The 72089-nt window shown below is 35.7% G+C and overlaps 5 protein-coding genes across 5 annotated transcripts; 1 reads left to right on the top strand and 4 right to left on the bottom strand.

The window, feature by feature from the left end:
• Positions 1-3652: 3652 nt before the first annotated feature.
• On the bottom strand, positions 3653-4030 carry LOC131598267 (uncharacterized). The gene has a single exon (XM_058870884.1). The coding sequence runs from the start codon at positions 4028-4030 to the stop codon at positions 3653-3655; it is 378 nt and encodes a 125-aa protein (XP_058726867.1).
• Positions 4031-22026: 17996 nt separating this feature from the next.
• Positions 22027-23214, bottom strand: LOC131600180 (uncharacterized). The gene is made up of 6 exons (XM_058872380.1): positions 23120-23214; positions 22825-23016; positions 22628-22738; positions 22443-22524; positions 22254-22349; positions 22027-22168 (listed from the first exon to the last, which is right to left on the bottom strand). The coding sequence occupies exons 1-6, from the start codon at positions 23134-23136 to the stop codon at positions 22070-22072; spliced, it is 597 nt and encodes a 198-aa protein (XP_058728363.1). The 5' UTR covers positions 23137-23214; the 3' UTR covers positions 22027-22069.
• Positions 23215-32555: 9341 nt separating this feature from the next.
• On the top strand, positions 32556-34801 carry LOC131595788 (pentatricopeptide repeat-containing protein At4g21300-like). Its single transcript, XM_058868258.1, has one exon. The coding sequence runs from the start codon at positions 32725-32727 to the stop codon at positions 34783-34785; it is 2061 nt and encodes a 686-aa protein (XP_058724241.1). The 5' UTR covers positions 32556-32724; the 3' UTR covers positions 34786-34801.
• A 5439-nt stretch (positions 34802-40240) lies between these two features.
• LOC131595790 (calmodulin-like protein 8) lies at positions 40241-41697 on the bottom strand. Its single transcript, XM_058868259.1, has 4 exons — positions 41493-41697; positions 41253-41410; positions 41084-41164; positions 40241-40590 (listed from the first exon to the last, which is right to left on the bottom strand). Exons 1-4 carry the CDS (start codon positions 41566-41568, stop codon positions 40453-40455), a joined length of 453 nt encoding a protein of 150 aa, XP_058724242.1. The 5' UTR covers positions 41569-41697; the 3' UTR covers positions 40241-40452.
• A 7766-nt stretch (positions 41698-49463) lies between these two features.
• Positions 49464-52707, bottom strand: LOC131595787 (protein LIKE EARLY STARVATION, chloroplastic-like). Its single transcript, XM_058868257.1, has 4 exons — positions 52165-52707; positions 50785-51581; positions 50408-50598; positions 49464-50264 (listed from the first exon to the last, which is right to left on the bottom strand). Exons 1-4 carry the CDS (start codon positions 52703-52705, stop codon positions 49853-49855), a joined length of 1941 nt encoding a protein of 646 aa, XP_058724240.1. The 5' UTR covers positions 52706-52707; the 3' UTR covers positions 49464-49852.
• Between the last annotated feature and the right edge of the window lie 19382 nt (positions 52708-72089).

Genomic DNA, 72089 nt, shown 5'->3' with positions numbered 1-72089 from the left:
GCGGGTCAAAATCATCAAAACGAAGCTTCTTCCAATGGTCGGCTACCTCATCCATGCGTATTGGTGAATTCAACTTCTTCTTTTTTGAAAGTATACAAGCATGTGGAAGGCCGTATGTCTTTCTAATGGTACACCCACATAAAGAACTATCCGGCCCCGTGGTCTCCGACCGCTTTGCTTCATGAAACAAAAAATTCAAACCCGATCGGGATATGTTGTAAATCAATTGGGAGAATAAAATTTGGCCCTTATACCGGTGTTCCATAACCGTCTTGCTCCGACCGAATGATGTTTGAATTTCATTGTGTTGATTTTCAAGCATTTGGTTCACGGTGTCCCATCCCCGACACAAATCTCCCTTGCTATCACCCAACCACCTCTTGAAGACCGTATGTGCGGATTCAACTCGGTTAGTAGTGGTGCAACCAAGATATCTAACTCGATTTGTCCAAGCACACACGACTTTTTCTTTGACTTTGTCAAGAATGGTGGATTCGACGTAATGACAAAAAGTCTTAATGGAACCACACAAAGACCTAAAGTGTACCAATTTCTCGGTATACACCTCTTCGGAGTATGCATCTAAAATTTCCCTCCATGGCGCCATTATCCTATCAACCACAACACCGGATTTGATAACTTTACCGTTTTCATCCGGCCTATCTTTTGTCCCAACCGCGGGTTTCAACTTACTTCTCACGTTGCAAGTTATGTGATACCGACAAAGTAACGCGGTCGATGTCGAGAAGACGGTATCAACCGCATTCATCAAAGCATTGTCCCGGTCGGTAACAATGACGTCTGGCATAACCTTTTGATCAACTAACAAAGACTTGCATATTCCCAAAGCCCATGTAAAGTTTTCTTCTTTTTCACACTCCAAAAAAACAAACCCGACCGAATTAGTCTTGTCCGTCGAGGTCACACCGACAATCTCTAGAAGAGGAAGCCTATACTTGTTTGTCTTGTATGTCGAATCCATGACAAGAACGGTTGGAAATGTGTCGATAATCGGATCGTTATTAACGTTGACAACTTTCGAAACTACTGCGTCATCGTCTTGCACAATGTTGTCCGGATGCACCATACCTAACATATGCAAAAATTAGAAAAATTGGCCAAAATAGTTTTTTTAACTGTCAAGGCATATTTCGGAAGTTCATTTCCGAAATTTGTTAGGTAATATATTTCGGAAATGAACTTCCGAACCATCGCAGGTTTCAGCATAAATTTGTTGAATCAATGTAGTGAAATAGGGGATGAAATGAGAGATGTTTACCTCAAATTGTAGCTTTCTATGCTCCCTTTAACGTGATCAACGGTTTGAAACTTGATTTTGAGACGAAAAATGGATGAAGATTGATTGAGTTTTGGAGAGGGTTTGGAGAAGTTTTGGAGAAAAAAAATGATGAAATAGTGAATGAGGGAAAATTGTATATGCAGAAATGTTTTCGGAAATGAACTTCTGAAATATTTCACGGTTTTGAATTTTTTTTTACTTCGGAAATGCATCTCCGGAAACACCACTTTTTTGGTGTTTTCAGAGATTCATTTCCGTAATGTATGAAAATTAAAAACAAAATAACTTCGGAGATGCATCTCCGAAGCAGGGGTTATTTTGGGATTTCGCTGGGGGTGACCCCCATAGGGAGGTGGGTAAAGAAATTTTCTAATTTTATAATAATTAGAAAAATGTCAAAGTGTTCTTTGTGGGTTAGACAAAACAATCTACTAGTAGGTATCTTTTAGGGTGTGTTTGGCAATGAGATGAAAATGAGAAGAGAGAAAGATGTAAGAAAGAGTGTGAGAAGAGAGAAATAGATGAGAAATATGGTAGATTTGATGTATTGTTTGTTATAAGAGAAGTATAAGAGAGATAAGAGAGAGAGAAATGTAATTATTTTTGCAATGACAAATATACCCTTAAATAAAAAAATAATACACAATAATATAATATATTATTTAATTTAACTATTTTTAGGGATTATTTTTTATCAATATTTTTTAATTTAATTACAGAATCAATAATTAATTTTTTAAAAAATTCAGTTAATCATTTTACTTTTTTTAATTATTTAAACTAATTTGACTAATTAAATTTATTTTGTTTTTAATTAATTATTTAATAACTAAATTTCATTTTACACTACTTCAACGTATATTAATTGATTTTGCATAAAAATAATTTATTATTCACCATTCACTAACGTTGTTGTTATTAAGTTATTATTTGTGAAAAATATATAAGTTGCTGCATCCATATATAATTTATATACGATTGTCTCAGAAATTGTAGTATAACATATTACTGCTAAGTTAAAGCAGAAAGATACATAGTGTTCAAATGGGCATACTTACATAAGGGCAATGTTGGAATAACAAAAAAAGGGCTTCTCTTGGTATTTCTGTGCAAATCAGCGAAGAAGAAAAAACAAGTGGGGCTATGCTGTTTTTTATCAATCGTCTCTACTTCTCATGTGCACCAAACAAGAGAAATAATGCATTTCTTCTTTTATTCTCTCGTCTCTATTTCTCTCTTGGCTATTTCTCACATACCAAACACAACATTACAGACTAATTTTCACACTTTATTTTTTCATGACAATTTTAAGCATTTCAGAAGGTTTAGTCATAATGAAAGAGAATTTATCTCTCAACCCCATGGCCCTCTTACGCACCATCGAATTGACCATTTTGTCCCCGTGTTTTCGTAGATGGATCTCCGGAAGCATCTTTTTTTTTATTTAACGTTATTTTTTCCATAGACGCACCTACGGAAGCCTTCCGTATATGCATCTACGAAATAAACCCACACCTAGAAAACCAAAACAGAAGCATTTGTAAACATAAAAGACATTTCATTGATTAACCGATACTACACCGAAATTTCAAACATAAAATTAAGAAAACTAATAGATCTAAGAAATTACAACGGTTAAAACAATGTCATCTAATCCATGCATCATTTGAATGCAATCCATGTCCCATTTCACTTCAACCCACCAACGTTCCGTTTTTCCGGTCGCAAACGAGGTACTTGTTCTAAGCCTCTAGATCCTTTTGATTTCTTCTCCGGGTTTGTACTCCCCTCTAAAAAAGACATGATAGTCCTCTTGAATTGGTCGAAGGAATGGATATTCCAAAAGTTCACCGGCACAGGTGGTTTGACGGGAGAGAAAATGACATGCCCATCCCTTATGCGGTATTCCGGTTCAGGATCGGGACGCTTCATTGATGTTCGGTGACATCCATCTAGCCTAATGTGAGACACTTTTGTGTTTGTGTTGTGTGTTTGTGTTTAGAGTTTGTGCTTGTGTGCAATGCAAACCTAGAAACCCCAAATATATAGAAGCCTTTGGAGAATATGGATCACACAATCTCTGTCGCAGACAGTTCCATAGATGTATCCACGGAAGGGTCATACGTAACACATTTTCGTAGATGCATCTACGGGAAAGACCTGTAATTTAATTTTAACACCCTTCCGTATATGGATCTACGAAATTTTTCCTGCTAATTTGAAACCAGAACAGAAAGCAGTAGCATCATTTTTCAGAAGACAAATACACAAAAACACAAAAACACAAAAACAAACAAACACAAAAAAGGATTATATTGCAATGTTATAGATTGCATATATTACACTTTGAAACTAGATAAATATATCAAAAGAACTGTCGCCGGCTAAATCTATTGGTGGTTCCAATTTTGACTTTTCCGCATTTGAGATTTTATCGATATTATTCAATCTTTCGAATTCATGCATCCTATCAACAAATACATCCGGCCACGTCTCGGAAAGTTCAGTATGATAAAGATTCCACTCTGGTGACGTAGGAGGTATGGGGCATCCCGATTTTAAGTAAACTTGTACAAAATGACGCGATTTGGCGAGCCCTCCAACACATATAATACGATCAATTAGATTTGTAGGAGGTGCGATGCGGAGCGGAAAAAAGGTTTCTGAAAAACCATAACGCGTCAAGTCAATGCATACCATGTCATATACGCATGCAATAAGATGTCCCATTTACGGGAATCTCATCCAACGCAAAACCGGTGCGTATGCGCCCCCCAAGGAACAAGAGATTCGTTGACCGACTGAAATTTAGTTTCGTCTCCAAATACCCGCGTGTACGAGTCTTTATGGTTCACTAACTCGTCGATAAGATCATGACAGACAAACTCATGGGCATCCTCTCCCATACCAAGCAAAGTCGATACGACCTGAAATACGCAATTACCGCCCCCACCACATTGGCGATCTGGTCGATGTATTTATGCATAAAAACTTGCATCTCGTCAATGAATGAAATTTTGGAGCAATTTGTACCTCTTCAATTGATGGATCTATAGGTGTTGGAATCGGAACTTTTGGAACAATAGGTGTAAGAATCAGAGTCGATGCTTGTGGAACTTGCGCTAGAATAGGTGTCGGAGGCGGTTTGCTTAGGCGAGCTCCCTTGTTTGAACTCTTTTGGGACTTTTGCGATTTCGGAGTAGGTGAGTCGGGAAAGAGTTTGTCGACGTGCTCACAATATGAAGGAGACCGTGTTGTCGAGTTGTCATTTAGCGTAGACCTCACTTTCTTCGGAGCATCTTTTGTCTTAACGGGTTGAGACGGCAGTTTCATGTCGGTTGTTTTGGGAAATTCAATCCTCCGCAATTGTTCTTTGATGTATAATTTTGTGTAGTCATCGGCCTTCTAAAACCTCTCTTGTATCGCCTCCAATTCGGAAATAATAGACATATTTGAATCTTCTTCAACACAACCACCATCATCATCAAAACTAAGTCTCTTCCAATGAGGAGTGATTTCATTCATTGTTATTGGCTCACGTAATCTCACTTTTTTAGCAGTAGCACAAGCACACGGGAGACCATACGTGATAGTAATAGTGCAGCCACACTTTGCGGTATCGCCACCAATTGTTTCACCTCGATTCGCCTCGTGAAAGATATAATTCAATCCGGCCCGAGACACATTGCCGATCAATTGAGAGCAAAGAATGATGTTCTTAAATCAATGCTCCAAAACCGTAATGCTTTACACAAACTACCTTTGCTATCACACAACCAATTTTTCAAAGTAGCATGTGCCGACTCAACTCTATTGGTGGTTGTATTCCCAAGGTGCCTGACCTTATCAGTCCACGCACAAACAAACTTCTCCTTCACCTTGTCAAGAATGATGCTTTCAACGTATTTCAATAAATCGGGATATTTATCACATATTTTCCGAAATTGCAATACGGCATCGGCGTACAATTCTTTTGTCGACAAAATTGCAATACGAGCCCATGCATCCATTATTTGGTCAACAATCACTACAGGCTTCACCGCTTTCCCACCTTCGGTCGCTACTTGTTTTGTCCCCACGGCGGGTTTAACCTTACTTCTCACATTACATGATATGTGATATTGAAAAAGTAATGCATCGGAATAAGGAAATACCTTTGCAACTGCATTCATCAAAGCAGGGTCGCGGTCCGTAACAATCGCCTTAGGCATCTAGACGTGTTTTTTCAAAAGTGAGCGACACACCTCCAAGGCCCACCTAAAATTATCCTCTTTTTCACACTCCAAAAAAACAAAACTGTAGATGTTTTGATTGGCTGCATTTTATGGTAAAACATTCATGGGTATTCTATTGTCTTGACTAAGGTCATGACATGTGGTGTGTAGTGTTAAAGGTTATGCAAGTTCTGGTTGTGTAAGCTAATACATGCTGTGAGTTGGATGTCATGCCCGACGTCATGACATCAGTATTTGACAGCAGTAGCTCTTACGTTTTCTGTTCTGTTTCTATTATGTTTCCTTATTTATCTCAGTCTTAATTTTGGGAAACTAAAGATTGTGCTGATTGTACATCAGTAATAGAACAAATCATGGGCTGTCTTTTTGGCACCCTGATATGTGAGAAGCAGAGAATTGAAGTGAAGAATACTGTTTGCTGTGATTTATGCAGAACAGGTACAACATCAAGATGTTCTATGGAATGTCACGACATGCTCTGTGACATCAGTATTTGACAGCAGTTACTGTTATATTTAGCTGTCACGCGCCTGCTGAGCTGGAATATAAAGATTCAGTAAGTACTCAAAAGATGCAGAATATTCTATGGAATATTATGCAATCCTATGTGGCGCAGGTTTAAAGGTTAAGAGAATCAAGATTAGAATATTCGAGAATTATGCAGTTTCTAATTATGAAGATAAATTAGGAAACTTATGATTGAAGACCTTGTTTTTAGCAGAAAGTTTTCTGTGATTTGTAACAGCAAATAATGTTGTGATTGTAAGCCCACGTCCAGTTGGGAATAGGTTATAAATAGGAAACTTTGTAACCTAGTTTATTAAGCTAGCCGGCGTTTAGAAAGATGTAACCATTAGGGTTAGCCGTATAGGTGAACCTCCCGGGTTGTGGGAAGGTCACTGATTTGTGCCTCGAAGCCTGTAGGTAAGAGGTTTGTTTTATTCACTCAGAAGTTGTAAAGCAATGAGTGGAGTTGTGTGCTTGGAGGAAGCTTTGAAGCAACTCTAAGATATGTTTATTTGTGTGCTTTGAATGTTGGTAATTAAGCCGTCGATGCAGTGGCTGAGGTGTTGACTGCTAGACATCATTGGTATGATTGGGAGTGGAATGGAGATATTCCATATCTAGGGAGAACCTAGGTAGAGGGGTCATTGGGTAGTGATTAAGTGAGGAGGTATAAACTGGAAGTTTAGCTCTGAATTGATACTACTGATAGTGAACTTCATCCCTGGCTTGGTATGCCCCCAGAGTAGGTTGGTTAGACCGAACTGGGTGAACAATTCTGTGCGTTCGTTACTGTTTGTATGCTGTTCTTTATTTTCTGCACTGGTTTATTAATCTGGTATAAGATGTCGTAACATCCAATATGACATCAGGGAATACTTCCAAAGCCTGTTCTTTTACAGAACCACCTCAGATCAAAATCTGGTTGTGATAACTGAGTTATCATTATGCATAAATGGTTCCAGTATTATTATGATAGTTTAGCATACAGGTGTTGAACTAAAATTAAAGATCATCCTATCCTACCATTGTTGCGTTTATAACAGACCATATGTCACGGCATCGTATATGACATCTGGGTTCTGTCATACCAGAATTTCAATTGGTATCAGAGCAGGCATCCTATTCTGTTTCAGGATGAGATCGAGGGATGATACTTTCTGGTGCAATGGTAAAGGAGAAGAAGAGCACTTGATTAAGATGTAAAGTCTGACCGGTTTGATCTCTGTGTTAAAGAAGTGATGAGGAGACGACTGGTTCTTACTAGAGGTTGTATGACATGGAAGTTTCAGCAGATTTAAAGAAAACACATGGTTTTTTTTCTTCTCAGAAGAAGATTTTTCTGCAAATCTGGTATTGAAGATCAAGTTGTCCAGGATTCGTATTCTTTTTAAAAGAAGAAGGAACTGATGGCATACTGGTATGCAGCTACCAGTTGAAGAATAGATGTTCTGGTGCTAAACTTATGTAGTGTGAGTACATTTGTTTGGAACCTACTCCTGATCTGGAAGAGGAGACATCTGCTTTTTGTGTTGATTGGTCAGAATACAATCAACTGAACCTTCCATCCCAAATGTCATTTTAGTTCAGGCATAAGCTTATGGGAGTTGGAAGTAGAGCTCAGTGCAAGTGAAAGGATTCATTCAGGTTTTCTTTTCAAGACCTCTATGAAAATTCAAGATGAGCTTATATCTGGTATGTTCTTTTGATCAAAGGAACCAGATGTGTGAATTGTTTTCTTAACCATACAACAGTTAGTGGTGAAAACTGAATACTGTGTATCGTGCATAGTGAAATATGGTTTTGAATATTGTGTGATGATTCAAGGGAGTCAGATTACTGTGTGGAATCTGAGGTATTTTCAGGAGTTATGTCATAAGTGAATCTGTTCCAGAAACCTTGTTGAGGGAATCTCCTCATGGGGTACAGATTGTGGCATCCATTATCTCAAAGTCAGAAGAGAAGTCTGAAGAAAAGCTTATTGAGATATGGCATATATTATCCCTTAATCATGACTGATGTGTAGCTGAGCTGATGGTGTTGGTCGTGCTTTATTTGTCTTTCCCCATGTGTCATACAGGAGATGTTGAATGAGAAATCCAAAGAGTCTAAATGAATGATGTCATAACAGATGTTGTAACATCATTGTCAATGCTTTCATGTATGAAGAAGAGATCATTTAGAAGGACCTGGTGTGAGCAGCAAATTCTATCTGAGTGACTAATAGGTGCTTTGACGGGAGACTTAGTACTTATTGGATGTACAGCCTGAATACAGATTCATATACTCTGTCGGGAGCTAAGTATGTGTATGAAGTGTCCATGGTCCGATTTGAACTATGCATCAATTATAGTTCTGTGTTATCTTCAATTAAGCATTAAGAAAGGCAATGGTTGGCTGGTGAGTTGATTCAAGAAGAAGAAACATATAGGAGATGGTGAGTGTCTTGATGGGAGCTGGATATTTACATCAACTATGTGGAAGAAGAAGAAGATGTATGTGATGCTTTGTTTTGTATGTTACATCACAACACTTGAAGACACCGGTAAAGATTAGGTTCAGACCTATCAGTTGAAGACATGTTCAAGAGCTATTTAGAAGTTTCTTCTACTTCAAGGTACATGAAGTGGCAGTCTGGATCTTGTGTAGCAAGCAAACTAAGGATTCCAAATTTGGAAAGTTTGGCAGTTCCAAATGAAGAATGCTTCAGGTTAAGGACAATTATTCAAAACATCCTTATGTTGTAATTCTCAGGGGGAGTATGAAGTATGACAAGACATCAATCAGTGTAGGTGATGGTAACATGTTCTGGCAATTCGTGTTTACTTTCATGATGAAGACTTCAGTAGTGAGTATGACTATGAAGACAGAAGTTTGGTGAGATGATCAACATAGCTGTAGATAAAAAGGATTCTTCTAATTCTAATTCGAGAGTATGTTAATCATTATGAGAAACATCACATCAAGGAGGATTTCAAATTATCTTGGCAGACCATGATCATAGTGCAACTCGATAGGGTTATGATCAACAAGTGGAAGAAGTGGCATTTATTTATGTTGAGTCTGTGGCAACCTTTCTATGGAAGCATCAAGTGTCAAAAGGTTATTTGTTAATTATTTCAGGTGGAGATAAGGTGGTAGACTTGAATCTTTTGAAGAAAGAGAAGTGGAGTTAGTTGAATGTACTGAGCTGTTCAACTGTATCTTAATGTTATACAAGATGTTATAACATCTAAATTCTGATGTGAGTATATTTTGTAAAGGAGTTACTTTGTAATAGTGAAGTGTGTCAGCTAGTTAGTTGGGCAGAGGGTGCGCTCTTGAAGATATGAAGATGCGTCTTATATTTTCCATTCATCATTACAAGTTTTCCTGTATGAAGCACAAATTATCTCAGATAGGGGGAGTATCTTCTTAGTTCAAGATATAATTCTAGAAAACTATCTTGGTCTGTTATACTCTATCATCATAATAAAGGTGGTCCAAGTCAGCAGGATCTTTTTCAACTTAGTTAGAGGAAGTTTCTTATGAAAAGGTTTATTTAACAAGATGTATCATTACAGTCAGCTTTTCTGGGAATGGTTGAATCTAATCATGTGCGTCTAGTATCCACAAATCTTGAACTCGTCTAGTGGCTGCATGTCAACAAGTGTTGGAAGGCTCTTCACAGTTGCAATATACAGTCTCAAGGTGGTCATGTCATGAAGAGTAACTTTTAAGGGGGAGATGTCCGTTGCTTTGGCAACATTTATGGCCAAACAGGGGGAGAAGAGAGTGTCACCCCAGATCATATTGAACTAGTTGGTTTTGTTCATGTTATGTGGTCACCCCAGATCATATTGAACAAGTTCTGTTCATGTTATGTGGTCACCCCAGATCATATTGAACAAGTTGTTTTTGTTCATGTTATGTGATAGTGTAGCTTGTGGAACTTGTTCAGTACGTCTGATGTTTTGTTTCTCTAATGAGGTGACAGAATGTTTTAGCCAAAAATTTGCCAAAGGGGGAGATTGTAGATGTTTTGATTGGCTGCATTTTATGGTAAAACATTCATGGGTATTCTATTGTCTTGACTAAGGTCATGACATGTGGTGTGTAGTGTTAAAGTTTATGCAAGTTCTGGTTGTGTAAGCTAATACATGCTGTGAGTTGGATGTCATGCCCGACGTCATGACATCAGTATTTGACAGCAGTAGCTCTTACGTTTTCTGTTCTGTTTCTATTATGTTTCCTTATTTATCTCAGTCTTTATTTTGGGAAACTAAAGATTGTGCTGATTGTACATCAGTAATAGAACAAATCATGGGCTGTCTTTTTGGCACCCTGATATGTGAGAAGCAGAGAATTGAAGTGAAGAATACTGTTTGCTGTGATTTATGCAGAACAGGTACAACATCAAGATGTTCTATGGAATGTCACGACATGCTCTGTGACATCAGTATTTGACAGCAGTTACTGTTATATTTAGCTGTCACGCGCCTGCTGAGCTGGAATATAAAGATTCAGTAAGTACTCAAAAGATGCAGAATATTCTATGGAATATTATGCAATCCTATGTGGCGCAGGTTTAAAGGTCAAGAGAATCAAGATTAGAATATTCGAGAATTATGCAGTTTCTAATTATGAAGATAAATTAGGAAACTTATGATTGAAGACCTTGTTTTTAGCAGAAAGTTTTCTGTGATTTGTAACAGCAAATAATGTTGTGATTGTAAGCCCACGTCCAGTTGGGAATAGGTTATAAATAGGAAACTTTGTAACCTAGTTTATTAAGCTAGCCGGCGTTTAGAAAGATGTAACCATTAGGGTTAGCCGTATAGGTGAACCTCCCGGGTTGTGGGAAGGTCACTGATTTGTGCCTCGAAGCCTGTAGGTAAGAGGTTTGTTTTATTCACTCAGAAGTTGTAAAGCAATGAGTGGAGTTGTGTGCTTGGAGGAAGCTTTGAAGCAACTCTAAGATCTGTTTATTTGTGTGCTTTGAATGTTGGTAATTAAGCCGTCGATGCAGTGGCTGAGGTGTTGACTGCTAGACATCATTGGTATGATTGGGAGTGGAATGGAGATATTCCATATCTAGGGAGAACCTAGGTAGAGGGGTCATTGGGTAGTGATTAAGTGAGGAGGTGTAAACTGGAAGTTTAGCTCTGAATTGATACTACTGATAGTGAACTTCATCCCTGGCTTGGTATGCCCCCAGAGTAGGTTGGTTAGACCGAACTGGGTGAACAATTCTGTGCGTTCGTTACTGTTTGTATGCTGTTCTTTATTTTCTGCACTGGTTTATTAATCTGGTATAAGATGTCGTAACATCCAATATGACATCAGGGAATACTTCCAAAGCCTGTTCTTTTACAGAACCACCTCAGATCAAAATCTGGTTGTGATAACTGAGTTATCATTATGCATAAATGGTTCCAGTATTATTATGATAGTTTAGCATACAGGTGTTGAACTAAAATTAAAGATCATCCTATCCTACCATTGCTGCGTTTATAACAGACCAGATGTCACGGCATCGTATATGACATCTGGGTTCTGTCATACCAGAATTTCAAAAACCAACGGCAAATGTCTTCTCGGTGGATGTAACGCCGACCATCTCAAATAATTGGAGTCAATACTTGTTGGTCTTGTAGGTAGAGTCGGGAAGGAGCACTGTCGAGAAAGTGTTGAACAACTTTATGGAATCCGGATGAGTCCAAAAAATATCTCGGACCGTAACCTCGTCATCGCAATATCTGTACCGCACCACATATTTGTTATCATCCAACATTTTCAACAAATGTTGCATCTCGCTCCTATCTCCCCTACTCTCCTTTTTATTGTGGTACCGTTGATTATACACTTGCCTTATATTTGAAATGTTGTTGGGTTCCTTCCTTTTCAACGTGGCAAGTATATTTTTCGGTTGAACAAAATTCAAGGACATGTCTTTAATAGATGCCTTCTCAACCGGATTGAGCCAACATGCCACCGGATGACCTTGTAATTTTGCGCACAAATCATGGTTATGCAAACCACAAACAACAAAGCATCTCCACTTCGTGCTAGCCAACATGTAACAACAAATTTTAAATGGACACTCGCATTTTCTAGTGCCCGTGTAGTCTCTTTTAAAATTCTTTAGAGGAGGATGGTATTTCCCGTTTCTTTCGCACAATATTGTTACAAACGGGTTTCTTCTTGCCGTACCATTATCCGATATTCATATCACCACACCAAAACGAAGACTAGTTGCATTCCTACGAATCCATGTTAGCATGCTTTCACGATCATCAAAGTCTTGCTTGCTACGAAAGTCACCTCCGACATCTACCACATTTGCGACTACCCCATCGATACTCGTAGCTACATCGACTAAAGTACCTAATTCTCTTGAAATATTATCAGGGTGCACCATACCTATTTTGAAAAAATCACACAGAATTACAAGATCCGGGAAAAAACTGTTGGGACTATTTCGTAGATGCATCTACGGAAGTGTTCATCTTCAACACGTTCCGTAGATGGATCTACGGAAGCAACGTAACTTTTTTGCAGAAAAATTCATCGACAATGTGAAGAATGTAGTGGTTGAAAGTGATTATTTACCTGAAATTCAGACTCTTCTTGCTCCCTTTGATTTGTTGCACCAAAAACTTTGAGTGTTGGAGTGAAATAAGGTATTGATGATGTAGGGTTTTTAGGGTGTGGAGTATGATGAGTTTGGAGAAATGAAACAATGGGGGAGTGATCATGCTGGTTCAAACTATATCAGACCCTTCCATAGATGCATCTACGGAATAATGTGGCGCTAAGTTGTCCCGTAGATGCATCTACGGAAGCTTCCCTTAACATATTTTAATGTGTATTTTTATTTAAAAAACACTAGTTTATTATCTTTCCGTAGATGCATCTACGGAAGGAATCAAATTTTTTCAAAATTTGAGATGCTTCCGGATGTGAATCTACGGAAGCTAGGGACAAATGTGAAATTTTATGTGGTGTGTAAGATAAGCATGAGGATGAGATAGGTTGAGCCGTTGAGAATCTTTCTAATGAAATTTAAAAATAAAAATCGCGGGTCGATGAAATTTTTGTTGGTAAAACCTCTTTCATATAACTACTAGTCAGAGACCCGTGCTGTCGCAGGAGTATATTTGTGGTGTAATATTTTTTGAACGATACGAAAAAAATGTGAAGTAAAAAAGTTTGAACAAATTTCATATATAAAATAAAAATTAACCATTTAAAAATAAAATTTACTATACTTTGCAAATTTCATATATAAAACAAAAATTAACCATTTAAAAATAAAATTTAGTTGTATGAAAATTAGGTTCTAAGTTAAAATAATTATGCACAAAAAAAGTTTAAGAAAGGTCAAGAACACAATCGCAAATTAAAGTCAAGTATTGAGGACGGGTAAACCTCGGCAAGATTAACAACTATTTCATAGTCAATTTCACCATACTTTGCAATTCCAACAGCGTGAATTTTGAGGATGGATAAATTAATTATGATAGTGTGTAAATAATTAAAAAAATATGTAGTAATTTAGAACCTTCAAATAATAATCATTAAATAAATAAAAAGTAACAACAAAATATTTGTTAATGTGATAACATGAATGAATGTTAAAGTCATAATAAAATTTAAAATGATTTACTTTTTTAAATAATCATACACAAAGAAGAAAAAAAAATAATTATAAGATGGAGAAAAAATTAATATTTAAAAATAAAAATTTTGCCTCTTGAATTAAAATAATGATTGATTAAACTAAAATAAATATTTTCTTGTTAGTGACCCGTGAGATAAATACATTTTTAATGCTATTAAAATTTAAAAAATACATTATACTATCATGCAATTGATATGGTATAAAATTATTTAAATACAAATAAATATAAAATGCATTATTTAATTATTAAATAATTATATAAAGGAAAAAATTGATCCATCAGAAGGAAAAAAAATAAAAAGAATTTTAACATTTGAAAAATAAATAAAATATGTATTAAATATAAAATATAAATAAAAATTTAATTGAATTATTTAAAATGAATTCAAAATGAGAATTGTTTAAAATGAATTAACATTTGAATTATATAAAATTTTAACATTTGATACAATATAAGATTTATTTAGAAACAAATATAAATTTAAAATAAATTATTTAATTAAAAGTGAATAATAATCATATAAAAAATAATAGTCATATAATTTTAATTGTACTAAATAATAAAAAAGAACCCGTAAGACGAAGGAAAAAAAGGAAAATAAGATGGGTTTTGTGTTGATAGTGACCAATTAGATAAAAAAAATAGTAGTATGTGGACTATTAAATATTATTTAATTTAATAAAATAAATTATTAATTCAAATTTTAGATTTTAAAGTTGTAAATAAAACTTACTAAATGTCATAAAACAAAAATTTAAATTCATGTGTATAAACTTAGTAATGTATAATTAAAAATAATTTATATAATAAAATTTATTATAATATTTAAAGGATAATTTGATTTGTCTCCACAATTTACTCTACATAGCTAATAGTAGCAGTCATGCTTAGCAATTTATCATTATGTAGAACCTAATATTAGCACCTTGGATAACATACACATAATCACATTGACATATCATGGCTTACATGGTTGTGAGTTTGATCAAACAATACTTTTAAAAGTATAGAGGAAGATTATGTATACTCAATGGCCAGGGATGCAACTGTACCTCTCAAATTTTACAATTTATATCAATTGTTTTATATATTTTAATCCTGCATCCCTTCAAAATTTTGTCTTGCACCAACGTTGCAGATGCTCTCTCATTAGAGTGACACTTCCAATGCAGCTTGCAGAGTTGTAATAATTGAAAACTCAAACAAACTTAAAGCATAGTTGTCATTTTTATTATAATATAACTATACTGTAGTAATTAGGAATTAAAACTTACTATTTCTATGAGTGACAAGTGAGCCAAACGGATTACATGAATTGATTGATTTTGATTATATGAAATACAATATATATTGTTTATGATTTTTTTTTTAAACAGCAAAGAGACATATCATTAAAATAAGCCAGCGCAGAAGTTGTGCAAACATATAGCAGTATCCACTAATTATCACACATGAATACTATGCCAAGCACTCTAAGACCAATAAACAAAACCACTTGAATAACACCTAAGCCAAAAGAGAAACTACCCCAAAACAGTTGAATACAAAAAATATAACACTACATGACAGAAACAAAACACCAGCCCAGAACTGCATGACAGAACAAAAACACCAACAGAGAACAATTTAATTTTAATCTATCTAAAAGACCTCTCGACTCTTGACACCCACTACAACGAGGAAGGGCTTTTAAAGCGTTTTTTTTGGCCTTTAACAGCGCTTTAAAGCGCTGCCAAAGCCAGCGCTGGCATAGGCTACGAAAGCGCTTTTAAAAGCGCTCTGGTAGGCCCCCTATAAGAGCGCTTTTCTGGAAAAAGTGCTCTTGTAGGCCCCCATTTAAGAGCGCTTTTCAGGAAAAAGCGCTCTGGTAGGCCCCCCTTTAAGTGCGCTTTTTCCAGAAAAGCGCTGTGATAGGCCCCCCTGTGAGAGTAAAAAATAAAAAAAAAAACGCAACATACTAAAGCGCTTTTGTAAAAGCGCTCTTATAGGGTGGGCTTTAAGAGCGCTTTTTCCAGAAAAAGCGCTCTGATAGCCCCCCCTATAAGAGCGCTTTTACAAAAGCGCTTTAGTATGTTGTTTTTTTTTTTTTTTGCTTTTTTATTAATCTTTGTGTAGATGTTTTGATTGGCTGCATTTTGTGGTAAAACATTCATGTGTATTTTGTTGTCTTGACTAAGGTCATGATATGTGGTGTATAGTGTTAAAGGTTATGCAAGTTCTGGTTGTGTAAGCTAATACATGCTGTGAGTTGGATGTCATGCTCGATGTCATGACATCAGTGTTTGACAGCAGTAGCTGCTACAGTTTCTATTCTAATTCTATTATGTTTCCTTATTTATCTCAGTCTTTATTTTGGGAAATTAAAGATTGTGCTGATTGTACATCAGTAATAGAACAAATCATGGGCTGTCTTTTTGGCACCCTGATATGTGAGAAGCAGAGAATTGAAGTGAAGAATACTGTTTGCTGTGATTTATGCAGAACAGGTACAACATCAAGATGTTCTATGGAATGTCACGACATGCTCTGTGACATCAGTATTTGACAGCAGTTACTGCTATATTTAGCTGTCACGCGCCTGCTGAGCTGGAATATAAAGATTCAGTAAGTACTCAAAAGATGCAGAATATTCTATGGAATATTATGCAATCCTATGTGGCGCAGGTTTAAAGGTCAAGAGAATCAAGATTAGAATATTGGAGAATTATGCAGTTTCCAATTATGAAGATAAATTAGGAAACTTATGATTGAAGACCTTGTTTTTAGCAGAAAGTTTTCTGTGATTTGTAACAGCAAATAATGCTGTGATTGTAAGCCCAAGTCCAGTTGGGAATAGGTTATAAATAGGAAACTTTGTAACCTAGTTTATCAAGCTAGCCGAGTATTGACAAGATGTAGTTTTTAGGGTTAGCCGTGTAGGTGAACCTTCCGGTTTGTGGGAAGGTCACTGATTTGTGCCTCGAAGCCTGTAGGTAAGAGGTTTATTATATTCACTCAGAAGCTGTGAAGCAATGAGTGAAAATTGTGTTCTTGGAACTACGCTATTATGTATATTTAAGTTGTTGGTGGTTAAGCCGTCGATGCAGTGGCTGAGTTGTTGACTGCTAGACATCATTGCTATGATTGGGAGTGGAATGGAGATATTCCATATCTAGGGAGAACCTAGGTAGAAGGGTCATTGGGTAGTGATTAAGTGAGGAGTTGTAAACTGGGAGTTTAGCTCTGAATTGATACTGCTAATAGTGGACTTCATCCCTGGCTTGGTATGCCCCCAGAGTAGGTTGATTGAACCGAAATGGGTGAACAATTCTGTTGTGTTGTTTATGTTTCTGCATTGTTTATTTGTAAGTTCAGTTTGGATGTCATAACATCGTGCATGACATCAGTGTGTGATTTAATGACTGTGCTAACACAGAATCTCTGCTAAGCAGATTTGTTAATGTTAACTGAACTGATATGGGATCCCAACACTTCCAGACTTCTGGATGTTAGATGTAATAAATAATTGAGGGATCTGTATGTACTGCCTCAGCCAAGCTGATGACAGACCAGATGTCACAACATCGTATATGACATCTGGGGTCTGTCTTACCAGAATTTCAATTGGTATCAGAGCAGGCATCCTGTCTGTTTCTGGATGAGATCCATGGGAGATACTTTCTGGTTGTTGGAGGTAGTTGTTTGTTCGAACATTCATGTTCATATTGAATGGTCCCTAGAAGTGGAGGATGGACCTATGTGTGGAAGACTGGACCAAACTGACCATAACAGGTGTATTATCTTGGCAAGGGAAGATGGTGTTACTGATTTCAAGGATATCCAAATGATTCATGCGGGAGTGAAGAATTTGGGGTGTTTTATTCAGCATATAGCAAGGTACAGAGAAGAAGATTGTCAAAACCTTCATGCGGGAGTGAAGTTAATGATAAGGTATTCTTTGTGCTTATCTGTTTCTTTCTGGTCAGAATATTGGTTAGGTCTTGTTGTGTTACTTGAAGAAGAAGCAAGCATATTGTTGGATTGATCAGCTGCAATTCTTGGATGTCATGCTTACAACTGGTTCTGGGAGTAAGCATTGTGTAATCTCTGTTGATATATGGCTATTTTCTGCTGCATAGCATCTGATGCATAATCCTATCTTTGAAAGAAGATCTCTAGGGTTATATGGTTTTCAACAGAATTTGTAGCAGATTGTTTTCAACTTTAGTACAAGTGTCAAAGATACTTGAGATTTTTTCTCAAGTCCACTCATAAAGGCATGGTTATTGAGGTTGAAGAGGTTCATATGATCAGTGTTCCTCATGTTCATCTGCAAAGTTGTTTGATAATCCTCAAGATTGTCAAGAATTGTGTGTTCCAAGAAGAAGGAACTGATGGCATACTGGTATGCAGCTACCAGTTGAAGAACAGATGTTCTGGTGCTAAACTTATGTAGTGTGAGTACATTTGTTTGGAACCTACTCCTGATCTGGAAGAGGAGACATCTGCTTTTTGTGTTGATTGGTCAGAATACAATCAATTGAACCTTCCATCCCAAATGTTAGTTTATTTCAGGCATAAGCTTATGGGAGTTGGAAGAAGAGCTCAGTGTAAGTGAAAGGATTCATTCAGGTTTTCTTTTCAAGACCTCTATGAAAATCCAAAGATGAGCTTGTATCTGGTATGTTCTTTTGATCAAAGGAACCAGATGTGTGAATTGTTTCCTTAACCATAGAACAGTTAGTGTTGAAAACTGAATACTGTGTATCGTGCATAGTGAAATATGGTTTTGAATATTGTGTGATGATTCAAGGGAGTCAGATTACTGTGTGGAATCTGAGGTATTTTCAGGAGTTATGTCATAAGTGAATCTGTTCCAGAAACCTTGTTGAGATATGGCATATATTATCCCTTAATCATGAATGATGTGTAGCTGACTGATGCAAAGGTTATTGTTTTAGGCCTGAGGTTTATTGAGGATAAATTTTAGTTGTTTTCCGCTGCATGGTATCTCTGTTAACCATGGTTTATGTAAGTATAGTATCCTCAACTGGTGTATGAAGTATGTATAGGTATAACTCATGGAGTTAGTTGCCTCTAGTAGGGATGTTGTATAATGAGACTTTTATGTACAATGCATGGATAAGCGGTGTGGAGTTTCCATGATTGTTTGTTTGAGGGGGAGATTTGGTTAACCTCCCCACGTCTGATTCAGCCTTGTGTTTAGTTGGCTATTGAACGGTGTCACATGGGTTCTGGTTGTTGTGTGACACATTTGTAAGGAAAGATTCATCTCTCTCTTTCCTAAGGGTGAATCTAACTGGGAAAGGATTTAAGATCAATTGTTATTTGTGCAAAGTACAAGTATTTAATTGATTATCCTTGGAAGTTCAAGATAACTGATGTTCTTAAAGATGTTGGAACATCTCTTCTTCAAGACCATGTACAGGAAGGATAGTGCAATTGTTTTAAGATCTATCTCTTTGGTGGCAGCAGAAGCATATGATCACTGAAAAAGGCTTCCTGGCAAGAAACATGTTCAGCTTTGGAGTGCACAAGAAGAAGAAGACATCATAATCTTGATGGTGGTTACTTGGATCAGTTTATTTCTGATCTAGGTAAGGAAGTGCATTGGCTAATGCACACTGTGAAGTCAAGAACAAGTGGCAGTATTCTTGACATCATGGAAATAGCTTTGCTCAAGGAAGTGGCATCCTTGGTACAGCTAGAAGATTAGTCTCTAACTAGTCCTTCTGATGACTCATGCATCAGAGTGTCTGATGTTGTTGGAAAAGAAGCAGGGATTCATAAAAGTGTGAGCTTGGATGACATAACTGCATAACTGCAGGATGGAGGTTGCGTACTCAAACTTGGTTTCACAATCAGGTCTATGAGAGCATTGAACTCTGGTTCTGTAAAGGGAGGAAGTTCTTTCAAGTGGCAGAAGAAGGAGCTGAATTCAACAGCTAGATGTTAAAACACAATGTGTTGACATTTGGTTCATCTCAGAAGTGGGTTCGAAGGATCAAGATAATCAACATATGGCAGCTGATTATTCTTGAGGATAGTCTTAGACAAATTACTTTTGGGTAGAAGAGTAATAAGTTGAAGACAAAAAGGAGGTGTTTTCTATTCACCTCTTGGAGCTTGTGGTAGAAGTTATGAGCTATCTATGAAAGAGTGCATCTTGTAATATAGATCTCCCATTGTGGGTGACTTATTGTATTCTAATCAAGCTGGTGGCGAAGTGGTATCTAAAGATTATCAGATGGTGTTTTTTGTGTGTGTCATGGTCATGTCATGCAGAGTAACTTTTAAGGGGGAGCTGTACGTTGCTTTGGCAACATTTATGGCCAAACAGGGGGAGAAGAGATTGTCACCCCAGATCATATTGAACAAGTTATTTCTATTCATGGTATGTGATAGTGTAGCTTGTGGAACTTATTCAGCAGGTCTGATGTTTTGATGTGCTTTAGCAATTCTGCATAACTGGTAGTTTGCTAGTTGTTTTTGTGCTGCTGTGATGACAAGATGTTTTAGCCAAAAATTTGCCAAAGGGGGAGATTGTAGATGTTTTGATTGGCTGCATTTTGTGGTAAAACATTCATGTGTATTTTGTTGTCTTGACTAAGGTCTTGATATGTGGTGTATAGTGTTAAAGGTTATGCAAGTTCTGGTTGTGTAAGCTAATACATGCTGTGAGTTGGATGTCATGCTCGATGTCATGACATCAGTGTTTGACAGCAGTAGCTGCTACAGTTTCTATTCTAATTCTATTATGTTTCCTTATTTATCTCAGTCTTTATTTTGGGAAATTAAAGATTGTGCTGATTGTACATCAGTAATAGAACAAATCATGGGCTGTCTTTTTGGCACCCTGATATGTGAGAAGCAGAGAATTGAAGTGAAGAATACTGTTTGCTGTGATTTATGCAGAACAGGTACAACATCAAGATGTTCTATGGAATGTCACGACATGCTCTGTGACATCAGTATTTGACAGCAGTTACTGCTATATTTAGCTGTCACGCGCCTGCTGAGCTGGAATATAAAGATTCAGTAAGTACTCAAAAGATGCAGAATATTCTATGGAATATTATGCAATCCTATGTGGCGCAGGTTTAAAGGTCAAGAGAATCAAGATTAGAATATTGGAGAATTATGCAGTTTCCAATTATGAAGATAAATTAGGAAACTTATGATTGAAGACCTTGTTTTTAGCAGAAAGTTTTCTGTGATTTGTAACAGCAAATAATGTTGTGATTGTAAGCCCAAGTCCAGTTGGGAATAGGTTATAAATAGGAAACTTTGTAACCTAGTTTATCAAGCTAGCCGAGTATTGACAAGATGTAGTTTTTAGGGTTAGCCGTGTAGGTGAACCTCCCGGTTTGTGGGAAGGTCACTGATTTGTGCCTCGAAGCCTGTAGGTAAGAGGTTTATTATATTCACTCAGAAGCTGTGAAGCAATGAGTGAAAATTGTGTTCTTGGAACTACGCTATTATGTATATTTAAGTTGTTGGTGGTTAAGCCGTCGATGCAGTGGCTGAGTTGTTGACTGCTAGACATCATTGCTATGATTGGGAGTGGAATGGAGATATTCCATATCTAGGGAGAACCTAGGTAGAAGGGTCATTGGGTAGTGATTAAGTGAGGAGTTGTAAACTGGGAGTTTAGCTCTGAATTGATACTGCTAATAGTGGACTTCATCCCTGGCTTGGTATGCCCCCAGAGTAGGTTGATTGAACCGAACTGGGTGAACAATTCTGTTGTGTTGTTTATGTTTCTGCATTGTTTATTTGTAAGTTCAGTTTGGATGTCATAACATCGTGCATGACATCAGTGTGTGATTTAATGACTGTGCTAACACAGAATCTCTGCTAAGCAGATTTGTTAATGTTAACTGAACTGATATGGGATCCCAACACTTCCAGACTTCTGGATGTTAGATGTAATAAATAATTGAGGGATCTGTATGTACTGCCTCAGCCAAGCTGATGACAGACCAGATGTCACAACATCGTATATGACATCTGGGGTCTGTCTTACCAGAATTTCACTTTGGCAGCGCTTTTAAAAAGAAGCGCTTTAGTATGTGGGCCTTTAAGAGCGCTTTTTAAAAAGCGCTTTAGTAGCTAAATGAGGTATTTTAATGTGCAGCCTGTAATTTAATCCTCCCAGTCGACCTGTAATATTTTCGACCAGTAATATGTTTTCAGCCTGTAATATTTTCGACCTGTAATTTATTTTCGACGATATTATTTCAGCCATCAGTAAGACAATATATATATATATATATACTAATATAATACCATTATAATATCCAAAATTATATATATACATCATTACAACATCAATAATATTATAGTACTTCAATTCGACACAAATCCTACATGAAAAAGCGCTTAATATAAAAATGACACAAATCCTCTTTTATTTCTTCCAACTTAAGTTTCGGGTATCCAGCGGCACGGAATTCGTCAAGGTACTACAAAACAAAAACAAAATATGAATGATACATTTAGTTAAATGTAATAAATTATATGAAATTATCTTAAGTTATAAATTCATACCGTGAGCGGAATCTCTAATTGATTTGCCTGAAGGATTTCTTTCATAAACCTCAATACAAAGTATCCGCAATCGTAACTGTTTTTCTGTTGCGGACACTACATAGAAAAACAAATAAGATTCTATAGTTGTGCATTGTTTTATCAAGTAGCATAAATATATTATAAGCAACATTGTGAAAAATAATGTACCTGCACTTGGATCCAAGTAATGTTGCTAGATTTAGTTCGGGATACCTGTGCGTCCCGTTGACTTCGGAACACTTGTATTGATCTAATTAACAAATATATAAAAGCATATGTTTAGATCAATCCCACAAATAAGTAAATATATATATAAATATACACGAATATATATTTAGAACGATCCCACTTACAAATCAACGATGTCCTTCATGGCCGGATAATTGGTCCATTCACCATTTACCGAATTCAGATAATACACGACTTCCCTTATAGGGTTGATAGCAAGCAGCAACCAGTGTGCTCTATAAATAAAAACAATAGGTTATATGAAAATTTTGCTATACACAAAATAAACAGAGATTAGATGAACAAAGAATGAGAAACTAACCCTACTGGTCGGGTATTATACGCCCAAAGATGCAGACATTCTGTATTGCCGGTGGACATGAATCTATCGACTAATCGCTGTCTAACTGATTCCCGTTCCGAAGCAATTGCCATTCCGCTGCAGTGGGCGGAAGACACGAAACGGAATCTGTTAGACAACGGAGTCCCGCGCAACACTCTGTCATACAACAACCTTAAATAAAAACATAATAAACATTAGATTATTTTCATTGAAATGTGTAAATAAATTATATTGTGGGACTAATTAAATAATATATCGGATGAGGGAATATTACCGGATGTATGAGTGCATGTTATTGACGCCTAGTTGATCATGCTTAAAAATCTCCTCCAAGTCATCAAGTGTAATAAGTGACTTGAATTCAATACCGAAGACACTCTCATCCATAACGATTTCACGTAAAGCACCATCCTTCAAATCGGACATATCAACCATTGTTGCGAGCGTCGACCGGTACCGAGGCACAAAAGCACCGCCTTTTTTTCCCGCTGGCTTCGGAGGACCAGTGGGTGGTACGGTACGAACTTGCTGCGTCACTTGTTGTGACTCTCGAGCGGATGCCTAAAAATCATATAAGTTAGGTAAAATATAAATCATGCAGATTTAGATTCAGATTAATTATTAACACTTTAAATGTACCTCTTTTAGTGATGCAACGGACTCCTCCTCCTGTAAAATCCCTTTACCCTTAACTGTGGGTTTTATAGGAGCAGTCTAAAATTAAAATGTAAAAAATAATTAATAAACAGTTTAGAATTGACATTCGAAAACTAAATGATTCATAATCGTTTTCAATATACCTCATCACTAATGGTAATGAGCTCCGAGGGCCATGCAACAAATGATCCTATTGCATCTCGCAGCAATGTCGTCTTTGAGACCATGTCAGGTACCGGTAGCATCGCATCATGATCTACTACAACATCCACCGATACTTTCAGGTGTCCATCCGGGAGCGGTCTATGGTGAAGTAAATCTCCCAAAGTGTTGTGCACTTTTCCCTTGCCAACTAGTCGATAAGTCGGTTCCGATAAGTATAGTTGGCAAGATGAAATGCCCCAAACCAATAGTAAATATAAAGTCATTATCATTAATAAAATAGAACAATTTAAAAGGAAAAAAAATTATAATTACCTCGGGAAATTTCCTTTGATAGTTGATACTATCCTTATCACTAGTTTCTTTCACCGATGAAGTGTTGCACTTTTCTCTCATATACGCCTCTTTATCTCTTTGCAATTCAGAGACTTGTGCTTGCAATTCCGCCAACTTTTGCAACACTTCTTCATTTGAAGGATTTCTTCTCCTAGGACTCTTGTAAAAAGAGGTTGGAGTCACACCATGACCCTTACCCCTCACCCGACCGGGATACTCAGGAGCATCTAGTGCTCTACTAAGTACGCTTCCCTCACCGGTGGATGCCGATTGCGACAAGGTCTCCTGTAATTCATTTACATTAAAAAATCATTTATATATTAAAAAACATTTGATTTAATTAAAGACACAGTATTATACTTACACATTCAGTAAAAACTCTCTGAACTTCGGGATCGACAGCATGATCCTTGCCCACACGAGCTTCCCTCCACAACACATGTTCAGGAAGTGAGGTTTCCTCACTTTTAGTCTCCTCTAACTATGCATTGACACAAATGATAAAATCGTCAAATAAAACACATTTAGACAATTAATTAAAATGCATTTCTATTTACTTACAATTTTATCCTCCAAGCGTGCATATCCCAAACGCCCTTTTTTGTATGGATATGCGGGTTTGGATGCTCTCGCACTATTCTTGGCACTCCTTTTCCGAAAATCTTCATCTCTTTGCTCTACAAACTTAGCCCAATCTTCTTCACCAATGAAGATCTCATACTTTTTTGGCCGTCCCGGTGCCTCTTCAAGAAAGTTTCCATCTTTATCCTTAAGATAAGTGTTTGTCAAAAAAGCTTTCCACCCTCTATATCTTTTGCCGGCCAAACCAAGTATGTAGCGTCTACGATCATCTGGTATCTCAAAAGTCCTCTGCAAAAAAACATACTCATAGTGTGTTAGTATAAGTAATTTAAACAATTTATCGTCAAGATAATAACAACAATTAACCATATATGATATATACCTGAAGCTCGTCCCAAATCGCTTTTTTTTTCGCATCCAAGTCTTCGCTTTTCAGATTCCATTTAGCTACGGAGACCGGAATATGCATACGAACAAGTGTACCAATATAACTTGTCAACTTTGCAGAATTAGGACCAATTGCTTGTTTATCAGAATTCCATTCCAATCGGTATACTAATCCTTGGTCTCTATGTCGAACGATTCCCTTCATGATAGTGATGCCTCGTGCAACTTCTTTTGCTTCAGTATCAGGTGGAGCATTTGTACCCGTGGCATCTCTTTCTTGAGCATCTCTTTCTTGTGAGTTTTCAGGTGGAGCATCTCTATCCGGAGCCATTTAACCTGTATCAAACAAACTAAAGCACATTAGTACACTATTAATAAGCTAACAATCTATACAAGTAAAATGGAAGTCAAACCATGCATGTACAAGTAAATCGGAAACGAAATCGGTACAAATCAAAATAAGCGTCAAAAAATAAAGTTGTCGGAATTGAACGAAATTTACATGGCTATGGTAAAACGTCCCCACGGACTCAAAAATAAAGTCGGTTTTCCGAAATTCAGACCCTAAGCCCGACTTTTGATTACGGGCAGAAGCAAAACCGATAAAAAAACAGTCCCGAAATGAACATATAAGTGCATGAGCAGCTCCGGAATCGTCAAAATAGTATAGTTACATGTAAAGAAGTCGACAAACGGATACATGGTTCAAAAGTTATGTACAAAACGAGAATATGCACCAAAATTGAATAAGTACTATACTATTGATTAAAACAATCGGTACAAATTGAATAAAACAAATTAGTCGGAATATGTATACTATTACCTTTATCACTAACGTCTCTTTCTTTTCTTGGTAGGATTGTGTTCTACGCGTCTCTTAACAACGCGGACGGTTGGATTGATCCAAATACCCTCATTATGATCATTTCTAGTACAAGATTCATTCTCATTTTGATCGTTTCTTGTACAAGATTCAATGCCAACACCAATATCACTTTGATCTTCAATGTTTTCATCTACTATTTTGTTAGATAAAAGCACTATAGACCATTTCGTACTTGTCGGATCATTGACATAGAACACTTGTTTAGCTTGAGAGGCTAAAATGAAAGGCTCATCTTTGTACCCTACCCTATTGAGATCCACTTGCAAAAATCCCGACTTATCCATTCGTATGCCACTATTATTTTCAACCCACTTGCAACCAAATACAGGAATCTGAAACTTCGCGTAATCAAACACCAAAATGCGCTCGATAACCCCAAAATATGACAAATTTGCAAATTTCGGATTTAAGTCATTCGCACTTGATATGTGCATTGCTTCAGCTACCAAGGTAACACCACTATTTTGCATAGTAATTTTATCATCCTGTTCTTTGGTATAAAATGTGTATCCATTAATAGCGTATGCGCTATAAGAAAGCACAATTACAGTTGGACCATAGGCTAAACATCTCAACCTTTCTGTTACTGAAGCAGGATCTGAACGATACTTTGAATAAATATGATCCCTAAACCACGGTATGAAACTTCGATTGTGCTCTCGTACTATCCAGTTCTCATTTCTATTTGGATTTAAATCTCGGAGAACAACCTTGTGCATTTCAACATACGGCTCAACCTCAATCTCATTGTGCAGAACATACAAGTGCGCTTGATCCCGTTCGACCATTGATACTGTCACAACTTTATTTCCAATTAGCCTTTTTCCTTCTTTTTTTCGACAATATGAGATTTGGGGAGTCCAATTGATTGAACATTTGACAGATATTCAGTACAAAACTCAACCGCTTCTTCAACAACGTATCGTTCGGCAATACAACCCTCCGGTCGACTTCTGTTTTTCACGTACCCTTTTAATATTTTCATATAACGTTCAGCAGGGTACATCCATCTCATATAAGCTGGCCCGCACAATTGTGTCTCTTTCACAAGATGAACGACTAGATGAACCATTATGTCAAAAGACGAGGGAGGAAAATACATTTCAAGATCACATAAAGTAACAACTATCTCTTTTTGCAATGTTGGTAAGATCGCGGGATCGACCACCTTACTGCAAATTGACCTGAAGAAGAAACACAACTTAGTTATTGCGCTTCTTACTTTTTCTGGCAGAATAAAACGTATACCTATTGGTAAAAAATGTTCCATTATAACATGACAATCATGCGTCTTCAAACTCTTTAACTTGAGGTCTTTCATGGACACAAGTCTTCTAATATCTGAAGAGTAGCCTTCTGGAACTTTAACTTCACTGAGGAACTTACACAATGTTTTCTTCTCCTTTCTAGATAGAGTGTAAACAGCAGGTGGCAGATATGTTCGTCTTCCTTTCGTCACGGGTCTCAATTCAGTTCTCATCCCCATGTTTACCATGTCATTCCTTATGTTAACGCCATCCTTAGACTTTCCTGGTATATTGAGTAACGTACCTATAACGCTGTCAAATACATTTTTTTCAATATGCATAACATCCAGGAAATGTCTTACGTACAACGACTTCCAATATGGAAGTTCAAAAAAAATGGACTTCTTCTTCCACCCACCCTTGACAAGTGAATGTGCAAAAGGCTTGCCAAACTGAGTGCTCACATCTTTCACCTTTTCAAAAATTTGATCACCTGACAAAAAAGGCGGGGCTGTACCATGTTCGGCCTTTCCGTTGAATGCTTTTCTCCACCCACGGTAGTGATGATTAGAATTTAAGAATCTACGATGACCGAGAAAGACATTCTTCTGACAAAGATCCAATCGTGTCGTATCGGTTTCATCTTCACAAACGGGACACGCCTTTTGACCTTTATTGCTGTACCCGGATAGATTTCCGTATGCTGGAAAATCATTAATTGTTCCAAACAACATCGCCCTCAAGTTGAAACTTTCCTTCCTATACCCATCGTAAACCTCCACACCGTTGTCCCACAAAAACTTTAAATCTTCGATTAACGGTGCCAAGTATACGTCTATGTCATTCCCTGGTTGTTTAGGCCCAGAAATTAGCATTGATAACATCATGTACTTACGCTTCATACATAGCCACGGAGGTAGGTTATAGATCATAAGAATCACAGGCCATGTGCTATGCGAGATACTTTGAATACCATGCGGGTTCATTCCATCAGTAGACAATGACAACCGAAGGTTTCTTGCTTCTTTTCCAAATTCAGGATAATCAGTATCAACTTTCATCCATTGTGGTGAGTCTGCCGGATGTCGCAACTTTCCATCAATAATTCTTTCATCTGCATGCCAAGTCAAGTGTCTTGAATCGGTCTCACTACGATACATGCGTCTAAATCTCGGAATTATAGGAAAATACCATAAGACTTTAGCAGGAGACAACTTTAAAATTAAACACACACACACGATGCAGTTAAATACAAATATCATAAAAGTGAAGGAAGTATATGCAAACTGTAGCATATTCAACTATTTGTTCAATACCATTATTAAGACCAAAAACTACCCTCTACAGAGGAATAAGAATATATTAGGATTCTAGTTCTACAAAACATTAGTTAGTGGTTGCATTTGTGAAAGCATTTATGAACTGCCTTCAAAATATATGGTTGTTGTGTCTCAATGTCTTCAAGTATTAATAAAAAGAGATAATACTAGTACTGCTAAGCCTCAAACTGAGACTTATCTATAATGAAACAGTGTGCAATTCTCATTAAAAAAACCCTATAAATAGTACCATAAAATATAATAGAAGTAGACAAATCTCACTTTCAATTTCAAAAAGTAAGAGTGGCTAAGCATAGATAGGATAAGGATGGCCACGGTTCAGTCAATAATATTTTATAAGAAGTTTAATTATCAAATACCACTAGGTGGAATAACTTAAACACGTACAGGAATATGACTGACCAAAATTTATTAACTCAAATAAGTGCTTTTTATTTTATCAAATAAGTGATTTTTAATAGTCACTAAATCACGAAAGTAACGAGAATTAACATATCTTTTCCATGCATGCATGCTTTGAATTAATAAGAATGTTATTCTATCGTTAATTTCAAAGGATACTATTAAATCTTAATAATCAATAAGATAGCACTCAAAATATCTTCACTAATTTGTCGGTGTCGTGTTGTATTTACACACAACATAACCTACAATCACTCAAATTATCTTCACTCTTTTATGAATATATTTCAACAAGAATCCAATTTCCAAACCAAATATAATCCGGGAATTTTCAAAAAAGAGTCATTAAAATGCAATCCTATCAATTACTATTTCTCTTCCCTAAATGCACCTGGACATGTTATAATATCATCAAGTGTAACAAGAAAATTAGTAAGTAAGCGTCCGGTTCATTCACCATAGATGCATGTTTCGGCATAACCGATCCGATTGTCATATTTCGGCATGATATCTCAACTTCACCACTCAATCGACACTAGTAAAAATAACTATAATGTTTCAGCTTAATTGAAAATGATTAAAACCTAAGCAGTATGAATAAGAAGTATGAAGAGAACACTAGAATACAGAATCCTCTCTCAGCATATTCAAAAACCTAAGCAGTATGAATAAGAAGCAGAAGAGAACACTAGAATACAGAATGATATGAACCAGATGATTCAATATGAATAAGAAGCAGAAGAGACAACATAGAAATTACCTAAAGGGATGCAGCAAACCAGAGGCGGAGGGAGAACGGAGAACGGCACTGAAGCGGCGGAGACGACACTGCACTGAAGCGGCGGAGACGGCTGAAGGTCGTGGCAGGTCGTGGCGGAGGATTGAAATTGATTTAGGGAAGAAATTGATTTAGGGATTCTGTGTTATGTCGCGAAGGAGAAGAAGAGATACTGAGAAATATTGGGGCAAGTTTAATTTGTTCTATTTTAAAACACCTACGAGGGCACTTTTGAGAAGCGCTTTAGAAGGACCCCCTATGCCAGCGCTTTTTAGGAGAAAAACGCTTTCGTATCCTACCCCTATAGCAGCGCTTTAGAAAGCGCTTTCGTAGCCCATTCTGTAAGAGCGCTTCTTAAAAGCGCTGTCATACCCACCCCCTTTAAGAGCGCTTTTAGAAAGCGCTTTCATACCCCCCTATAAGAGCGCTTTTGAAAAGCGCTTTCATTACCCCCCCTTTAAGAGCGCTTTTTTAGCGTGTTTTTTTATTTTGTTTTTAGTGCAACCTATAACAGCGCTTTTTACTAGAAGCGCTTTAGTAGGGGTGCTGCTAAAACTTAAATTTGGCGTAGTGACCAAAATTCTCGATACTCCGAGACGATCGCGCCCCACAACCTACTGCACAACCAGCAAGCACTTTTCCTTAAAAAATCTACCAGAAGCACAGACGCTGCAGAACACCCGAGTCGAAATGTTCGATAGCGCGCGATAGATCAACCGCCCAGGATTTTGAAAAGGGAACAATCTGTAGCATTAACCAGCAATGAAAGTCTCAATTAAAATCCATCCTGCAGCGCATGCTACAATCGATCACAGACGCAAACGATGCTCCAATATACGAGAAGTAAGGGCATCAGTTCCAATAACCACTTTTATTCTTTAATGACTTCTTTTAGTATCTAAGCTTAAATAAACCAATAGAAGTAAGGGCATCAGTTCTAATAATAGAGTTGAAAACTAAGTATTTTCACTCTAACCTTATTTGTAGATTCTTCAAAAAGCCCTAAAAAGGTGATAAAAGGAGCAATCCTATTTGTAGCTACATAAACCTGCAAAACACAAATAAATTAGTGTTTGTTGTTTAACCATGGACTCAAAACATCAAAACACATAACTTCAAAACACACAAGCTCCAGTAGAAGCCACAAACATCAAAAGCGTTTGAAATTGCCTATGACAATTGGGAGGAATTTGAAGCCTGTTACACAGAAAAATGAAAACTATAAGTGAAATAGTGAACGAATTTTTTTGGAGAAAAACCAAACATAGTGTACAATAAAATGTATCAGAAAAATTATAAAAACATTCATAAATTAAAAAAAAAGCATCAAACCTAATTATGCTAATGTCGGTGAAAACTCTCTGCAACATATTATCAAACATATGGTGTGCATATCAAAATGGAATAGAGCAACATAAAATTCAAAGAGACGAGTAAATTAATACATTCTATTGCAAGACCAACAGGAGTAACTTATTACCTCGGTTACAGAATCAATAATTTCAGTATGTAACATTATAAAATGAAAACTTAAGGATACATGTAACTCAGTAGGAAAAATAGGAGTAGCTTATTACTTCAGTTGCAGAATCAATAGTTTTATAAACATTGTTGGAATCTTACATTTCAGCAAAAACTGAGCATACCAACTTTAGATATCTTGATAGAAGTCTTGCATAACCTATCGACAGTTCAATATAATCCTTTCCTTTAATTTGCTCAAGAAAACCATCCTAATCAAACTCAACATGAAGATTTCACCATAAAAATAAATTTCAATATGAGAAATTAAAACAAATTTCACCCCCACTGACCAACAAATTTCACTCCTTAATCACCATAGATTCTCCTCTAACCAAACACACACTCAACAACTATTCCTTCGACAATGACAAGCCATTCAACCCCATGAAGACAATTGCAAAATAAACCTACAATGAAGACAAGAAACGATATGTAATTAAGAGTCATTCCTCATCTTTGTAAGCCAATAAACTATTTCCACACGCTCCAATGAAAAGAAAAAAACCTTGAAAATCATAGTAATGATGTCTCATTTTTGCATCAAGCATCCTAATCTCATATTACACATCAACGGTATGAATATCTAGCACGGTATGAACATCTAGCACAGAAAAAAGCAATATGATGAACATAACAGAAAACCACAACTGCAAAATAAATATGACAAAAACAGAAGAAAAAAACACTAAAAAATCAACATGAATGATAAAAGCACAAATTCATAAATAATGGTCACCACAGGTAAATCTTTCGAAAAGATTTGTTGCTTACTTTCTTCTTTCTTCTAAAATCAAAACCATTAAAAAAACAACACAAATGAGAAGAACCAAATGAAAGTTAAATCTTAACAGAATACGAGGGAGAAAGAGTGAAAACAAAAACGAACAATGAAATCAAACAAAAATGAAATCAAAATTCTGAATAGAATGACAAGGAGTTAAAGAGAGTTTGAAATGAAAGAAAAGATTCTAAGATACCATTGAATCATAGATGAGTTTGGAGAAATGAAACAATGAGGGAGTGATCATGCTGGTTCAAACTATATCAGACCCTTCCATAGATGCATCTACGGAATAATGTGGCGCTAAGCTGTTCTGTAGATGCATCTACGGAAGCTTCCCTTAACATATTTTAATGTGTATTTTTATTTAAAAAACACTAGTTTATTATCTTTCCGTAGATGTATCTACGGAAGGAATCAAATTTTTTCAAAATTTGAGATGCTTCCGGATGTGAATCTACGAAAGCTAAGGACAAATGTGAAATTTTATGTGGTGTGTAAGATAAGCATGAGGATGAGATGGGTTGAGCCGTTGAGAATCTTTCTAATGAAATTTAAAAATAAAAATCACGGGTCAATGAAATTTTTGTTGGTAAAACCCTTTTCATATAACTATTGTATACTAAGCAAGACCAAAAAAATAGGCAAAGATAAAAAAACACAGTAAATTTTTTTGTAGAAATAGGGAAATCATAAAACATCGTAAGAAGAAATCAGTGATAACACAGAGCATGTGCATCAAAATCGAAATGGGTATGGATACTACAGAGATGAAATGAAAACTGGACGTGCTTTTGATGACTCGGAAAAACCTTTCCACGACGCTCGTCAAATACGACGACATATTCCGTCGCTATTTATCTTCCAAATCCAACAAATTCGGTTTATGTCCCTCAGCTATCACCATTTGCCTCAAAACTTGTGTTGCCTTAGGCGCCCTAGAATTTGGAAGAGGGGTTCACGTGGATTCCATCAAGCTCAGTTTCAACTCTGATTGTTTTGTTGGTTCTTCTCTCATTCGGTTTTACTCACAATATGGGAAAATAAAATATGCACATAAGCTGTTTGATGAAATTACTAACAAAGATATTGTTGCTTACACTTCCATTATCAATGCATATGCTCACTCTGGTGATTCCTCTGCTTATGGAGCTTTCACAATTGCTTCTACAATGCAGCAGCACGGGCTGCTTCCGAATCGAGTTACGTTAGTGAGTTTGATGCATGCAGCGGCGAGATTAGGATTGCTGCAAGAGGGCCGTGCTATTCATGGTTATGCTGTTAGGAGAGAAATTGGTTTGTGTGATGATGTTTTTGAGACAACCCTTTTGGATATGTATCATAAATGTGATGGTGTAGGGTTAGCTGCTTCGGTTTTTGCCAAGATGGATGCTCGAAAAACAACAAATGTCGGTTCTTGGAACACTTTGATAGCTGCTTATCTTCAAAATGGTCAGGCTTTAGAAGCTTTTCAACTTTTTCGTCAAATGATATGTAGAAATGTTTTGCCCGATTTGGTAACATTGGCCAATGCTGTTCTGTGTTGTGGTGAATTGAATTTTTTACGCCGAGGGATGAGCATTCATGGATACATGATCACGATGGGGGTAGAACTTGATTTGGTGGCTTCCACTGCTTTGGTTGATCTATACTGTAAAATTAGTGTAACCAAAGCTAGGAAACTGTTTAAAAGATTGGGGAATAAGGATGTTGTTGTATATAATGTTATGATGTCTGGTTATCTTGAAAATGAGTTACCTGTGGAGGCGGTAAATGTTTATCGTGAAATGGTCAAGTTGAATGTTAATCCGAATGTGGCTTTGTTTCTTAATTTGATTTCTGCTGTATCAAAATTGAGAGACATTAGATTAGTCAGGTCTATACATGGTTATGTATTGAGGCATAAGCACATATCGCATGTGGAAATCGCAAATCAAATTATTCATGCATATGCAAAATGTGAGCGTGTAGTGGATGCAAGGGTAGTCTTCAATAGGATGAGAACAAGGGACTTGGTTTCATGGACTTCGATGATAATGGGTTATATTTATCACGGCCACATTGACGAAGCCATAAATTTGTTTCGTCTGCTGCAAAAAGAAAATCTAAATATTGACTCTGTTACTCTAGTTGGTCTCATTCAGGCATTATCCCAGCTTGGATGTCTAAGTTTTGTTAAGGAAGTTCACTGTGTCAGTTACAGATTTTTCCATGGTAACAAGCTCTCTGTAAATAATTCCCTTATTACTACGTATGCTAAGTGTGGAAAACTGCGTATGGCTAGATACATATTTGAGCAAATGACAGAACTGTGTCTCACATCATGGAATGCAATGATAGGGGCATATGCGATGCATGGAAACTATACAGAGGTATTAGAGCTCTTTGATCTTATGAAATATGCAAAAGTCACACCCGATGAAGTTACTTTCACTTCAGTCCTCACTGCCTGCAGCCACTCAGGATTGGTAGAAGAGGGTTTACAAATTTTTGGGATAATGATGAAGGAGTATGCAATAATTCCAAGTGAAGTTCATTATAGTTGTATAGTAGATTTATTAAGCCGATCTGGTCGACTTAAAGAGGCATACAATCTGGTCAAAAGCATGCCGACAACACATAGTTCTGCTGCACTGTCTTCTCTGCTTTCTGCTTGCAGATTATATGGAGATACAGAGATTGGGGAGGCTATAGGAAAACAAATATTAAAATTGCAACCACATAACTCAGGTGCTCATGCTTTGATATCAAGTATACGAGCCCAAGGGGGGAGGTGGGATGAAGTAGCTCAAATAAGGGCCGTGACAAAGAATACGAAAGTGAGAAGTATTCCTGGATATAGTGCATGTTTGGAATGATTTTGGTTTGTCAGATGTGAATGAGACTACAACATGCATATTGCATAGTATGGGTTTTGGATTGACTTATTTGAGCTTATCTATTGGTATAAGATTTTACAAAACTGTTTGGAAGAGTTTATGAAAACAACTTAAAACTTATATAAAAACAGTTAGATTTTATTTTATTTTTGTTATAGAAATAACTTATTTATAAACACTTATATGATAAACGCTTATACTATAAGCACTTAATTAAATTGTTTATTCAAACAACTTATGTGCAATTAATTTTATTCATTTTGTCAGATCATCCGAGTCTCTTGAACATTTGCCACTATCTTTCAGATTTGCAATTTATCATTTTGAAATTTGTGTGATGAAAATTTCATGCCTTTTTCTTCGTATAGCTTATACTGAAATTAAGGCCCCCATTTACGGGGTATAAACTATATAAAAAAATTGTTCTTATGATGTCTATATCTTCACAGAAGAATTTTGCTATATGGTCAATGATATTAATGTTGTGGCTAATGGTATCAAAGCTAGTATAAGATGGATTATAATTGAATGTGTTGAAAATGGAGTATGGTTCGACCGACTTCTTAAAGGTGCAATTTCACCCCAAGAGTATTATAAGTGGAGTATTAATGGGCATCAAAAGGTCAATAACTTTGAAAGTGGAGTTGGATAAGATAAGATACATTCTTTCCCTGACGATTTTGACAAAATACAGGTACATACTATTTCTTTTTCTAGTTGTTAGATGATAAAAATTTATCGGCACATTCAATTGATTTAAGCTTTTTATATTCTATATCCTATTGTTGGGTTATACATGTATCTTTACCTTCGGCTATTGCCTGTAATTCACTTCACGTGGTTTGAACTAGTGGAGCTCACATATAATGAACAAAATCACTTATTTCAATTTCTATTTAAACATGTGCAAGTAACAAACAATCAAGAAAAATGGTGTTACTCTCCATTTATTTATTTTAAACTTGGAACATCTATTAAATTTCAGATAGCATTTACCTGTGATGTAAATCTCAAGTTATTTGAATGTAAATGCAACATTTGGAGATTCTTTGAGTCAAGGAGAAAATGAAAAGTAGATTAAATATACGGTACTTGTTTCCTTGAGGGATTAAAGGATATATCTTGACACAATTAAGCTCCATTGATGATTTCCCTTGTCTGATTTAATTTATATTAACTCAAAGTTTAATTTCGAACTCAACTATGGAGCTTATAGATTTACAAATATTACCTGAAAACCAATAGACGGTTTTCATCAATGTAGCACCAAAAATTCAGATTGAAAGTGTATTTGGTGTCCGACGCGTGTTAGTGTCAGACACCGACATGACACATGTGATTACATTCAATTCTATTGTTCAAATTATTAGCAGTCTCTTGGTGTCTGTTTCTCTATCAGTATCGTGTATGTGTCCGTGCTTCGTAAATTTATGTCGAAGACATATCTAAATAAGTCAATGTATCTACTGTTGTCGTTCTGCGTTATTAACTTTGATGAGTTGTTGAGATTGATTTTATATGATAATTTAAAATATCTGAAAGCTGTTTCATCATGTTCTTCTGACTTTACTTTTGACACAGGTAAGCAGTGGTCCAAGAAGAATTAGTTTTCACTTTACCCCTGCCATTCCCCCTTCATGTGTATGCATTTTTTGCTTTAAGTGTGGAAAAAAACCAGCTCAACCTTTCCTTGTGCTAAGTTTAAATTTGATAAATAGGAAATGGCAATGACATGATTGAAATCTTTATGATTTTTTAAAAGAGAGTTAGAGACTCGGATAACATGTTAAGTAATGAAATTCATTTATTTAACAGGCTGGTATTCATAAATGACTTGAAAATAGTTTTTGCTATAAATCATATAATCTGATTTCTCACTGTTTCACACGTTCATTTCACCGCCTGGTATCTTGTTTATGACGATGCTGTAGTACCTTTAACATGACAGAGTGTACTAGAGCACTGGTATGACCTTAAAGCAGACAGAAAGTTTTAAATATATAAAAGAATTTAGCAGCAACTAGCATGTTAGATCAGGATCAGCATGGAAATTAAGTTACTAGGGAAGTGGTAGTATGTTTGTAAAGTTTTCACGCAGTGTTGCGATTGGATCATATTCTTCTTACGTGTATAATATTTGCGCAACTTCCGAATTTACACTGATAAATTGGTTTTTATTCTCTTAAGCTCAATAATTATGTTCCAATATTACTATTGACTATCCATCTGCTGTAAGCTCCACGAGACGAATTCTGGCTTAAGATACTAAAAGGATGATAAATGATGTTCATATTCTGCAGTTAGGGTTCTCAGACTGAATATAAACTGAAAAAAGTTTACTTGGATGCTGTCAGCCACAATTATTTCAAGGTTAATTTTTTGTAGAAAAATGTGTAACAAGACAGTTTGCTCATGAGAATGACAATAACACTAATATTTATCTTAACTCAAGTGTTTTCAAACAGCAAAATTTGACACTTCTATTTTAAGATTCTAACTAGAGCAAAAGATGTTTACAAGTAAGTTATATATAAAACTAACCAACTTTTCTTTTCTTTATATCTTTACTTGTTAGTTATATATAAAAGTAACCAACTTTTCGTTTCTTTATTATATGATCTGTTTGAAAGCGAAAAAGATTTGAGAAAAGTCTGAGTTGTTAACTTCTTTTCTTATCATATAAAAAAGGTAGAGCGAGTATTAAAGAATGACAATGTACACAATGATGAGCCCAACTCTGAATTTCTCATGCCACCTTGCGTGTATATAGAATAAACTTCAAGAACAAAAATAAACAAAATGTTAATGAAAAAACAATACACCAAACTGCCTAAGCCTATGTAGTATTGACACTTCTGACTAAAGGTGTGTCTAGTATCTGACACGTGTTGATTTCAAACATTCAATTTCTTTTCGTTTTTGAATTATTGTCAGTATGGAAGTGTCAGCGTTGTGTTAGATGTTTGTGTGAGATTCATTTTAAAAGCATTTTAAATAATGAGACCGGTATGTATATGAGCTACTTCAGAATTATGGACTCACCGAAAGTGAACATTATTTGGTCACACCATTCTTTAGATTATTAAGAATTTATGACCAAAGTTATTGGATATACTTATTAAGAAGACATATGACCCAAAGTGAGGCCTTATGCACTAAGAAACACCATGTTATTGGTTGTTCAAATCCAAGTATAAAACACTCTGGCAATTTCATATAGATCAACCTGTCCTCAAATGCTTAAATCTAGGGGGAGCATGTGAATATCATCATCTATAATCATAGTATCGTAAATCTATAACATTGTTGTTCTTCTAGTTTTTGCCATAGTCTCTTAACATTGTTTATGTTGCAGGATTTGGAAATTTGGGTATGAGCAAAGAAATGAGAAATAACAACACTTCTGCTATCAAAGGTACATGTTTTGTTATTGAAATGCTGAAGAAAAATTGTATTTTTTTAAATTTCATGTCATTTTTGTAGAGGAAGATAACATAAGTGAAGTTGATAATACAAATCTCGTAGAAGATACTAGTGAACATGCAAATGAGATGTTGCGAGAAGAAAATAAGAATGTACCAACATCATCTTTAACCAAAGATATACCGCAAGATGTTCATGATGCAGATGATGATGTAAGAGGGAAGAAAACTCAAACCATTTCGATAGCTGAAGCCAATGATGCTTATGACATAAATATGAAAAACCAAATGCATCCAAAAGGTGAAGTGGAAAATGTTAAGGAGAAAGCAACAACTGAACTTGGACAAGTTTCGGTGCAAGAAGAAATTCACGGAGACGGTGTGGAAGAGAAAACTCAAGAAGAAATTCGCGGAGACGACATGGAAGAGAAAACTCAATTGATTTCAACAGCTATATTTGCATATGGTGGTTATGAAACAAGGGACACTGTAACAAGGCTAAGTACTGAATCAAACCCTGATAATCTAAACATCACTTCCCAGATGCAAAAATCACCAAGTTTCAATCTCAACCTCCGAATCGAACCAAGGCAAGAAGAATCCGATCAAATTCCGTTGCTTTGTACGTCCGTAAATGATAGCTTGTCAAACAAGTTAAGTCAAAATCTCAGTAACTCAATGCCTCATGATGAAAATGATCACATCGAAGAGAAAATAGTTACTATGGAAAGAAGTTACTCAGAGATATCGAAATCTTCATTCATTGGTTTTTCGAAAGAAGAAGAAAAAGCAGCCGCTGATCTTCTAGTGACGGAACAGACACAAGATAACAATGCTGGTTCAAAGATGGAAGTGTTGTCGTCTACTTCACCTAAAGGAAAAGAAAAGCACAAGTCTATGTCTTACTTCTTCACCAGCTGCATGTCTTGTGCAACTTTGCCAAATTAAAACTTTTAGAATCTCACTTTTATTTTTTTATTTTGAGTTTCTTTCTGATTTATTTTTCTTGAAGTAATGATTTGATGTGGAGAGAATATTGCTTGCTTGGTGTCTATTCCGACTTCAACTCGGTTGTACTACTTTTCTGAGGTATTGCGTGTTTTTGGTGTTATTTAAGCCATTCCGGTTTTGTGGACCGAAAATAATTTATTTGATTCGATTTTCAAACAATGTGAGAATTTTTTGTGTCCAGATAATTTTTATAAGACTAAAAATATATTTAACCATTATAATAATTGTCAAATAAGTGCTTATATGAATGAATTAGGATAACAAAAAGGAAGAAGCGAAATTATAACTTAAAAAATGGAAGATAAGAGGCAAACAGATTCAGAATTAACTGGTCTCTGCTGTAAAAGTCACATGAGATGAGAACATATTAGCAATGTGCATGTGTCATGCTTGTCAACAAGACAGCTAATTGCAAGATCTATATAGTTCAACTGTTTTTTTTATTAACTTTGAGGAAAGATTCTTAACTTAAAGGTTAATTAGTGTAACAACTAATTTGAGGGGGCCCTTTAATTTATATCTTACTTTTTAAGGATGAAAAAAAGTCTACTATTGCTACAAGTCAAGAAAATGACAAACTCACACACCATATAATTTTGTGGTTATAAATCATGTGGTCAAATCAAACCAATGGTTGGTTTAGTCAAAGTCCATGAAAATGAGCCAAAAGTGTTCCCATTCAACATTAACATGCTTCCAACTAATATTTTGATAAACCAATTTAGTTAAGTTATTTTGATAAACCAATTTAGTTAAGTTATACATAGACATCAGTTTGTAAGAGCAGTTTCAAATCCGCGATATTTTACTTATTAATTTTTAAGAAGTAAAATTTGGACTATCAAATTACCAGACAAAAAAAATTAGATAATGAATCTCCCCAATTGATTTTCATAAACCCAATTAACTAGCTTAAACTCAATTAAATGAATATTAAACTTGAACTAAAAGAACAAATTATGGGTTGAAGTTAAACAAACTAAATCAAATTGATTGCACAAAAAAAAAAATAGTGTGGTTGAGATGTCATTCTAATGAGTTGGTTATTCACATAATGGACTACAACTACAAAAGAAGAATGCAACAAACAATGAATATATAAATAGAAACATTTATTATTTCTTGAAAGAAAATGTGATTATAAGGAACCAAACAAATTTGAATAATAACAAATGAAATGATTTTATGTTAAATATTTGAGAGTTTATTTTGTTCATCCAATGGTCATCATCATCTTCACAAATTCATCATAGTTAACTTGACCATCACCATCCAAATCTGCTTCTTTAATCATCTGATCCACCTCTTCATCAGTTAATTTCTCACCCAAAGTAATCATAACATGTCTCAACTGCATAAATACACAATAATTTAATATATAAGTCTATCCATTTTTCTACATATTAATTGTTTTTTTTTAATATGCAGACGAACTATTCATAACCCCTAAAACTCGATCACATAACTGTGACAATAATATTAACGTCCAAGCTAACAATATCGACTTTTGTCTGTTGAATTAGGATTCACAGACTCTTAAACTCGCTCACACAACCGTGTAGTGATGACGACGTCTAACCTAACAATATCGTTTTTTTTTTTTTTTCCAGTTGAACTAGAATTTGCAAGCTGTTTGTATTAATTGTATCTAGGACTCTAATATTAAACCCTAATGCATGCACTAAATCATACAGCTAATATTCATTGATTGGGGAAAGGTACAAAGTACTGTCCTTGGTAAGATAGATGTGCATGTGAAATTAATGTGACCTTATTATCATATAATATTGAAATATAAATTAAATAAATATTTATAACATCCATTAGAGAGAAGAAATTAATACCTCAGTAGCAGAAATAAATCCATTTTCATCTTTATCAAAAACCTTGAAAGCCTCTTTCAGATCTTCCTCAGCATCAGTTTCCTAATTAACAAGAAAAACAAAAAACAAAATTAGAAAACACTAATATAATAATATTGAAGAAATTAAAAGGGTAGAAAAGAATAATTACTTTCATTTTCTTAGCCATTAAGTTCAAAAATTCAACAAATTCAATAGTTCCATTGCCATCAGCATCAACTTCATTTATCATATCTTGAAGTTCTTCCTCAGTTGGATTCTGATCCAAGGACCGAATTACCGTAGCAAGTTCTTCCACAGTAATGCAACCTATTATACAATTTTATCATATAGTATTATGTAAGAACATTATATTCTTTAAAAAAAATTGAAAAAAATATTATAAATTTACCATCTCCATCTTTGTCAAACAAGCAAAAGGCTTCTTTGATCTCAACAATTTGGTCTTCATTCAAAATTTCTTCCATTAATAAAGAAAACTGAATATAGCAAGTCTCAAAGAGTGTTTGAATTTTGAAGAGAGACAGAGAGATAGAGAGAAAATGTGGTAGAGTATAGCTCAATCTTAGCTGGCTTATATGAAGATTTCAGTGTGGGAAAGTCTAGGAAGATTTCTTTTTTGAATTTTAATTTTTAATTAGTATAGAATGGTCAATGCACGTTTATGACTGCATTTTCTGGTTATATACATATATATTACCTCAACTTCTAATATAAGTTTTCTTTTTGATTATTTTTTTAATCTCTCAATATATAATTTATTTTTACTGGGAACGGTTAAAATCTCTTGCAGGGACGCGACTATATGAACAACTGTCCAGTTAATCTGGGCAGTAAGTGATGTATTAGATAGATGATGAAATTAACTACCTTAAGCGAGAACGAGAGAATATCTGGTTCTCTCGCTCACTTTCTTCTTTATTGTTCTATGAGTCTTAACTAAACAAGTAAATAATTATTTAAACAAGTAAATAATTATTTAAATCCTTGAAATTGTAATTGTCCATTCTATTTAATCACTCAAATTTGCAAAATAGCAATTTTGTCATTTAGTATGAAAAATATCAGCCAATCACTTTATTAAAAAGGATACATTCCCTTAAATAATAGTATTCATATATTTGATATAATAAACTGACAAGTTAGTAGTTTATCACATTATTATGAAAAGAAATAAAAGAGTGAGATTGCAAGCATTTTATCTCTATCCAAATACACAGAGAGAAGGTGGGAGCATGTAGATTTGATAAAACAATTTAATAATATGATTTTTGAGTTTTTATAATGGAGAGGAAAATTGTACAGCTGGAAGCTTCGATATTTAGGGGACAAAAGTCATTAATTAGAAGGGTAGTAGTAATAGGCAAGAGGGAATGGACTATGTATTATTATACACTTTGCAGCGATACCGATATTGATACTGATACTTTTATCTATCATTTTTGTGATAAAAAATAAATTGTGATTAATTCACACCGCGACGATGTCAATCAATAATAATCAATAATGTTTGTAATATCTGTATCGATCAAAATTGTGAGTACTGCAACGTAACTTTGACAGTCATTTAAAACCTTAAGATAAGTGTAATAGTATAGTTTTCAACAATTTCAATGAAATTCCACCAACCTAAAAACCACGCTTGTTTGCCTGCAAGAGAAAAGACCTAGAAAAGTTGAATTTAGAAAACGTAGTTTTCTTTTTTCTTTAAGCGTTTATTGATAGAAAGATCACTGTCAACGCGGTTCTATGGAAAAATAAAAGCAGAACACGCCTTGAGTTAGTATTTTCCAAAGGAAAAAAATATATACTATACCATGTACTACGTGTGGAAGGAGTCAAGATATTAGAAATAGTGCCTTAGCTTAACCTATGCTTGTTTTTAGATTTGGCATTATCATCTTATAATAAACAAATTGTTTAAATACTATCTATGATATTTAACTACTATTTCAGGATTCTTGATTTTGGATTTGGAATTATCATCCTGTTATAAGCTAAGTGTTTAAACTAGACCGACATCCGCGCGATGTGCGGGGTATTGATGAATTTTTTTAAGTACTATTAAATTATATGTTTATTTTAATTTTATTTAATATAATAGAAATTGTAATTGAGATCATAAGATAAAGAGAATAAAAAAGAGAGAACAATTTTAAACGAAAAAAATATGTTTGAATTATAGAAATGATAAATAAGATACTTCTATTTAAATTTTAAAATGACAAATAAATAAAAAAAAAGTTTCAATAATTTTGTTTTATATTTTATCATTGTATGGATGAGAGAAGTTCTACATTCAAACGACCTCGGTCACTATGTAACCAATCATCACAGTCAAAAATTTCAATAATTTTGTTTCTTATTTTCTTTATTTTCTTTTCCAATATTTTTAAAACCCATGTTAAATCTTCATCATTTTATGAATAGGAAAAATTCTAAATTCGAACGACTCAGACTCTGGAACAAATCACCATAGTCAAAATTTTCAATAATTTTTTAAAATATTTTTTCTCCAATATTTTCAAAAATGTTAAATCTTCATCATTTTATGAATGAGAGACGAATTCACCAAAGATTAAAAAAATAAAAGATCGTATATTACAATAAGATTATTCACGCCGTCTTAATCAAATTTTATCATATAATTTAATAATTTCAGGAATAAAATACAAAATTAAAAGTGTATTCTTCAAAAAATAGAGAGCTTTATCTTAGGTCTTGATTTTAATGGTGATGATTGGTTACATAGATAGAGTCTGAGTCGTTCGAAGGTAAAATTTTAGTATAAATCCTTTAAGGTTGATACTTTATTTTTAGTCTTACTTTATATGTTCATCTATCAACTAAATTTTGAAAGTAGTTAATTGTATTGTTTTTCTAAATAAAGCTTGTATTATATTGATTTAAATAATTTATCTATATTGCGTAAACGGATAAAATTAATTCTATCTTTCAAGAATAAATTATTAATGATGAAATAGATGAAAAGATTGTAAGAAAAGTATATAAACTACTATATTTTAAAGTTTATAAATTAGTTTACATTGAAGTTATTAAGACTTGGAACATTTATTCTTTAAGTGTGTCGTTATGTTAAGAGTGTGGGGTCGTATTTTTACGTGGCTGGAAATGTATGTGGGTGAGGAGTATGTTGGGGGAAGCCACTTTACTGTTTTGTCTGGGAAAATTAAGAGAAGGAACATGGTCATGATATGGTTAGCTGTGCTTTGGTCCATTTGGATTACAAGAAACAACATTATTTTTGACAATGACAGCTGCATACTTGAAGATTTAGTGATGAACGTTAAGGTTGTGTCTTGGAATTGGAAGGCCTTTAGCAATAGGGGAAAGCATGTCACAAATTTATACAATTGGATGCATTCTCCTTTAGATTTCTTGAAAAAATTTTAAGGCTATTATTAACATGGTTCCTTTTATATTGGGTTGAGTACCCTTAGTACTCGATTTGATATAATTTTGTTTATAAAAGAAAGTAATTAGTTGTTAAATTAATAGATTTTGTAGTTATCGGGTGTTGAACTCTTAACTTCTAATAGAGAAATAACCTTTTTTTTTGAAAAATGATGATGAGTTTTTAGATGTGCCACATAGGATTATATTTGATCTGGCAAAATTAGAACTATGTGACATAAGATGTTGGGTTCCGTTTTAATATATATAATAGACACTCTTTTAAATTTTTTTACTATTGTTTAAATACTTTTTTAATTTTATTAATTATTTGAGATATAATATAATAGATGTTAGAACTTGGAATCACAAGGTTGGTGAAAATGAAGAAATTGAGTATGGAGAGGGAGAGAGTGAGAGTGAGAATTAGAAAGAGTATAATTAAGTGTGAGAAATTTGCAATAGCATTGATTGATATACTTTTTGGGTATTTATACAAAATACATTGGATTACGATACATGTAACAAAACCTAAAAATTAAAATTAACTGCCTATAACCGGTTACGTAAAACCTGTAACTGGTTACAGTTGTTGGCAAACTTAAAAACATAACAATTGAAATCGGTTATTACGAATGTGAAACCGGTTACACCCTTGACAGAGTCAGTTATTTTTTACTTTTTTTTTCTTACTTTTCTTCACAGCTGTAATCGGTTATAGCCCTGTAGTAACTGGTTACAAGACTTGAATTATTATTATTTTACTTAACACACCACCTTAAGTCAAGTACTTCAAGTCTCCCATGTCTATGTTCATTTTCAATATCTTGAACACTTCAATTGTGACTCACTTGGTCAACAAATCATCCACTTGATCTTCACTTCTATAATATCTCAATCTCAACCTTCCTTCACTAACAAGTTCTCTCAAGTAGAAACCTCATCTCAATATACTTGCTCCTCCCATTTCTAACTGGGTTCTTAGCAAGGTTTATAAAGGAAACATTATCAACCATGAACGTTACAACGTCACCCTCTAGTTGCCCAACTCCATCAATAGATTCATCAACCACATAACTTGGCCCACACACAACGAAGCCACAATGTACTCGATCTCACAAGAAGAAAGTGCTACTACCAGTTCCTTCTTTGAACATCATGATATTGGTGTTTCACCAAACATAAAGATGTATCAAGATGTATACTTTCGACCATCTTTATCTCTGTACCAATTGGAATGGGTAAACTGAGAAAATTGCATTTTTTTTCCTGAGCCTGTTGTGGGAAAGATAATTCCACAGCTAATATATTATTTGACGTATATTAGAATCCTCTTGACTGCTGCCAAATGAGACACCTTTGGTATTTCCATGAATAAACTCACAATACCGACACTAAACGCTAATGTGGCCGCGTATTGCACAAGTAATGCAAGGATTCAACCAACCTCCTCTACTGAGTTGAATTAACATCTTGCTCATCCCCATTCTTCAATAACCGTAACCTTGGTTTAGCTGGTGTAATGGAAACATTACAACACTTCATTTCAAACTTTTTCGAAATCTCAAGCGCATACCTTCTTTGGTGCACGAGCAAAACCTTCTTGGATTTGTGGATACCGCTTCTCCCCATAACTCTTTCGACAAGTTCTTCCCTTTTAACATGTTTCTCACCATGTTCACAATCAATCAATTCTTCCTTTTGGCAACATCGTTTTTCTACAGTGTATATGGTGACACTACCTCATGTACTATCTCATCTTGATCACAATACCTCCCAAAGTCATTTGAGACATATTTGCCTCCACCACTTGTTTTGAGAATTTTGAGCTTGTGACCACTTTTCCTCTTAACCATAGACTTGGACTTCTTAAACACTTTGAATACGTCATCCCTTATCTTAATTAGGTATGTCCATATTTTTCTACTACGATCATCAATGAATGTGGCAAGATATCTATTACCACCAATCGAATCAACTTGCATCGGTTCGTACACATCAGAATACTCCACCTCAAGGTGATGTTTGGTTCTACAACCTACATCCTTGTTGAATTTAACCTTATGTTGATTCTCTTGCACACATTATTCACAAATTTCAGCTGGTATGTTGATCAATGGCAGCCCCGTTACCCTTTCATTCTTTTGCAATGTGTTGAGATCTCGAAAATTGAAATGCCCAAGACGATAGTGTCAAATCCACTCTTCTCGACTAGCCTCTATAGAAAGGAACCTATGCTCCATAACCTTCAACTCAACCTTGAAAGTTCTATTGGCATCCATATGAGCTTTTAGGATTAAAATCCAGTTAGCACCCATAACGCGTAAAGCCTTGTTCTCCATATGAATCTTGTAACCCTTATCAAATAATTGGCCAATACTTAGAAGATTACACTTTATTCCAGGAATATACAACACTTCCTTTATCAAAGAATGTCTACTATTCATTATCTAAATCGATGCATCACTGATCCCTTGCGCCGCTAGAGTGGTGTCATCCGCGAACTTCACCTTGTTCTTCATGGCACAATTGATTTTGAAAAATCAATATTTCCTCCCCGTCATATGCGTTGAAAAACCAAAGTCCAAATACCATTGATCGCTGCATTACACTACTACTTTCGAATTCACCATTATGCTCTCTTCTTCCTGTAACTGGTTACAGCTTTTACGTAAACGGTTACAACATGTTTCTGCAGCGTTTCCAAAACTGTTGTTTTTGTTGTCTCGCAGCCTACTGTTGCATTCCCCTTCTCTAATCATGACCAAAAATGGGTTCTCACGTCAAAGTCTTGTCTTACAACCCTGGCTTCATCCACTCGAGGTTCCATATTATTCGCATTGCACTCTCTTGCAAAATGATCGTACTTTTGACAAATAAAGCATTACATCTTTCTCTTGTCAACCACTATCCTTTCACCTCTAAAGTTGCATTGACCACCATTCTTATTGCAACTGCTCTCACCTTTTTGGCAAGCTGAATTCTTGAAATTTTGAGATTCTCTTCCACCAAAATTCTAAAAAAATTTCCTTTACTCTTCATGGACCATTTTCCTTTCGACTTCTTGTCTTTCTCATTGAAACGAGCTTGTAAAGCGATCTCCGCATTTGCCTTATCACTATTTATCTCCTACATCCTTTGTTCATGTGCCTAAAGAGAGCTTTGGAGCTCCTTCTTGCTCATTATTGTAAGATCCTTCGATTTCTCAATCTTTACGACTATGTTATAAAATCTTGACGTTAAAGAACACAAAATTTTTGTGACAACATACTGCTCTGTAATAGTTTCTCCACATGCTTTTACTTGGTTCACCAACCAAGAAATTCTCGTCGTGAAATCGTTGATTACCTCATTCTTCTCCATTTGAATCAATTCAAGTTAACATTTGTGAGTTTGTAACCTCACAACCTTCGCCTTGTCACCCCAAGGGTGTATGCCTTCTAAGGGATCTCTCACGCTTACTTCGATGATTCACAATCACTGAATTTCTCGAAAGTATTCGTATCAACGCACTGATGGATTAAAAACAACACATTGAAATATTTCTTCTTCTCTTTCTTATGTGTTGCTCGTTGTGCATCCATTGCACCTTCGACAAGAGGATTCACACTGTTCTTAATCACTTCAAGAACATCTAGGGCAAAAGTGAATGAACATTGAGCATTAGATATCTTGGAAATATAATTTATTTCTAATTTAAAATTTAAAAAAAGGAAAAATCCCTTTTCACCACGGTTGGAAGTTCCGGCCATGGTGAAAAGTCAGTCAGCCCAATTAAAAATAGAAAATAGAAAAATGTCACTTTTCATCACGGTTGAGAGTTCCAACCATGGTGTAAAGTCAGTCAGTCCATTGAAAAATAATAGGAAAACGCCACTTTTCACCATGGTTGGAATTCCAACTGTGGTGAAAAATGACTTAAAAATAAATAAAAAACAAACTGGTGGTGTTGGAATTCGAACCCATGACTATGTGTCATTTTTTACCACGGTTGAAATTTCAATTGTGATAAAAGTTGTTTAAAATAAATAAAAAAAATCAAAAATTTTGGTGCTGAGATTCAAACCCATGACCAGACGCCACTTTTCACCACTGTTGAAATTCCAACAATGGTAAAAAAAATGGCTTAAAATGAAAATAAAAGAAACACGCCTAATATAGTAGATTTTACCACGGTGGATACTTTGGGTGATGTAATAGATTTTACCATGGTGGATACTTTGGATGATGTAATAGTTTGTTTCGAAAAGTATATTTTGTAGTAGTGTAGTCTCCATTTCTTCTACAAGAAACCCATTGGCCGCAATTGGATTTTCAAAATTAATTTTTTTGCCAATGGGACTATTGAAAAATATAAGGCTCGTTTAGTAGCAACTGAAGGCATTTATTATTTGCATTCTTCTATCCCTAACAACTTCTAATAACTAGTTTCTTCACCAACTAGATGTTAACACAACTTTTTTACATGCTAATTTCAATGAAGATGTTATGAAAATCCCCCCGGTTTGAAAGTTTCAAGTTAATCCATAGTTTACAAATTAAATAGATCTATCTATGGTCTCAAGCAATATATTAGACAGTGGAACCATAAACTCACTTCTACTCTTTGTTGAAATTGTTTTCCAAAACTAACAACCATCATTTTACTACTGTGTTAGTATATGTTAATGATTTGATTATTGCATGTAACGACATGGATGACATATCCAATTTGAAAACTGTTTTGGATGCAAAATTTTGCATCAAAGACCTGTCACACAAGATTTGACATTAGCTTTTCCATTTGCAGGTTAAACAATCCTCTATCCAACCCAAATGAAGACTAGGGATTGTGTTGTAATAAGTGCTTGCTTAGAGAAAAAATATTTTGTATTTTTTCTATTTTCAGCTTTAATAATATATTACTTGATTCCTTAAGTGGTTACTAAAAAAAGAATGCAGATCATAGTGGTAAAGATCAAACCAGAATAAACTCTATCATATGATTTCTCTTATTCCTTCTCTTTACAGTCAAGAAAAATTACAATTCTCTGCAGTTTGTAAACATTCATCTTTGATTTGATTGTGTCTATCAATCTTAAAGACTCGTGTTACTCCTGCTACCATTCTGTTTGTCTTAAGTTTGACTGCATATTATATCATTATTTCACATTGTTTGTCTCTTCTTGATCACTATCCTAATACACATTGCGAAAGCCACTCTCTGCATAAATTGCTAGCAATACACACCATTATTTATCATTATTATATCATTATTACACACCATTCATTCATTCATTCATTCATTAACCGACTTCGATTATTAAAGTTCCTATATTTTCACATGGTCTCGGCAAATTAAGGTTCCTGCCTTTCAGATGGTTTTTGAACTTGTTCCTGCCTTTCAGATGGTTTTTGAACTTCCCTGAGCTGGACTGAGTTTTCAAAGCAGTGAAAGAAACCAAAATGAGGGAATCTCTCATACCAAGTATCTTGCATTTGGTGTGTATCCCAGTGTTCCCCGCTACTGCTTTTTCCGTATTTGTGAATCCATCCAGAACCATTGTGTTGCTCACCCCATGTCCGGTTCCAGCGCTCTCCATACTTACCTTCCCACCAGGTTTCTCCTTGCTTTACACCATGGCCGTTTTGATCGAAATTTTCATCCCATTTGTCGCCCCATTTCTCCCATCCACCGTCTCCCGAACGCTCGGCCCATTTGTCAGTGTATTTTATGCTAGCACCATACCCGTCATATGTTTCACCCCACCTAGCACAGGCCCATCATATAAAAAGATTAAAAATAAAGAACAAACTGTAAGAAGCGAAAGATCACTAAACTTTTAAGGACTAAAAATACTGTGAAAAGAGGATTACACCTCAAATTCTAATCTAGTTCAAATCTGTTGTTACCTTTCATGCCAGATATGAGCGTGACCTGCGTCAAGTGGTGTGTTTGGGTCAATACTGCACCACTTGTGAGCCCATTTCTCTGCTTGACCAGAGGCATCGTAGTGTTCAAACCATTTTTCGTGCCATTCATCACCTCTACCATTAGTTCCCCACTTGTCTGCAGTTTTCTCAAAATGCATTAGCCCATTTTCCTGCCAGTCAAAATTGTATTCAGTATGACACGATATACTGACGGATTAAAATGTATCAAACTCGGGCGCGCTTGATCAACTTGACCGAACTAAAACTCATTAACTACAATAGTTCAACTACTTGATTTTCAAATAACCATATGACACAATATAATAACAAATTAAAATGTATCAAATATTGCTAACCTGGCGCATGGATTCTCTCCAAAATTCACGCCAAACATTTCCTTCTGCATCACGTCCAGATTTCTCAGAACCAAGTTCCTTATATCCAAGTTCATCAGAAGCCTCCCAGAACTTGTCTTGCCATTCTAAAGCTTTGTCAGCACTAACACCTCTAATCAAAGTCCATCTACAAATGACACCATCAGGTCTTTGCTCAATTCCGGTCTCTCTCCACCATCTCGTTCCATCCGGATTCACTCCAATAGGCGAAATGTTTGTATCAAGGGCGCGGACTATTTCTGCAGCATAGTCGGAAGATAGCGCATCGCGTTTCTGTTCCTCTTCCAAGGAAGGAGACTCTATGGAAGCAGCGGTTTCAACCTCCAATGACGACTGAAGTGGTGGAAGTTTAGGAAAATGTTTGCTTTGAGTAAGTACACTTTCAAATGGAATCGAGAGAGATTGCGATGACCTTTCCTTCTCCAGAACAGGATTGGATAAGGTTGGATTGGCTGAAGACTTGGTATCTAACTGCAACCCATTGGCATCGTTTGAAGGAAGATTATCATCTGACGGAGGTGTCCAAGACCAAAAATCAGGACCTGGGATACCATCTTTCTGTGTTCCTGATTTTGGCACAAAAGGAGTCCCATTTTGTGCTCCTGACTCTGGCACAAAAAGAGTCCCATCTTGTGTTCCCGACTCTGGCACAGAAAGAGTCCCATTTTGTGTTCCCGACTCTCGCACCGAAAGAGTCCCATTTTGTGTTCCAGACTCTGGCATAAAAACACTCTCATCCGGCTTTCCCGAATCTGATTCTGTCAAATTATTGAAAATGAACAAAAAGCACATCATCAACCACTAACATCTTCCATGTACAAGTACAACATTCATTTAGATGAAAAAACTAAGAGCCTTATAGTTTATGGAAATTTTTTTCCTTCAACATATCTTTTATTTTCCTCACATTTTTTACTATTAAAACAAAAATCTTCTTTTCTTGATCTCAATTCATGTTTTCAAATATCTAAATATATAAAATAATAAAAACATAATATGAGATAAACTTTTTACAATATCAATCAATTACAAAACATCTATTGTATGGCTTAAGATAAATATGAACATGATTAAATCCAAATATTTATAATCATCTAACGATTTGAATGAGTATATGAGAAAAAGTGAAATGCAGGATCAGTTCAGGTCTTGTGACACTAATTGCGGTTGTCGCAGTGTAAATTAATCACAATTTGTTCTTTATCATGAAAACGGTAAATAAGATATCGGCACCTTCCAAATACCGTTTTGTCGTGGGCATTTTCTGAAAACCCTAGAAAGAAAATCAGAACACAAGTTCAAATTAAACGAAACAAAAATAGAAATTCAGACAAAAGTTACCATTTTCCTTTAATGTGCCGGAATCAGAACGAACGCTATTACTATTAGCATCCTTAAGAAGCGCTCGAGCAGCAGCAATCGCAGCAGAAGCACGATCAATCACCTGCAATCTCTGAATCCTGTCACGCTCCTCACTGGAAACCTCTAGAAGCTTCTGGAACTCTTGAGTTTTCTTCTCCACATCCTCTTCCACGCCGCTATCACTCGCAGCGGCGATTTTGTTGAACTGTACGGTATTTCTTTCTCTTTCTATAGCGTTCTTCCACATGTCGAGGTACGAGGAGCTCGCTCGAACGTTTAACCTCGTCCATACTGTTCTCTTTCTTCCTAGTTGTTGGTGTTGTTGTTGACGGAGGAGAAGGTGCGGCGGTGATGTATAAGGTGTACCGATGGTGAATGGTCTCAGGTGGGTCGCCATTGCATGGAGAGTTTGATGTCTGTGACTGAAAGGGAATGACAAGGGAGTACTGAGAAAGAGAACGGTGACATGAACCGTTTTCTGTTTTTTAGCTATTTGTTTATATATGTCCTTTTTTCTCATTATAATTATTGTTTTTCTATTATAAATTTTGACGGACTAAGATTTTTTTGGTGAATTATTTAATATTTTTGGGTGAATGTGAATCTAAAATTTTTATGGTAGACTCAATTACTACTCTAAATAATGTTCGTCGACATGATGATGTGGAAATGGTTAATGGCATGGTTGTGAAAAAGGATGAATTTGAAGGTTTGTTTGATAATTACTTTTTGAAAGAAGAAAAAGAACGGACATTTACTTTGGGTTGAAGGTAAGAATGGAAATTTTAAGAAACATTTTTCCGCTTTTAACGGTTTTCCTTCAACTCTTTGTTTTACCGCGAATTGCATCAACGGGAGTCACGTGATAAAGCTAAGATAGCTATGGCGATTTTTGTCACAAAATTAGTGATCATTTTGTTTTTTTGAGATAATAAATTGTTATCAATAATATATGATGTTTACTTCACTTTTTTTCTTATATCGGCTTATTTTCCATTAATAATAATTGTTAGTCATTTTTTTAAGCAAGATGAAATTAAAAAAGAACTAAGGATTCTCAAAACCTGTTTACACGATAAGGCGGAAACAAACAAAAAAAGTCTGCCAAAAAGAAATTACAAACCAAATATAATTATGAGAGGAAAAACAAAGGATCTTTGGTAAACTCATAGAAACTATATATTTGGTGCGTAATTTCTCCAAAGAATGACCACTTCCATAACAAAGACTTGATATTTCAAACCGTATTATCAACAACCCAACCTTCATTGTGGAAGCAAATACCATTCCTAGTTAATCATAATATCCACAAAACAGCTAACCAAATCACACCGCATTTCCCCTCTTTAACTTTCTTTTTTTACAAAAAAGGTACCAATCCATGAAACTCGGTAAACAAACTTCTTCCAAACCACCCACTGGTTTCTCAACCCAAATAGCCATCTCTCTCCAAACAACCTTCACCATATCGCACTTGAAAAAAGAATGGTCACAACTTTCCAGAAAAATACCACAAAAACACACTTTAAATTCTCTATCGACAAAGGAACGCCCCTAACCGTTAATAAATTCTTTGTTGGAAGCCTATTTACAAAAAGCCTCCAACCAAATGCCTTTATTTTGAACGGCACATGAACCTTCCGAATTAAATCTAAAGCAACATCACTTCTATTAGAATGACCAAAAGAATAACGATGACCGGCCAAAAAATCATAGCAAGAGGCCACGGAAAACAAACCTTCCGACGAACTACACCACGAGACCTTATCCCTACCCTCCATGTTAGCATTTCGGCCAACCAACAAAAGATGAAGCGAAACATACTCCGCCAACACAATCGGATCGGAGTCTTCACTCAAAGCTACTCCAAAATTCCCCCACTTCCACTCACCATTTACCCACCCACCCATACTAGCCACCGCCACCCGTTTCAAATAAGATACCTAAAATAAATTAGGAAAAAACTCCTTCAAACATAAGTTATCCACCCATCGAGCCTCCCAAAACGGAGTGATAAAACCATTTCCAATCTCAAACCGACATTTCATCTCTATAGGGTCTTCCAGCGAAATATTTCCAAGAGAAATCAAATCTTTCCACCACACCGAAGATGAAGAGAAAGAAGAATTAAGAGAATAAAAGATAGAAGAAGACGTACCTCCACAAAAAGACTTCATAATTAAATCACCATACCAAGCTTTTAACAATTTGTACCAAAGCGCTTCTTCCCCTTTTAAAATCCTCAAGCGCCATTTATTAAGAAGATTAAGATTGAAATCACCAACATCTTTAATTCCAAGGCCTCCTTTAATGAACGGTAGACAAACTGTCTTCCAACTAACCTAATGAATCTTCCTTCTCTCTCCCAAGCCCCCTCCCCATAAGAAATTATTTTGAATCCTCCCCACCTCCTTAGCCACCGAAGTCGGCATCTTGTAGAAAGACATGGTGAAAATAGAGAGAGAACTAAGAATTGATTTCAAAAGAGTGATCCTTCCTCCCAAGCTTAAGAACCGATTTTTCCAACCCGATAAATGCTTCCTAATATTAGAAACAAGAGGAATATAAGACTCTTTTTTCCGCGGATTACAACCCACCTTAATGCCAAGAAAAGTAAAAATGCTCCCTTCCACTTTACAAGACAAAACATAAGAAACGGCCTCCAAGAAATTAGCACTAACATTCATACCAATCAACTTACTTTTGTGATAATTAATACCAAGACCCGACACTAACTCGAACGACTTTAACACCGCTTTGATTGCCCAAACTTGTCTCCAAGAACTTTCCCCCACTAAAAGAATATCATCCGCGAATTGTAAGATTTCAACCATACAACTCCCATTAATGTCAAGACCTTTGAATTCTCCAATCTCAAACGATTTTTTTACAAGACCCGCTAGACCCTCCGCCACCAACACAAAAAGGAACAGAGATAAAGGGTCACCTTGCCTCAAACCTTTTTCCACCACAAATTCCTTCGTCGGGCTACCTTTAACCAAAATGGACATGGAACTACGAAAAATTAACATCTCCATCCATCTCCGCCAAACAACTCCAAACCCCATTCTTACCAACATATATCAAAGAAAACCCCAAGTAACTCTATCATATGCCTTTTCAAAATCAACCTTAAATAACAAACAACCTCGTCCTTCTTGCTTAGAAAAGTCTACCACTTTGTTAGTCTATTGATAATTTGTTCGTCTATTTGATTTTTATAAACATGATTTATATTTTAGTTAAGTGATGCTTAATGTTTTTGTAAGTGCGGAAAATTTTATATCAGTTGTGTATTGATCTATTATTATGAGTTAATTTTTCCTCAAATTCATGTTATATAAATAATACCTCTTCATACTATTTAAATAACACCTCTTCATATTATTTAAATAACACTATTTTATAATACCTCTTCAAATGAGACATGTTATATATTTAATTATAAAAAGTTCTTACATTCTTTCACTTGACTCATGTGACTTAACAATAAATTAATTATAATGCGCATTAACAAACATCATAAATAAGAATATAAACCAATAGGAGTGTTCACTGACCAGTTTTGTTCGGTTTTGAGAGAAAACAATGCCCAAACCGATAAAAAATATATGGATTGATTTGGATTGGATTTGCACATTCTTGCGGTAAAGCTCAAACCAAACCAAACCAAATCAAACCAAACTAAACCAAACCGAGAAACAACGGATTGGTTTGAGTTAGATGGATTGGATACATTAGAAATAAATGTGCAAAAATATTTTCAAGAAATATCTAATTTATGTAATCTACTTTTCCATAATAATATAAATCCTTAATTTTTTTCGTTTCTCCAAATAGGTTTTGAAGGTCACAAATTACGTTTAATTTTCTTCTTCAAGAAATTGAATATCTTATACTATTTTTCATTATAATGATGATATAAATTATAAGAATAAATTATGGTCAGTCCAGGTTGATGGACTCGCATGTAGAAATGTATAAATCTGTTGCTCGAACCAATTAACGTCAGATTTCATTGGTTTGGTTTGGTTTTTATCCGAACTAAAAAAAATCTGACTTAAACACTATGGTTTGGTTTGGATTCAGGTTTGGTTCGGATTTGCTTTTACATTGACTATGTATTGGTAGGGGTGTTCGCGATGTGGTTTGGGTGGTTTTGACCCTAAAAAACATCTGAACCGCAAGAGAAAAATTGGGCGGTTCGGTTGGCTTTTAAAAATAAAACCAAACCTAACTAATGCGGTTTGGATTGGTTCGGTTTTAAAAAATAATAATTATCGAGCCATATATACACATTTAGAAGAAAATATAATTTTGTGTTTTATCATTTATACATTTCCATAAAAAAAAAAAATTATAATTGTCGAAATAAGTTTAAAGTTTGATACGTAAAATTGCGTCTTACAAATTTATCTTGATTTTAAAGAATTATATACATGAAATTGCATTCTTAAAGAAATATCATACAAAGAATACAATAAAATATATATTGTTAAAATAGTATTTATAAATGAATAATTTTTATTTTTTGTTGATATGTAAATTAAAATAAATATCATACAAAGAATATGATAAAATACATACACAATACTTGTTGATTTCTCTGATGAATTAAAGAAAAATATATTGGTTGGTAAGATTTTGTAACGTAATGCGGTTTGGTTTGGTTTGGTTTTGGTTTCAAAATACAAACCTCAAACCGAACCGAACCGCGCGGTTCTGTTAAAAAATGACTCAAACACATCCCAACCAAATGCGGTTTTTTGCGGTTTTGGTTTGGTTTGGTTTTACGTTTTTTTACAGTTTTGGTTTGGTTCGGTTTTGCGGTTTTCTATTGGGCCGGTTTGGTTTTGAACACCCCTATGTATTGGTATCCATCTATGTGATAAGTCTTGTTTAGCTTGTTTGACCAGTTGTTCCAACATTGTGTCCAAACATTTATCCCCTTAAAAATAAAATTTCCATTGGCATCAGAGAAAACACCCTGTTCTATTTGGGTGAGCTCTAAGGAGGATATTTTCTATTCAAATGGACAAGACTAAAGATGGAAGTTAACAAGCCACCCGTTTTGGATGACACCAATTATAATTATTAGAAATCTATGATGGTTTCTTTCTTAAAATCCATAGGTTGTGGTTAAAGGTTGGAAACATCTTATTATCACTTCTCAAGATGGTTCTACAAGCTTGAAGCTGATTGGTCCAAAGATGAAGATGACGAAGCTCTAGAATATGACAAAGCCCTGAATGCCATATCCAATGGTGTTGACAAGAACATGTTCAGACTTATCAACACTTGTACTGAAGCTAAAAAATCTTAAGAGAAACTTAATATTGCTCAGTAGGACACGTCCAAGGTTAGGATGTCAAGGCTTTAACTCCTCACACTTTTCGTGAAACTTCTCAGAAGGTCACCCATCCAAATACTACTGCAAGTCAAGCACGCTTAAATATGGAGTTCTTATTTGTTAGGTTATCGAAAAGAATATGCATATTGTTGGTATATGTAGTACCAATCAATCCTTATAAGCCTTCTTTCAACCATGCAGTTCCACACCTACACAGCCTCAGGATCCCTCTCGTTCTGATGTGAATTCGACGACCACTCTCCGCCCTATTTTGCGTTGGGAGTGTCTTATTGTCATCCCTTATGCACCGATAACCACTCCCCGACCTCGTTGACCTCAGATTTTACATACCCACCAGCTTCTGCTTGGTTCATCCCCAAACCACATAGTACTGGGAGAGATCTGCTCTGATACCATTTGTAACACCCCATACTGGTTTAGGATTACTGACTGACTCCACAAACTAACACGAGTCATTTCAGCATGTTTTGTCCTCATTCATACGATTTCTAGGAAACTTACTAGAAGGTCTCTCATCCAAATACTACTCCAAGTCAAGCAAGCATAACAATGGAGTTCTTATTTTTTATGCTATCGAAAAGAAGATGCATCTTGTTAGTATATGTAGTACCAATCAATCCTTATAAGCCTTCCTTTAACTATGCAGTCACACACCTGCACAACCTCAGAATCCCTCTCATTCCGATGTGAACTCGGCGACCACACCTCGCCCTTTTTGGCCTCGGGAGTGTATCATTGTCATGCCTCATACACCGAAAACCACTCTCCGCCCTCCTTGGCCTTGGGTGTTACAAAGACAGTCATATCAAAAGCAAAAGACCTAAATTTTATGAATGTGAAGGATTTGGTCACATCAAATCATAATGTCCTACCTTCCTAAATAAATAGAAAAAGGAATTCTCAATCGCTTGGTATGATTGTGATGATGATAGTGAAGGAGTTACATAAAACTTTTTCATGGCCTTCATTAGGAAATTCATGTCAAAAGATAAAGACATGTCTATAAAAAACCTACATTAACATATGGAATGTTTTATACAAAGTGTGAGGAAGCCTGTTTGACTATGGAGAATCAAAAGAGAATATCGAGAGTTCCTTAATCACGAGGTCCAAAGGGACAAAGTGCTTTAGAAAATGAGACCAAAATATATACCATCTCTCAAACATTAGATTGGAAAAAAAAGGAAGTGCTTTAGAAAAAGAGGCCAAATTTGGCAAAATCATATGAACATCATGATACAAGATAACTTCTAAAAAAAGACATTCAAAGTTTTGGAAAAGTTGTTGATATAATGAGAAACTCCTTTTTTACCACTTCATGTTAAAATACAGGTCCAATGACGTGGTCGGTAGAACAACACCATTCTAATATATATATACATTCTCTCAGCCTCTTCACGAAATTTCAAAATTGCCCCTGTTTTCGGAGATGCATCTCCGAATGCACAAAACTCTATTTTTTGAAAATAAAATTTAGAGATGCACAATCGAAGTAATTTAAAGGGTATGTTTGGTGATGCATCTCTGAATATCATGTTGGATGGTGTAGCTTTCCTCTCACACCTTCCCATCAGATGAAGGTTGCTTGATCTTTCTAAGATCAACAGAGCTGATGCGATTGATATGATGGTGACTTTGTTGGGAGCTGCCCTCGAAGAAGTATTTGATCAGTATAGAACAATCAGAGGTGCACATGGCAAGTTCTCTTGGTTGGAAACATTGTATCACATTAACCTAGAGTTAGCTTAAAACCCGAACACCGATGATTTATGGTTGGGTACCACAGGGAGTATGCCCTAAGGTGCTACTTCATGTTCTTGGTTGACACGCCCATGTTTGTGGACAAAAGTGCAACCTATGTGGATATGACCTACCTCAAATATTTCATTAACTTGGAGTCCATTCACGAGTGGAATTAGGGGGCATCGTACTTGGTTTACCTGTATCACAACCTGGACGAAGCTTGCAAGTGGACGACAAAGCAGATGACAGGCTCGTGCACCCTGCTTACGGTAACTTCCAAATTCAACTATTATGTTACAAACTAGCTTTTATTGTTTACATTTGTTATTGCTACTTTTTTCTTATTGTTTTTTAGGGATGGATCCTTGGCCACTATCACATCATCCACAGATTTAAACGTTCACTAGCCTCACTTTTGATTGGTCATATGCTTGCAAGTTTGTCCCTATGAGAGGGAATGATCATATCTCGTCGTACCGTGTGTAAATTGACTACACTTAGCACGACGACATAAAATGGAGACCATATGGTAGTCATAGGGACATAGTTCCATTAGAAGTGGTATCGCTTCAATCGCATGAATCTTATGTTCAAAAAGCGCGACATTTCAGAGGCCTTTAGGGGTACTATATCAGAAGAAATAACTAGTGACAAATATTTTCTTGCTGATATTGAAAAGTGCTTTGCTAAAAGTGATAAGGCGTAAACAAACACTTCTTCAAAGCTTTGTTTTTATAAAGTATAAAGGCAAAAGAAAAATAAGAGAGTATATTATAGAAATGTCTAATATTGCTTCCAACAAACTTAAGGTATAAAAGTTTGAGTTGTCGGATGACTTACTCGTGCATTTAGTGTTAATATCTCTTCCCACATAATTTGATCAATTTAAGATAAGCTATAATTTTAAAAAGGATAAATGGTCTCTTAAGAACACTATTTCATATTGTGTGCAAGAATAAGAAAGGATGAAATAAGATAGGATAGAGAGTGCTCACTTGGCAAGCACCTCTAAAAAAAGGCAAAAGGAGAGAGTGCAAAGTGGACAAATTTTCATTGAACATTTAAGGACAAACTCAATGATAAAAGACCATATGACAAAGGGGTTTCCACCCAAGATCTCTCATGAGCACACTACTCATATGAGTGTTATACAATTTGATAATTCTTTGGTTTAGTGGGAGTCCTGAAGGATAGAAAAACACTTAGAAAGGGGGGGTTTGAATAAGTGTAGCTTTAAAAACTTGACAGATAAAAATAAATTGCACAGTTATTTTTATCCTGGTTCGTTGTTAACTAAACTACTCCAGTCCACCCCCGCAGAGATGATTTACCTCAACTGAGGATTTAATCCACTAATCGCACGGATTACAATGGTTCTCCACTTAGTCAGCAACTAAGTCTTCCAGAGTCTTCTGACCACACACTGATCACTCCAGGAACAACTGCTTAGATACCCTCTAAGACTTTTCTAGAGTATACTGATCCACACGATCACTCTAGTTACAACCTGCTTAGATAACCTCTAAGACTTCCTAGAGTATTCTGATCCACACGATCACTCTAGTTCCTTACAACTTAATGTAATCAATTCTAAGAGTATTACAATTGCTTCTTAAAAGCTATAATCACAAACTGTGATATTTCTCTTAACGTTTAAGCTTAATCTCACTAATATATTACAACAGCAATGTAGTGAGCTTTGATGAAGATGAAGATTCTGAGCTTTGAGTAGAACAGAGTTTCAGCAAGTTAATATGAGTTGTTTTGTGCAGAATCGTTAACCTTGCTTCTCATCAGAACTTCATATTTATAGGCATTGGAGAAGATGACCGTTGAGTGCATTTAATGCTTTGCGTGTTCCGTACAGCATCGCATTTAATGTTATACGCTTTTGTCAACTACCTCGAGCCTTGTTCACGCTGTGTCTACTGACGTAGCCTATAATAGCTTTTAACGTTCCTTTTGTCAGTCAGCGTAGCTTGCCACTTGTACTTCCTTCTGATCTGATGTTTGTGAATGCAACGTTTGAATATCATCAGAGTCAAACAGCTTGGTGCAAAGCATCTTCTGATCTTCTGACCTTGAAGTGCTTCTGAGCGTGATACCATCAGAACTTCAGTGCTTCTGTTCTCTTGTTCTTCTGATGCTTCCATAGACCCATGTTCTGATTCTGCTTCGACCATCTTCTGATGTCTTGCCAGACCATGTTCTGATGTTGCATGCTGAACCCTTTGAGACAAAGCTTCTGAGCGCTGAATTATGCATACTCTTTATATATTTCCTGAAAAGGAAATTGCATTGGATTAGAGTACCATATTATCTTAAGCAAAATTCATATTATTGTTATCATCAAAACTAAGATAATTGATCAGAACAAATCTTGTTCTAACAATCTCCCCCTTTTTGATGATGACAAAAACATATATAAATGATATGAATTTGCGATCAGAAAGAACAGACGGCAAAAAAACAAATTACACAGCTATAGCATAAGCATATGAATATGTCTCCCCCTGAGATTAACAATCTCCCCCTGAGATAAATAATCTCCCCCTGAAATAAATACTCGAAGAACTTTAATAAAAGACTTCCCTGATTATTTCGGTAGAGACGATCATATAAGCTTCTGTCTTCAGAGAATTCATAGCTTCTGACTTCTGCTTCCATTGGACAGCTTCAGAACTAGAATTTCTTTAGATCCCTAGAACACTCACAGCTTCTGATTCCTGCTTCCATCTAGGACAGCTTCAGAACTTGAATTTCTTTGATCTTCTGAACATTCACAGCTTCTGACTTCTGCTTCCATCTAGGACAGCTTCAGAACTTGAATTTCTTTGATCTTCTGAACATTCACAGCTTCTGATTTCTGCTTCCATTTAGGACAGCTTCAGAACTTGAGTTTTCTGGTATCTTTAGAACATTCACAATTTCTGATTTCTGCTTCCCTCGGATAGCTTCAGAGCTTGAATTTCTACCAACATCACTTCATGCTAGATTTGTATCAGAACATTGTTGAATGTACCAGAGCATCATCAGAGCATCTCTACATCCTGAAATGTTACAGAACAAAAAACTAAACGACAAAAGTCAGCATGAACGAGTTAGAACATAAAATGTATATTAGAACACATGATATGTATCAGAGCCATATAGGCTAAAATAATGTATCAGAGCAAATAGAATTTTGTCAGAGCAAATAGACAAATATGGATCAAATTCTATTATCAGTGCTTCTGATTCCTGAAGCTTGATAGCACTCAGCTTGCTTCAGTTTCCATGAGTTTATTCTTTTTACAGAATAACACTTGTTATGGTTTTGCTTCTTGTGTTTGCTTTGAAGATTCTCTTCACTTCTTTATACCTGCAAAACACTTAAACCATATAGAACTTGCAGTTCTTGTTAGTAAAAGCAACTGATTAAATCAAATCATTTATCACATATTTCTCCCCCTTTTTGTCATATCATCAAAAAGCAAAAAAGATTCAGAGACAAACAGAACGAAACACACGGAGGAAGAAGATGATTTCATTGAAGTTCAAACAGCAGGTACAGAAGTACATGAAGATAAGAAAGATCAGATGCACAAAGACAGATGCAACGAAAAGAAAGAAACAACACAGACTCAATCTAAGATGGCCCTAGCCTTGACAAGATCTTGGCCAGCATCTCTTTAACCTCATTGTTGTGTCCTTCTTGCCTCACCATGAAAGCGTTATACTTATCATTGAGTGAGCTTTGCTCATCCTGTCTCTTCTGAATTTCTTCCAGAATCCTTGCAAGACGAGAAGATTCATCAGAAGAAGCTTCACCGCTTTCAACCACAGGAGTAGCAACTTGATCTATAGCTTCCATGGATAGATCATTTGCAGGGATTTCCTCAACAGGATCTGATTCAGCAACATGATCTTTAGCATCTGCTTCTTGCATAGAAGCATCTCCATATTCTGCAGCAGGAATTTCCGATTCTCCATTCTCAAGTGCCTGAAGAATGGCAGCTAGATTCCTGGGAGCAGAAGGACCTTCAACTACTGGTGGGTCAACAACTTCTGGAATGACCAAGCTTGGATCTTTCTCAGAAGGGTTTTCCCTCAGATAGTCAAAGAGAGTCTTGAAATCTCCGAGCAGAACAGGATAATCAGGAATAAAGATAACAATATCCCTGCATGGATTTGCTTCCATTTCAGCAGCCAATCTTAATTGTTCCATCTCATCCAAGGAGGGCTTCTCTTCCAACAGATGTCTTCCTTTGAGACTAGCAAACCAGAAGTCTTCATAATTCCTCAGAATTCCACGAGGCCGTGGGGCAGCAGCTACACAGGCTTCCTGAAGTTCTAAAAACAGAGCATCTGATTCTCTGCGAAAAATCCTCCAGAAGTTCCGCATAGCAACATCATTCAATCCAGAACTTTCAGCAATTCTGAGAGTATCAAAGGTACTTCTGAGATTCCTCTTTATGTTTTCAAAAACTACACCAATAGGATATACAGGGCGAAATTTTATTTGGGTTTTTGAAGAGGCAGGGTTGGAAGTGAAGTACGGATGAGGTTCTCTATCCAACCTATAAGAAGATTCTGCTTCAGTATCAGAATCTAACACTACCACTTCAGCTTCAGGACGAGGCTTGGGAGTGTAGTTGCAATCACGGAGCAGCTGCTCATGTGATGCAGAGGTTGGAAGAGGAGAATCACAAAGATTGTTTTGAGAGGTGGAGGGAGTATGTTCAAGGGTGACATTGAGAGAAGGTTGAGATGGAAAGAGAGTTTGAAGGGGTGGTATATCCAGAACAGGATTTATGGTAGGTGGAGAGGAAGGAATGGTTATAGGAGAAGATGGAGGTGTAAGAGCATGGACAAAGACAGGTGATTCTGATGTGGTTTTTTCTGGTTCAGGTGTAGGGACAACCTCTATTTGTGCAGCTTCTGAACAAACAGCAGGAACAGAATCAGGTTCAGAAATGCATATACCTTTGGAACCTCTCAGAAAAGTTTTGGCCACATCCTCAGTCTTCTTCTGCTTCTTACTCTTCGGCTCTTCAATAATCTTTGCTTTGCCGCTAGCGATTTCTTTCCTTCTGACATATGCCAGAACTTCTGGTTGATTCTCAGCCTCTTGAGCGATATTTTCTTCATCAGATTCTTGAAGAATCATCTTTCTCTTTCTGATTTTCTTCTTCTCAACAACTTCAACAATCTCAGCATTGTTATTTGACTTCTTCTTCTTTTTCTCAGCTTCCTTCTTTTTCTTCTCAAAATCAGCAGAGACAGCCTTAACAACCTTTGCAATGACTTCTTCTGGGACCACTTCTTTCTAAGTGGTAGCAGCAGGATGATCAAACTTTCTTGGTCCTTTCTTCCTTCTTACGATTCACTTTAATAGGAGCACCTTTGTCTTGATCTTTAAGACTCTTATCCTCTTTTTGTGACTTCAGATACTTAGTTCTGACTTCAGGTACCTCACTATTGAAGAAGGTTTCAAAGTCAGCTAGTACTGGTTTTCTTCTGATTCTTGTTCCAGCTAGAGGTTGAGGAACTTTGAGGATAGTGTCAATTATTTTCATCTTCTTTAAAGAAAAAGCATTCAGACAGGCTCCAGAGGTGACAGCAAGGTTTTTGATAATACCTTCAGACTCCAGACTCTCAACAATCTTGGAATGCACCAGAAGGTTTGTAATAATTCTACCAAAAGGAATGATTGTTCCACCATTTTCTTTTCTGAAAGCGTTTCTGGAATCCTTTACTGCTTTCCACATATGGTTGAAGATAATGTAAATCGCATCAACCTTCTTCTGAGTGGCAATGCAATAAAGAATATACCTTTGATCATTACTGATGAAATCCGAGGCATGTGTTGCTTTCCTATGGTAGAAACACCCAAGAAGGATCTTTGTCCAGATTCTGTAGACATCTCTCAAATCCTTAACGTGTTTTGTTTTCTTGACATTTGGATAGAGAGTGGATAGAACATCTCCCAAATCTGCCCTTTGATCAAACTCAAAAACCCCTTCAGGGTTTTTCAGATCAAACATCATTCTTAGGATGTTTTCAGTAATAACAACAAACTTTCCATGGACGAAAGAAAGTATAGATTTTGGAGCAACCACAGCATGTGCCCAGAACTCCTTGACAAGATCCGGATAAACTGGACCAACGAACTCAGCAAACAACGAGGTCCATCCTTGAAAGATGATGTCTTCTTTAAGGTGAAATTGGTTTTCTTCAATGTTGTCAAAATCAACCATGAGTTCACACAGAACTTCCAATTCATCTTTAGGAATGGAGCATGCAACAACAGGGGTGAGTTGCAAAGTTTCTTCTTGGAGATGATGAGGAACAGATGACTCAGCATTTTGGGATGAGAAGGCAGCCATGGATGCAGAATGAACAAAAACGAACAAGAAAAGCGAACTGGGTTTTCGATTAGGGTTTTTAGAAAACGGCTAAGAACTTTTCAAACGAGAGAATGCAAGAAGAGAGAGAGACAAGGGAGCGAAAAAAAATGTAAGATATGATTTGAAAAGAATATAAGGAGACAAATATAAACTAGAAAATGAAAAAGAATAAATAAACAAATTGAATAGTTTCAGAATCAAAAGAAATCATTTTCATTAAATGACGAGTGACGTGAGGAGAGAGATCGTGGTAAAAGAAATGATTTAAAACAGTTACCTAGGTCGGCGTCTTTTCAACTGCACGCTTCGTACTGACCGTAGAGACACGTGTTCATCATTAGATAATGGATGACAGGTGTGAAATATTCAATAGGCTTTACGCCTTCTGATCACTGCTTCTAAATTGATCAAGTTTCTCTTCTGGAGACACTCCTTCTGAAGTGTGCTGATATTAAGTCTGAATGATCTTCTGATTCATTACTTCTGATATACACAGCTTCTGGAGATTCACTTCTTTGTTCTGCAGCTTCTGATAAGACAAAACTGTATTTGCAGAAATTCTTGAGGCTGCTTTGATTCATCAGAAACAAGTTTATCATCAAACCAGGTATTTATTGATTCGTCCATAATCAATATTTCAATATTGTATATTCTGTAGCATTTAGAGCCTTAAGAATAATCAGGAACGAAACATCAATGCTTTAGAAACAAACATAACAGATGGTTCCAAGACTAATAAACTTCCTTTTCTGATCTCCCACGAACATAGTTTCTTCAACATATTTAAGTACCAGAACTTGGAAGACAGTCCTTCTTCCCTTCAAGTGTTGAGACCAACTTGAGTCCAGGTGACATGACATGTTGACTTATATCTTCTTTGTTGCCCAGAGAATCTGCAAAAGAAATAGTCTTTTTCTTTGGTACCCACATTTTCTTGGGTCCTTTCTTGTTAGATTTTCTCAAGTTCTCATTGAACTTGGGTTTAACATTGTAAGCAATAGAAGGAACATCATGATGATTTTTATTGTGAGTTTCATGATATTTCCTAGGTTGTGTCACATGCTTTTTGGTGTGTGTTATGTGAAAACTTTGAGCATGTGAAGTGTGTCTAATATCATGGGAGTGGCCATACTTGAACTGATCATACAATGGCTTGTATGTGAATTTCATTTCATCAACAGGTTCAAGTTTGTATGGGGTTTAACCCTCAAAACCAATGCCGACTCTTTTGTTTCCAGACACAGCATATATCATAGAAGCTAGCTGACTTCTGCCAATACTTCTAGATAAGAACTTCCTGAAACTTAAATCATATTCTTTCAGAATATGGTTTAGACTCGGAGTGGATTTTTCTGAATCAGAAGGAGATCCAACATTATTGGATAATTTTAAAAGTTTTTCTTTTAATTCAGAATTCTCCAACTCAAGCTTCTTTGTTTCAAATTCAAATAGCTTTTTCAGCTTTTTGTATTTGAGACTGATCTGAGACTTGAGTTCCAGAAGTTCAGTTAGACCGGAAACTAACTCATCTCTAGTAAGTTCAGAAAATACCTCTTCAGAATCTGATTCTGATGTAGATTCTGATTCTTCATCTTCTGTCGCCATCAGCGCACAGTTAGCCTGTTCATCTTCAGAGTCTAAATCATCTTCTGACTCATCCCAGGTTGCCATAAGACCTTTCTTCTTATGAAACTTCTTCTTGGGATTTTCATTCTGAAGTTTTGGACATTCATTCTTGAAGTGTCCAGGCTCATTGCATTCATAGCACATGACCTTCTTCTTGTCAAATCTTCTGTCATCAGAAGATTCTCCACGTTCAAATTTCTTTGAACTTCTGAAGCCTCTGAACTTCCTTTGCTTGTTCTTCCAGAGTTGATTTAGCCTTCTGGAGATCAAGGACAGTTCATCTTCTTCTTCAGATTCTGATTCTTCAGGATCTTCTTCTCTAGCCTGAAAAGCGTTAGTGCATTTCTTGATATTGGATTTTAATGCAATAGACTTACCTTTCTTTTGAGGCTCATTTGCGTCCAGCTCTATTTCATGACTTCTCAAGGCACTGATAAGCTCTTCCAGAGAAACTTCATTCAGATTCTTTGCAATCTTGAATGCAGTCACCATAGGACCCCATCTTCTGGGTAAGCTTCTGATGATCTTCTTTACGTGATCTGCCTTGGTGTATCCCTTGTCAAGAACTCTCAATCCAGCAGTAAGAGTTTGAAATCTTGAAAACATCTTTTCAATGTCTTCATCATCCTCCATCTTGAAGGCTTCATACTTCTGGATTAAAGCTAGAGCTTTAGTCTCCTTGACTTGAGCATTTCCTTCATGAGTCATTTTCAAAGACTCATATATGTCATAGGCCGTTTCCCTGTTAGATATCTTCTCATACTCAGCATGAGAGATAGCATTCAGCAAAACAGTTCTGCATTTATGATGATTCCTGAAAAGCTTCTTCTGATCATCATTCATTTCTTGCCTTGTCAGCTTTACGCCACTGGCATTTACTGGATGTTTGTAACCATCCATCAGAAGATCCCATAGATCACCATCTAGACCAAGAAAGTAACTTTCCAGTTTATCTTTCCAGTATTCAAAGTTTTCACCATCAAATACCGGCGGTCTAGTATAACCATTGTTACCGCTGTGTTGCTCAGCAGAGCCAGATGTAGATGCAGGTGTAGACTTTTCACTTTCATCAACCATCTTTTACTGAAGCGTTTTTCTCTTCCTGAATCTTTTCTAAACACGGTTAAGTGCTTGCACCTTAGAACCGGCGCTCTGATGCCAATTGAAGGATAGAAAAACACTTAGAAAGGGGGGGTTTGAATAAGTGTAGCTTTAAAAACTTGACAGATAAAAATAAATTGCACAGTTATTTTTATCCTGGTTCGTTGTTAACTAAACTACTCCAGTCCACCCCCGCAGAGATGATTTACCTCAACTGAGGATTTAATCCACTAATCACACGGATTACAATGGTTCTCCACTTAGTCAGCAACTAAGTCTTCCAGAGTCTTCTGATCACACACTGATCACTCCAGGAACAACTGCTTAGATACCCTCTAAGACTTTTCTAGAGTATACTGATCCACACGATCACTCTAGTTACAACCTGCTTAGATAACCTCTAAGACTTCCTAGAGTATTCTGATCCACACGATCACTCTAGTTCCTTACAACTTAATGTAATCAATTCTAAGAGTATTACAATTGCTTCTTAAAAGCTATAATCACAAACTGTGATATTTCTCTTAACGTTTAAGCTTAATCTCACTAATATATTACAACAGCAATGTAGTGAGCTTTGATGAAGATGAAGATTCTGAGCTTTGAGTAGAACAGAGTTTCAGCAAGTTAATATGAGTTGTTTTGTGCAGAATCGTTAACCTTGCTTCTCATCAGAACTTCATATTTATAGGCGTTGGAGAAGATGACCGTTGAGTGCATTTAATGCTTTGCGTGTTCCGTACAGCATCGCATTTAATGTTATACGCTTTTGTCAACTACCTCGAGCCTTGTTCACGCTGTGTCTACTGACGTAGCCTATAATAGCTTTTAACGTTCCTTTTGTCAGTCAGCGTAGCTTGCCACTTGTACTTCCTTCTGATCTGATGTTTGTGAATGCAACGTTTGAATATCATCAGAGTCAAACAGCTTGGTGCAAAGCATCTTCTGATCTTCTGACCTTGAAGTGCTTCTGAGCGTGATACCATCAGAACTTCAGTGCTTCTGTTCTCTTGTTCTTCTGATGCTTCCATAGACCCATGTTCTGATTCTGCTTCGACCATCTTCTGATGTCTTGCCAGACCATGTTCTGATGTTGCATGCTGAACCCTTTGAGACAAAGCTTCTGAGCGCTGAATTATGCATACTCTTTATATATTTCCTGAAAAGGAAATTGCATTGGATTAGAGTACCATATTATCTTAAGCAAAATTCATATTATTGTTATCATCAAAACTAAGATAATTGATCAGAACAAATCTTGTTCTAACAGGAGTCAGTCATTGTTAATCAGTTATGTTATATATTTGATAGTATATATACATACTCATGTATTTTTATTAAATTATGATCAAGAAATAAAGTTTGGTTATACAGTTCATTACACTTTGTATGTTAATATTGATTTCATTAAAGTAAGGAGGACTAGTTGAAAATTGACATGTATTAATCACCTACATGTGATTTTCATGCTACATATTTCATGATTAATCTATATCATTTAGTTGTATTTATGTAATACGGTGGGAGAACTGACTTTTTTGAAATGTTGCGGATAGCAAGAGTCGCCACCGACTTTTATTTTATCCAAATTAATAGAAAGGCAAAAAGAACAGGAAAGACCTTTGAAAGATTTTGAGTTCGGGGGGTAAGTTATACAAAGGGAAGGTGTAAGGCACCCTTTGCATCCATGGTTATCCATGGGCTCTTAATTGCTTAGTTCACTTTTTTGTTTGAATTGTTTGAAGAAGTGTCGTGTGTGTATAGTAAAAAGATTTGAATAAGGACTTTAGCTTGTAAATAAGCGTAGCCTTTTGGAAATCGTTTTGAAAAGGAGGTGTGAAAAGCATTTGAAAGTTTGAATGTGTGAGCAAGCATTTAAGAACACCTACCCTAAGATTGTCTTTCTTGTTCTTTAAGTCTTTCGGGCGAAAGGGTCTATCCATACCATGGGAGGGCAGGAAGTCTTTCAATTGGATGTGCGGGTCATCGAAGGATCATCGAGAATAATCCTTCGCCACAAAACTGTCCCTACCATAAAGAGGGCAGATAGTCTTGGGGAAGGACATAATAGTCATTAAGGCAACATGTAAGGATACCTTAGCATTCGAAAAGACGATCATCATTTATCGAGGCAACATCGAGGGACGAGATCACTTTATCGTAGGCAACATCGAAGGGACCATGATCTTTAAATCGGAGGGACTATGAGGATTTAGAATCGAAGGCAACAAGCTAAGGTATCCCTACGCTCGAAGGGACTTGACTATTTGATTGAAAGGCAACGAAGAGGAGTTACCCTAGAGGTGGGTGTGTGCAGCAATCACGTGAGTTAGATTCGAGTATTTATCTTGCATTAGTGATTCTAAATTCAGTTTGAGGTTTTCACGCCCTAAATTACTAACCACGCAGTTATAATATAATGCATAACAGTTTAAGTGCCTTCAAGGCCACACAATACAACCCAGGAGCAGTTACAAAATATAGCCATGGGGAAGGGGGAAAAGCAATAATATAACCCCATAAAACAATGGGTCAAACACAAGTAATAATATCAGAGAAATTAAATAAGAACGAGTTTAGGGTTACCGAAGGTTTGAGCTTTAATCGGTTGGTTAACCCTGAAAATCAATGAAGAAAAATAAAAGGGGTGAGTGTAGGAGTAATTCATTGACGGTTGAAGCCAACCCTAATTTAACCCATAAGGCAAAAATAAAAATAAAAATGATATTCAAATAAGAAAAGAATTAGAACTTAGCTTTTCGATTGGCATGGCGCGTATCTGAAGGATCCCGAGGTAACCCTGAAAATTTGCACAAAGAAAAGAATTTTTAGTGCATGAATGATCTAACGACAAACCTCGCAAACCCTGATTTAGGGCACAAGTTAACCATGGTTAATAAAATAAATAAAAACCAAATTAATTAATTATTGGTTTTCAACCTAATTAATTAAATTGGCAAAATAGGTTTTCGATTAAATTATCTAACCTAATAAGTAATTTGATTAATTAATAAAAATATTAACCTAATTAAATATTTAAACAATTAAATTAATTTAATCATCTAAATCAAATAAAAATTATTATTAAAAATTAAATCAAATTAATCATTTAGTTATAAAATAAATGTTATTTAAAAATAAAATGATTATAATTTTATAAAAAGGAAAAAAAGAATTATGGTTCAAATCTTTGTAATTTTAATCATGAAGATTTGATTTAGAACCAAAATTCCAATTTGCCATTTTAGTCTAAATTTTGCTTGGAAATAAATCTCACACGGTTTTCAACCTTTTGGACAGCCAATATCACTTAAATCCAAGCCCATATGTTTTTAGAGAATTTATTTCATAATTTATCTAATTTATCTTTGAATTTCTTATGAATAAAAATCAAAAATAAATTAGTAAAAGAAGAAATAAAACCATGAGGAAATATGAAGGAATTTAGAAGCCCTATAAAAGGTCATGGGCCGGTTTAGAGTCCTAATGATGGACTCATGAGTCAAAAAATGCAACTTTTCCCATGTTGACTTTCATGCATCTCTTGAAAATTGACCAAATTGTACAAGTCTTATTTCCCTCAATTTTTATCAGATGGAGATGATCTTGTACTTTTTGGAAATCCCAGGATGTATCCTAAAAGCCACTTTGGAACATATTTTTTATTTGGAGAT

Source organism: Vicia villosa, linkage group LG4 (genome assembly GCF_029867415.1).
Source record: "Vicia villosa cultivar HV-30 ecotype Madison, WI linkage group LG4, Vvil1.0, whole genome shotgun sequence".
Taxonomy (NCBI): domain Eukaryota; kingdom Viridiplantae; phylum Streptophyta; class Magnoliopsida; order Fabales; family Fabaceae; genus Vicia; species Vicia villosa.
Note: the sequence above shows the minus strand (reverse complement) of the source record. Positions and strands in the feature narration are given on the sequence as shown.

What these genes read in the sequence shown, in the direction of transcription:
- LOC131598267 (XM_058870884.1), bottom strand. Translation starts at nt 4,030, where the DNA reads ATGGGACATCTTATTGCATGCGTATATGACATGGTATGCATTGACTTG.
- LOC131600180 (XM_058872380.1), bottom strand. An exon ending in TATAATACCCGACCAGTAGG is followed by an intron (nt 22,739 to 22,824) that starts GTTAGTTTCTCA and finishes TTTTATTTATAG; the next exon opens with AGCACACTGGTTGCTGCTTG. An exon ending in TTACTTGGATCCAAGTGCAG is followed by an intron (nt 22,350 to 22,442) that starts GTACATTATTTT and finishes TTTTCTATGTAG; the next exon opens with TGTCCGCAACAGAAAAACAG.
- LOC131595788 (XM_058868258.1), top strand. Translation starts at nt 32,725, where the DNA reads ATGACTCGGAAAAACCTTTCCACGACGCTCGTCAAATACGACGACATA.
- LOC131595790 (XM_058868259.1), bottom strand. Translation starts at nt 41,568, where the DNA reads ATGGAAGAAATTTTGAATGAAGACCAAATTGTTGAGATCAAAGAAGCC. An exon ending in GTTTGACAAAGATGGAGATG is followed by an intron (nt 41,411 to 41,492) that starts GTAAATTTATAA and finishes ATTGTATAATAG; the next exon opens with GTTGCATTACTGTGGAAGAA. An exon ending in TAATGGCTAAGAAAATGAAA is followed by an intron (nt 41,165 to 41,252) that starts GTAATTATTCTT and finishes CTTGTTAATTAG; the next exon opens with GAAACTGATGCTGAGGAAGA.
- LOC131595787 (XM_058868257.1), bottom strand. Translation starts at nt 52,705, where the DNA reads ATGAGAAAAAAGGACATATATAAACAAATAGCTAAAAAACAGAAAACG. An exon ending in CGGCACATTAAAGGAAAATG is followed by an intron (nt 51,582 to 52,164) that starts GTAACTTTTGTC and finishes ATAATTTGACAG; the next exon opens with AATCAGATTCGGGAAAGCCG. An exon ending in GCTCATATCTGGCATGAAAG is followed by an intron (nt 50,265 to 50,407) that starts GTAACAACAGAT and finishes GGCCTGTGCTAG; the next exon opens with GTGGGGTGAAACATATGACG.